Below are 55,291 nucleotides of genomic sequence, written 5' to 3' on the forward strand. Positions count from 1 at the left end.
TAAACTACTTGAACTACTTGAATTATTAAAACTACCTGAACTACTTTAATTACGTACCTAAATGAAAGCACTTGAACAATCTGAACTACCTGATTCAATACCTGATCTTCCTGAACTACTTGAACTACCTCAACTATCTCAATTTCCTCAATTACCTTAATTATCTGAACTACCTGACTACTTGAACAACGTACCTAAGCTACCTAAGGTTCTAAAGTTATTTTATGCCTGAAATATTGCCTTTTACATTCCCTAGACTCGAATTCCTACAAAGATATGATTCACATCAAGAGGAAGGGAGGAATGGGGCCTTTCCCCACGTTTCATTAAACTGAAAGTATGCCGGAAGACCTTGGCATTTAGAAGCCTCAGGAATTTCAAGTATTTATTACAATATTATCCCTGCAATGCATATGCTTAAAATCTTGTATTTACTGCTCCCTGCATAAATTTGGAGTATTATAATGCCTTGGTAACTGTTATGTATACTGACATGGTGCATAGATATAAATATATCTATCTAAACTCAGATTTTTTATCGGATTATTGTTTTAAGGTAAATCATAAATGTTGTGCTTTATGATTAGCAATTTGTAAATCGGCCTTTCTATGACTATGGAAAATCCTTTATTATTTAAATGGCATTAGTCAGTGATCCATATTTTTACAGACATAACGGTTGGATCAATTAGTAAATGTAAACTGATTATGAAAAAGAAAGGGCTAAGAACCGCTCCTGAAATACGCCCTTTTGTAATGACTAGATATGAGTTTGATTCTGCAGGATTCTCCTGGAGATTCTCCTGCACCTACAGGAGCTGAGAATAGTGCTCTTACTATGGATACTCTAGCAGATACAACTACTAATATAGGTAACTATTCCAGCATGATCAATTACTTCTTTGATCATCTAAACAATAAATAAATTAGTTGCTTTTTGACAAGGATAGTGAATCAATCAACCAGTTTCCTATTCAAACAGCTAATAAACAAATCAACCAGTCAATTATCAAATACCTATCCAAGTACAATTATTTACCTATCCAAACAGATCAATTGATCAGTAACCTCAAACAGTTAACTAATCGATTTAATCAGTTACTTTAACAAACATATAATCAATAAATCAGTCAAGTACAAATACAAACAGGTAAATAATAAATTCATCAATTAACTTGTTTTACAGAAAATCAATAACTCAAAGGTTTTAACTTTTTATAATTTAACAAATTCATACTTTAATAAAAAAAAAATTAATAAACCAACCAATCACACTTGCAGTAAAGTAATAGGATTCAATAAGACACGTTCGGATTCAAAATTTTTTCTCTGTAGGTTTTACTTTTCTTACAAGCATACTTGAAAAATTGCATGAAAATATATGACATAATATATCAGAGTTTTTTCTTTGTTTTGAAAGGGGGAGAAATACACCCCTGGAAAAGAATATAAATGAATACATTCCTGGGTAAAATCCTGAATTTGAAACTTGTAAAAGCGCCAGGAAAACAGTTGAAATAGCTTAAAATGCCAATTTAAAATTTTAAGTTTTAACCTATGGACAAATTAACCTTAAGTGATCTGAAATATTTCAAATAGAATTCGATGTTTAGGAAAATTTTAATCTATATATAAGTTAGGATGTTTGTATGTGTCCAATAAACGTCAAAACGGCTGAACCAATCGGGTCTAATTTTTGTGTGGGAACCCACATGAGTCCAAGAAATGCTTATATCCATAACAATGCAAAGTTTAGCGCCTGAAAAAAATGTTGACAGTTGTTAGTTTCAAAAATTCACTTAATAAGACAAAAAAATCGACACAAATATTGGATATTGAGGAAAAAATTTGAAGCTACAGTTAAAGATAAAATTGACAATAGAACGAGGACGCGAAGCGCCTGAAAGGCAAAAAATAAGACGAGGTTTTATCGTCATAAGGAAACAGACAGTATAAATTCCGTACAATCGTCTCTGAAGTCTCATCCTTTGTGGGTAACCCTGTATATACTTTATCAATTGTCTAGAACATGAAAGCAAAGTTTCCCCAGACCTTTAAATTCCTGCTTTGTCATGCATCATGAATTCTACCCTTGCCCTTCAAACATTCAAAGATAAATATCAAGATAATACATTTCTCTTCTTTTATCAGACATATACTACATTTCTCTTATTTTATCAGACATATACTACATTTCTCTTCTTTTATCTGACATATACTACATTTCTTTCCTTTTATCAGACATATACTACATTTCTCTTCTTTTATCAGACATGTACTAAATTTCTCTTCTTTTAACAGACATACAATACATGTCTCTTCTTTTATCAGACATATACTACATTTCTTTCCTTTTATCAGACATATACTACATTTCTCTTCTTTTAACAGACATATACTACATTTCTCTTCTTTAACCCCAGACATATACTGCATTTCTCTTCTTTAACCAGACATATACAACATTTCTCTTCTTTTATCAGACATATACTACATTTCTCTTCTTCTATCAGACAGATACTACATTTCTTTCCTTTTAACAGACATATACTACATTTCTCTTCTTTTATCAGACATGTACTACATTTCTCTTCTTTTAACAGACATATGCAACATTTCTCTTCTTCTATCAGAAAGATACTACATTTCTTTCCTTTTAACAGACATATACTACACTTCTGTTCTTTTGTCAGACAGATACTATATTTCTTTCCTTTTATCAGACATATGCTACATTTCTCTTCTCTAACCAGACATATATACTACATTTCTCTTCTTTTATCAGACAGATACTACATTTCTTTCTTTTCAACAGACATATACTACATTTCTCTTCTTTTATCAGACATATACTACATTTCTCTTCTTTTATGAGATATATACTACATTTCTCTTCTTTTAACAGACATGTACTATATTTCTCTTCTTTTGTCATTCATATACTACATTTCTCTTCTTTTATCAGACATATACAACGTTTCTCTTCTTTTGTCAGACATATACTACATTTCTCTTCTTTTATCAGAAATATACTACATTTCTCTTCTTTTGTCATTCATATACAATATTTCTCTTTTTTATCCGACAAATGCTACATTTCTCTTATTTTATCAGACGTATACTACATTTCTCTTCTTTTATTAGACAGATACTACATTTCTGTTCTTTAATCAGACATATACTAAACTAAAGCAACCCCCGGCTTAAAGCTTGGTTTTAATATGCTTGAGGCCTTAGGCATGCTGCCTGAACGTCTTGTTTCAACTAAACCAGGATCTATATGTAGACCCCCTTTTAGTTATTAAATTTGATCATTTTATAGCTGTTAGGAACGCCCATGACAAAAGAAAGAAGATTGCAAAAATTTTGCAATTATTTTTGAATATTTACATTTACAGGGTGAAAGATTTTTTTTAAAAACGTAAATTTATTATATTTCGCACAATTTTTGTTTTCGTATATAAATGGTTTAACAATTGGATTTTGCAACATACGGTGGTAAGCGTTTACATCACCACAATGAAGACGACTTTTTATTTAAGTTTTGATTGTTAACAAGGTTTCTTCGAATTACAAGTTTGCAAGTAGTGAAAAAAAGCTTTTTTAATCGATAATTTCTTTTGACTTTTATGTTTCTGTGTATCCATGTTGTTTAACATCTAAGTTTAAATGAAATATTTAATTCGAAAATCGGCTTCTTTGTATTGATATAATCGCCTACCACTGTATGTATTTGGATTTTTGCAAATTTGCATCTGTTTTATTCGAGTCACATTCCCCAAACAAATACATTTAAATTTTTGTTTCAGGATAAAAATGTTTTTAAATGTTAAACTTTCTATTGTTCTAATTTGCCTTTATCTTAAGACCCCCCCCCTCTCCTCTCACCTGACAGCGGGTGACCTTGTAATACTAAAAGCTGTTTATTTTGTTTAGCATATAGAGAAGAATTCTTCCTGTAAAAAAGGGCATTAAGAGGGACGGGGAAAAAGGGATCTTAAAGCAGTGAAAATTAAGGTCCTAACATATTTTATGCATCATGTAGTACAGGAAAAACTTGAAAATTGTTTGGCTTTTCCTGTTTTTGTTGTTAAACTAGCTGAAGGGCCCGGCGTTGCCCGTGGAAAAAAAGAATTAAAATAAATTAAAAATTTTAAACAAAAAAAATCGATTTTTTTAGCCTATATCACCCCCCGGCCGGCCACCTATGAGTGTCCACAAAATAATTCAGCCCAATCGGTCCAGCCGTTTCGCCGGCTATTTGCAACATATATATATACGAATGTCTTGTTTTATTATATAGATTATAGATTTTAATTAATGAGTTTATAAATCAAATTTTAACTTGTTTTCCTAAACCCTATCCGCGAGGAGAAATGTTAAGAAAATGTTAAGTAAATATGCTAGATTACTCCCTAGGCAAAACATTTTTATAAATTTGCAAGTTTGCCAAAAAATAATCAAACTTTAAACATTTCATAACAAAGATAATCCCTATGTTTGCAAGCCTATCAGGATGAGATGTGAAATAGAGAAAACCAGGATTAAAAACTTTGTTTAATATTACACATTATTTCTATTAATCTATAAAATACACGCTCACACGCTCACAGCAATCCAAAGCTTGCAAGCTCTCAAGCAAAAACCTAAATACCAATTATCAAAAACCAATTATTTAAAACCTAAAGCTAATAATGATGCTTTAAAGTTCTAAAATGTACAATGTAGTACATTGTTCTTGTCTATGACTACAAAAAATCAAAGTCAAATCTTTAATAACCATCAAAGAAAGAATTCAACTGATTCTTGGGATTTACATCTGATATTTGGCCGCCATTTTGCCCTCCTCTTTTCAGCTGATTTCCACGTGGACTCACTTATAAATATATTAAATATCTTGTTTCTGATTGAAGCAGAATTTGATGACTCTACATGTAATTTTAAACTCTGAGAAAATTCACCCAAACAACAAAAATATCCAAAAGAAACTGACATTGAAGGGGAAATGTGTATAGTGCTAAGTGTAAAACGAAGTGCTAAGTGCGCTCAAACAGTTACAAACTTTATTGATTGATGGTATTACGAGTTGAACAATTTTCTAACATAGCTAGACATTTTGGCTTTGGCTTGCACGTTATACAAGTAAATATGGAGAAACTTATTGACAGCTACTCTTTGTTTCAATGTTTGTGTGTATTAATGATGTTCAGAAGCTTTATATAAATCAAAATTGAAATCAAAAGTCGTCTTCATTATACTGATCATCGCCTACCACAGTAGTTGAGTAGAATAACCAAAGATCGAGATCAATGATTGATCTTGACTCCACGATACAAGATTTTAGTTCATTTCATTCTAATTTAAATCTTGCATTTATTATAACTCAAACTCTTTTCAAAGAAATTATAAATTCATAATATTCCTTTTTTCTTACTGTTGGGATTTAAAGCAAACTGAAGTTTAATTGCAATTCTGGAATGCTCTGTAACATTACATACCATATAATTACGCTTTATGTAATTACACTTGTAATGATGACATGTTGCTATAATTTACTTTTTATAAATACACTTCATATAAAATGATTTTTCCAAACCTATATTTTTGGCCTTTTTGTCTTTTATAAATACAAAAAATATGCTTGTTAAAGGGAGTGTTCGCGAAAAATGAAAGGGGGTATAGGCTTAATGCGATAAAAAAGCGCTTTTGATTGCTACTAATCTTACTTCTATCTGTTGCGTCTATAAGGAGAAAATTGTTAAAAACGACTCACACCGAAGAACGCAGCGCCCATACAAATTCGGAAAGATGCAACATTCAACTCGGATCGTAAACAAATCAATTTAATTCCCAACAAATCATTCAGATATTACAAACAATAGTCATCGGTTATTTTTCGACGCATTCATACATAGTTAATATTTCATAATATTTTTGATTTTGTTTTTTTAGATTAATTTTCGCTGGCGCTGGATTTTCGAACATTCCTGGAAAATATGAAAATGTCGTCTTCATTATCAAAAATCCTCGAAACAGGAAAAAATGTAACTCTCAGATCATGAAAAATACAAAATATTATGAAATATCAACTATTTACGAATGCGTCGAAAAATAATCGATGACTATTGTTTGTAATATCTGAATGATTTGTTGGGAATTAAATAGATTTTTTACGATCCGAGTTGAATGTTGCATCTTTCCAAATTTGAATAAACACTACGTTCTTCGGTGTGAGTCGTTTTTAACAATTTTCTTCTTATGGACGCAACAGATAGAAGTAAAATTAGTAGCGATCAAAAGCGCTTTTTTATCGCATTAAGCCTATACCCCCTTTCATTTTTCGCGAACACTCCCTTTAAGAAAAAAAAAATATTTTTTAGGAGAGATGGACATTAGAATTGCCGGTAAATACAAGCTGGGGCGTAAAATTGGAGGAGGAGGTTCTTTTGGTGATATATACTTGGGTAATTATAGTTTCTATTCCTAGATAGTTTCTATTCCTAGATAGTTTCTATTCCTAGATAGTTTCTGTTCCTAGATAGTTTCTATTCCTAGATAGTTTCTATTCCTAGAAAGTTTCTATTCCTAAATAGTTTATATTCCTAGATAGGTTCTATTCCAAGATAGTTTCTATTCCTAGATAAGTCATATTCCTAGATTATGGTATAAGTATAAATAATATATTATTCAGCTACTGAAGTGAATACAGCGGAAGAAGTTGCAGTAAAATTAGAACATACACAAACAAAGCATCCTCAACTTCATATTGAATGCAAATTCTACAAGGTTAGTTAATCTATAGTGATAGCAATGCATAATAATAATTACTATTATAATAACGATAATAATTACAGAAAAAGAAAAAATTTTCTGTAAACATGAATTTTGAAAATCGTCCAATAACATGGTGGAAGACGACTTTGTTACTTTACACGGTGTATTTGAGAGATAAGCCATCTGTCCTACACACGTCCTAATGTTTATAAAAACTAGAAACAAGCATGTTGCAATTTTAAAATGTGAATGCCTAGGACTACAAAAAAAGTAAAATGGCGAGGTATAATTTCAAAGGCCATGGCACTGAGACACTTTAAAGTCGAGGTGGTTTAAAAAATTAATGAATAACTTTCAAAGTTGTAGTTGAGCTCAAAGGGGGGGGGGTTCGAAATGTGGCTCTAAGAACTGGCAGAGTTGGCTCCCTGGAGAAAGCAGTGGTGTTCGTCCTGTTCATATTGAGCTTGGATAATGTGACATAGAACACTCTGAGTTCAGAATGTCCCTGTCTATCTGTGAGAATTGACTTAAAGCAAGGTTGTACACCCATCTTATCTTCAGGATACTCCAGATTTTTTGAGAAATTGAGATGGTTTGAAGAAATCAAGAAAAATTATTTACCAGCGAACTCTATTCTATTCTCTGTAGATGTTACAGGATTGTACACAAATATACCTCAGGATGATGGTCTAGAATTCTATATAGAAGCTCTTGAACGCAGAACTGATAAATCTTTCTCTACGTCATTTTTGATTAAGCTGCTAAACATTTGTTTGAAAAATAACATAGTCGACGCGCGTTCCAATGTTCGGAGAATCTCGTCTCCAAAGATAGATAGATAAAACCTAATATGACGTCACTCTCACCTTTAAGATCAGTAATCTATTCAATGGCATCCAGGCGGGGTGGGGGGGGGGGGGGGTAGACTGATCTTATTTTAACTAATGAATGAATTGTCCTCGTTTCCTAGTTAGATAAATTAAGATTCTAATAAAGAAAGAAAGTTTTGAAGATATTAGGACTTTCCTCAGCTTTGCTGACAACATAAATATAAAAGTTTTAAATATGAAAATCTTAATTCTTAATCTAGAAAAAGAAGAAGAAAAAAACCCCAAAGATAATTTTGTATATATATATATTATATATATGCAAACTAGACAGTAAAAACGGTACAATTTATGAGAGATTACTGGTACAATTTTGTGACCTAGTAGCTCCTCTGGTTTTGAGCATACGCAGAAGTTTGAGAAAAGTAAATTTATTGATTTTATCTTTTAAAAGCGAGTGTGCTTATACACTAACTAAACTCTGAATTATTTAATTTATATGTTATGCATTGAACAATAATTTGTATTGTTTTGTTATCTAGCTTGGTGCTATAATATTACAAACATTAAACCAATATTGCATGTGCTTTAGTATAGGTCAGACTTGTATTGCACTGCACATGTCTAATTCGGCCCAGTGGCCGGCAGCATTATCATTTACCATACTGTACACTGTACACACCTCATATCTCTATGTATGTACTGTCTGTGGGCGGTAATGTAAACACAATATGAATGTCGAAGTCTGACATGGGATCCATCTTTCACATAAAAAAATCAATGAAATATTCTGGTCATAGGAAACAATTATGTGAATTATCAAAAGTATTCAAATTTAATGCTTTTAACCTCCTCGGATACTAAACGAACACTGATGCATATATTCTTGTTTACAAATTCCGCCTAGAGAGAACTGGTTTCAATATGTACGCAGAGTAAACGCAACTTCAGTTAACTTTTCTTGCATTATAAACTTGGTTTGGGTGTTGTTTGTTTATTTGTATAGCTGATCATAACTCAGGAACCTCGTAACCAATTTGCCTCTACTTTGATTTGGGAACCCTGTAACGCACAACCTACGTGTACATTTAAATATCCGAGCTGGGCCAACCTTTTCCGTCCTAGTTTGGACTGTACCGCCAACTATACAGTTTCTAAAGCGGCAGACCTGTACAACCATGGAAATACTCATAGCGTGGTGGTTTAAAAATTACAAATCTAGTAGGTCAACTTTTTATTAAAAAATAATTGTTTCCGGCCAACGCTGGGTTCCCAAGCTAGTTTAAGTTCAATTTGTTTAGGTGATGCAAGGGGGAGTAGGAATCCCTGTTGTGTACTACTACGGTACAGAGGGGGAGTACAATGTTATGGTTATGGAACTACTCGGTCCCAGCTTAGAGGATTTATTTAACTTCTGTAACAGGTACTCGGTCCCAGAAAAGAAATTTATTTTGACAGAGATAAAGTGTCTACCTGAAAATAGCTAGTTTAATAAAAGTTATAAAATTTTAAATGAATGCACTTGTATGGGGCTTATGTAACACTTGTATCACAATCTAATTTTTATATCTTTGCAACCTGATGTCGTAGACCTTAAATTTTTCACCCTATGAATTCTGTTGGTTCTAATAGTCAAAGTTTGAAATGTCAAATTAGAATCTGTGGAAATTTTTTTCTTATTTTTAAATATAGACCATTTTGAGACGTATAGAGAGAACAACTAAAAATATTCAAAATTTTATTTTTGATTTGTTAGAAATATGTTTTAAACCACAAATATTATTTATGGAATATTTTAATTTCTTTTTACCCAGCTTATCAAAACTTTTGCAGAACATCCCCTTATTGAGTTTTTTGTTGAAAATAAAGTTATTAAATTATATTTCAGGAAACTGAGTTTAAAAACTGTATTACTCCTGGCAGATCAGCTGGTACACTTTTCTTTTTATTCATCTATCTATTTATCTATCTATCTATCTATCTATATATCTATCTATATTTCTTCTATCCATCTTTCTATGTATCTATCTATATATCTATCTATCTATCACTATCTATCTATCTATCTATCTATCTATCTATCTATCTATCTATCTATCTATCTATCTATCTATCTATCTATCTATCTATCTATCTAACTATCCAGCTTTCTATCTATATCGATGACTGAGTAACCCACACAAGAAGAAACTTTAATTACGTTAAAAAAATGTTGTTATTACAAAATAGAATTTAGGTTTATTCCTAACATATTTCGAAGACAAATTATTTACGAACAAAAATTGTCTTTTGTAAACTTTTCATAATTAAAAGAAAATCTCAGTCAAATATTCGCCACTGAAGTCAAAATGTTTTTACTTTTTAAGCTGCTAAAACATCCCAATAAACAATGAAAACTATCTCAAATCGAGATTAAATTGTCATTTAATCGTGAGCACTCAAAAACTTCAAAATTTATTTTTACATCTTACATTTTCTATACCAAGGTACTAATGCAAGGAAAGTTACTGTCTTTGGGCGGAAAAGTAAACACAAGACGGATGTCGAAGCCTGAGATGGAATCCATTTTCACAAAAATAATTTTTGAAATATTCTGGTCATAGGAAACTATTATGTGAATTTTCAAAATTATCAAAATTAAATGTTTTTAACCTCCTTGGATACTAAACGAACACTGATGCATTTATTCTTGTTTACAAATTCCGCCCAGAGAGAACTAGTTTCAATATGTACGCAGCGTATACGCGACGCTACCGCAATTAACTTTCCTTGCATTAGTACCTTGTTCGGCACAATCTTTGTCATTCATTAACAGCCGTCTCTGAATTTTTTATTAAATATTCGGGTGTTTTACAAGTCGTCTCTGAATTACCAAATGTATTGTGACACCCTCACGCACCTCTGACCCTTTAGTAAAAGTTAATTTAAAGTCTGACCGCGTCAACCTTGTTGCACTGGCCAGTCCTATATTGAGTGTGCGCTTTATTTACACAATGTCCGGGCGATACAGTACAAACTGGGACGGAAAGGTTGACCCGGCTCGGAAATTCAAATGTACTATACGGCTGCCTATGTAATATGAATTATCACTTTGTATAAATATTTCTAGATCAGCAGAATAGAGTTTATCCATGGGAAGAACTTTATCCACCGTGATATGAAGCCTGATAATTTTCTCATGGGTCTGGGGAAAAAGGTAAATCTTCCCGATAGCGGGGGAAATATTTTTATGGGGGGGGGGAAATATTTTCATGGATTGAAATTTAAAATTTTATCTTTGAAAAGCCTTATCTATACTTAAAGAAACTGTAAGCGTAATTTCAAGTGACCCTCCAGGCAAAGTTGGCAATACCCGATTTACAACGATACCCTCGAAACCTTAATCTGATCAAAAATGTGTAAGATAACGTTGTTATAAGAAACAAAACCATAGATAGCCAAATCATACTTGAGCAGATAAAGTTTTCATTGGAATAACTTAACATTGCCATCTTTGCAAGGATGGTCACTTTTAAATACAAAAATATTTATGCTTTTTGCTAAAAATGAAGGATCAAAAATACATTTATGATTAAGTTTGAATGAAAAAGGTTATATTTATTACGGTTTGGCAATAAGTGTTTCAATCCTCTACTTTCTGCAATGAAATTCTTAATCTTAATCGCCATATTGAATTCAAAATTTTAGATAAATTTAAATAAATATATTTGGTAAAATTATGCAGGGAAACCTTGTGTATGTGATAGATTTTGGACTTGCAAAAAAGTTTCGTGACCAGCGAACACATCAGCATATTCCATACAGGTACATAATAATATGAATTAAATCTTTGACACAAACTCAAATTTTATTATCTCCCAGAGCCTTCGATTAAAAAGCTTCGGCTCGAGTCGTAATTCGTTCAACCCAGGTTTAAGGCTCAATCTTAGACGACTAACTCTGACGACATCTTGTGTCACGTGATTGACAGCTGAAAGATCTTCGGCTTGACTTACGAAGTTAGGCCCACTGAAAATAAAACCGACCTTGGTTGGTTTTAGTGTAGAATTCGTCGCAATGTTGAGTCTTACTCTAATCAAATCCACAAAAATTCTCAAATACGATATTAAACCGGTTTTTATCAACTCAACTATGTGGATTATTAGTTGCAAACTTGCAACTTGTCTCAAGACTCGAGCCATGCCCGTAAATAAGGCTTAATGATAGCTTAGACCTGAGTCGTATTTACCGAATTTTAAATCGCGGGCTCTGATATTGTAAACCTTTGATATTTTGAAATCAGATCATATATTTGACCAAACAGAGATGGAATTTAAAGAATTTGAGCCGCGGTTTAAATTCGCCAAAATCCAGTTTAAATAGTTTAAATTAAGCGCCGGCTTAAATCTTGAAACATTTGATACAATTTTAAGTGGAACCAACCATATTTAAACCGCGGCTTAAATTAAAACCGCCGCTCAAATTCTTTAAATTCGGCCACAGAACTCATAAATTTTCTATTGCAAAAGTCTACGACATCGACATAGGGATTATTAAAAATCACAGTGTGTGGCAAAGACTTAATACTTTTAAGATTTTATGAAACTATTGTGTAATTTATCATTCTTACTCACTTCATCATAAATTTCATAATGAACGTGCTATAAAGTAATCATCGTGCTATAAAGTTAAATTAGCTGTACATTATAGCACGTCTGCTTTTAAGTTTTGATTGGTTCCCGGATTTTTCAAAAAATTTATGACATTTCCAAAATATGTTTTTCAATTAAAATGAAACTAATATATAATCAACTTTATTTTGACTTCTGCTTTGTTTTAAAACTTAATTGATCTAGACATAGCCACTAAAATAAGACAAGTACACAAACTTTTCATAAAATTACCTATATCACTATTATTTTGGTACGACGTGCTATAAAGTTTTTGGACTTCAATTGTCTCTATATCTCGAAGGTTATCGTCTTTTTAGATTATATTATTTTGTTCCTAGCTAAAGCTAGTGACCAAATTAAATCTGAAAGGGCTTGAACCTTCTCGATAAAGAGAAAATTTCTGTCAAAAAAAAAATTATATAACTGCGAACCAAAATAATTTAATGTTATAAATAGTTATTATCAATGTTTGGGTAGAAATATTAATATTTTTATATGAATTAGCTGGCCTTTTCAATTCACTGTTAATCTTTTGAAGTTATGTTTCTTGTATACTAAATATACGAGTTATTAACTCATGTCAACTAAATAAAATAATATTTTGATAAAATTGTGTTTTTTTCTGCTCATACTACCATTTTTTCGTCAAAAAGCTACTACACAGTTACATGTTCATACAAATTTTTCTTGGATTCTAATTTTATCAGAATGTTTTGAATTGGATTTAAACAAGTATTTTTCCAGTAAATCAAATTAAATTATTTTAAGGCGGGCTAAAAATAAATATGAAATACGTCTGAAGAAGCCAAATATAGTTTTTTGTGATGTTTTCGAAACAAATTGTTAATATTACAACAGTTTTTGATTTTTGGTTGGTTGTATTGACGTAACTTGGCGATTTTAACAGTTTAACAACATATGGTTCTTTTGATGCCTATAGTAATCGGTTTAAAATAACCTGCTAGAAATTAGTAAAAAATTAATTTTACTAAAAAAGGTTTTAAAGTTAACTTCTCAAAGAAAAACATGTTTTCTCTATATACAGGGCTACCCATAAAGGATGAGTCTGCATCAGACGATTTGAAAGTTTTAAAATATGACGACCCCAAGTTTGAATTAAGTCTTCTTGTCTTTAAATGGCTTATTCAATGATTTAAAAAGGAAAGAAAGAAGTTTATTGTTGCTGAAACCATGATAATGACGAAGAAAATAGACAGAATAAATTTCGCACAATCGGCTCTAAAGTCTCATCCTTTGTGGATAACACTGTATTATTCTAATATCTAAGACCAATCCTACAAGAAGTAATAAAAGTGGAATTGTAAAAATCGACCCCCCCCCCCTTCCCCCTTCTTCTATCATTATCCTTCTCCTCCTATTGTAATGTTATATTTAAAATATGAAAGCCGGACAAGTTGCATAAAATAATGATCCTTGACTTTACAAGATGAATAGTGTTAAATATGGCTAAATGTTCGAGTTATAAATATGACTGACGTACGTTCAAAGTTTAAAATTTGAATAAAAATTTTTTAAAAAAATAAACGTTTATTATTTTCCAAATTAATGAACTTTAAGTTTATTTTCTTAACTAAAAAGACTTATAAATTTGTTTAAAGATAGGATATTTATGATTCAATTATAAGTAAAATATATCGAATATTATCATTTATTACTATACTTCTATTACACAAATTATTTTTTAGAGAAAACAAAAACTTGACGGGGACTGCTCGATATACAAGTATAAATACTCATCTAGGAATAGGTTGGTTGCATTTATTTGTACAAAATAATAAAGTAGTAATCTCTATTTTTATGTTTGTTTGTATTTTCGATCCAAATTCAGAAACTCCATGACCGATTTGTCTCAAATTTTGATTGGGTATCTGAGAAGAACCATGAGAATATGTTCCTAGATTGATTTTTCTAGGTTAAGTGGGTCGACTTATATAATAGTCAAAATCGGAAGGTTTACGAATGATTGAAATTTTAAAAATTTGTGCTTAAAAGTTTTTTATTTTTGTAAAATTTTGAAAATGCGCGAAAAAATATTATGAAATCCGCAAACTTTTTTTGTTTTTGTTTTATACTGTACAAAGAGAAGATGCTCACAGATAAAGCCACAATTAAAAGTTTAAATAGAAGATGGGCGTGAAGCGCCCTGAATTTCTAGTATTTATACAATCCTTTAGTTTTCTATATTTATATAATCCTCTAGTTTTCTATATTTAGATAATCATCTAGTTTTCTATATATAGATAATCCTCTAGTTTTCTATATATATAGATAATCCTCTAGTTTTCTATATTTAGATAATTCTCTAGTTTTCTATATTTAGATAATTCTCCAGTTTTCCATATTTAGATAATCCTCTAGTTTTCTATATATATAGATAATCCTGTAGTTTTTTATATTTAGATAATTCTCTAGTTTTCTATATTTAGATAATTCTCCAGTTTTCCATATTTAGATAATCCTCTAGTTTTCTATATATAGATAATCCTCTAGTTTTCCATAATTAGATAATCCTCTAGTTTTCCATATTTAGATAATCCTCTAGTTTTCTATATTTAGATAATTCTCTAGTTTTCTATATTTAGATTCATTCATAGTCATATTTTTTATTCAACTACAAAGCACGAGATAATACAAATAAAAAATCACAATTTACTATGTAGTTTGGACCCGCCTAACCAGAGTAGGTTGTTTTAATTGGTTGGCCCACTATAAACGAATGAGAATTGAAGATAAAAACAATGTACATTGTACATTTTAAAAATAAGAATGATAATAAATCAGGTAAAAGGTAAGGAGGAGGTTAGGGAGTATAAAGAAAAGAAGATAATCCTCTAATTTTCTGTAATCAGATAATCCTCTAGTTTTCTATATTTAGATAATCCTCTAGTTTTCTATATTCAGATATACCATAAAGTTTTCGTTACCTAGTTAACAAATACCTTATCAACAAAATATAGAAAAATAAAAGTATTATTCTATATTTTGTAAAGCCTCCAGTTTCGTTATTTAGATAAAGATTTCTTCATCCCTACATGTCTTGAAAATTCACATTGAGTTTTATATTTGGGTTTTCATAAAACTCTTGGAGCCAAGAACTTTTTATTAGTGCTAAGCCACAACCTTAACTAAGTGTTCTGACGCCTAATCGCCTACCACTTTAGCAGTTTGTTTGTAAAATCAAAATTGCGAACTTTTTTTCAAATCTCAAGCAATCTGTTCGAATAAAAAAAATCGTTTATTTTGCAGGATTTCTGCCGAATTATCGACAAAACATCGCGAAAACTCAAACAAAAAATAGCTTATCTGTCAATCATCCAACTTTTGCGCCAGATAAGCAATGTTTTGTTAATTAAAAGCGATTTTTTACGCTTATTTGGCAGTCATTTAACAGAAAACAATGTATTACCTAATGATTATATCCATAAAAAGTTCTCGGCTCTATTTCTATGTAAGCTTGTTTCCAAGTATATTTTAGCCTCATAAATCTACCCGACTTGCAATTGTAAATAGTTGTTTAGAATATATAGGCTAAACAACATTTACAATGAAAATGAGATTATACAGATCGGACAAGGGAAGTTGTTTGTTTTAAAGCTATTTTCGTCTATGATAACTCTTAAAATCATTCTTTTTTATATTGTCAGACAGGGATCATGGTAAACTAAATGTGTGGGTTGACGTGAAGATTTTTCATATTTGCTATATTTTACTTGTAAAAAGTATACTTTTCTGTTGGTCTATATATTTTAAATATTTAACTGTAAAAAGGCATTACTTTTTTTGGCAGATTTTAATTTTTGAAAATTCGATCATCCATAAACCTTCCATAAATATATAGACTATTTTAATTCTGAACTTTTCAAAACTTAAAAAAATTTTACAGAATAAAAATCTTTCAAGAACAATTTTTTTTATTTTGATTATTCCTAAACCTCCCCTGGGGTCAAGCGAGGTGCTACAACGAATTTGGGCCCGATCGGTTCAGCCGTTTTGGCGTTTATTGGATACAAACAAACAAACAAACAAACAAAGTATATGAATAGATTGCAAAGATATTATTGTGAACAAAATTTGCCAAAAAAAAAAACAGATGACTGTCCCTCTGATCCTATCTGTATAATCTGTGAACGATGACATATTGTCCCTCTTATCCTATCTGTCTAATCTGTGAACGATGGCATATCTAAATTGGGTTGTTTTTCAGAACAGTCTCGGAGAGATGATATGGAAGCTCTGGGATATATACTAATTTACTTCCTACAGGGTACACTACCATGGCAGGGACTCAGGCAGGAAAACCATCAACTAGACTAAACTATTTTTTGTCTGCATACTGTTTATCAGCTTGATATAAATCAAAACTGAAATCGAAAGTCGTCTTAATTGTATTGATATATGCGACAGCGACCGTAGATGACGACAAGTCTTTGTAAAAATATAAGTTGTGTCTGATTTTGAAAACTGATTAATTGTTTTTCTTCAATGCAATACAATACTTTTGTATCAGATATCCTCCAGGTGAAACATCTTCTAATTAAGTCTTAAAGTTTCAAATTCAACAAAAACAAGGATAGAGAGAATTTAAGATGTCCAGGTGTCCGAACAAAATACATGGAAATATTTTTCAATCCACAACATTAATTCGTTAATCTAATAATAGTTAAAAATACTTAAACAATAATCAATATATTCTCCTAAATTCTGGGATTCACAAAATGTGGTCTGTGTGTGTTTTAAAAACAAACTGAGATGTCTTGTTATAACCACTAACTAAGCCGAATTTTGAATTAATAGAAGATGATTTCAATGACAACACTGAAAATCAATGTTAATAAAAAATCTGAATAATTGTGTGTTGATGCAGGGCCAAAACTAAAGCTCAGAAATATGAAAAGATCAGTGAAAAGAAACTATCTACCCCTGTAGAGGAACTGTGTGCAGGGGCACCAGGTAAACAATTTGTAAAGAACAAGCAGGGGGTCATTTGGTCCCACCCCCCTCCCGCCGTTCCTTATATAAATACTTCTAGAACTAGAAATATGATTTTTGTTTTGGGAGGTGGGATGATATAATTTTTGTCAAGTTTATTTTTGAAATCAAATTAATGTGTCTCCGTAATAAAAAGATGGACCTTCATATTCAAATGATTCATTTTAGTTTTTTAGATATATTTTTACTCGCAAATCATATTCGGTTTCAGGGGGTCAGTCCATTACCCCCCCCCCCCTCTTACAGAAATTATGGGTTGGTGTACCCCCCCTGGATTTGTACAAAGTCATTACTCTGAAGGCTTTTTAACACTAAAAATAAACATAGAAACTACTTGTAGTCTCCTGTAAGAAAAATTAGCATGATTTTAGAAGCATTATTTACTAAAAGATCAATAATAATAATCGGAGGAAATAAGAAATAATTCTCCCTTTATTAGAATAATATGAAAGGATATGTATACGGTGGAATAATATTAATGATGAATAACGTTAGATATTTCTTTTTACCGTTTTTAGATAAATAACTAACTAACCTATCCCTCTCTGTACATATGTATGTATGTTAAAATAAATTCGAAATATAAGGAAGACGATTTTTCCGACTCAAATGCCGACGTTAATTCTCAATGTTTGTGTACACAGGAAGCAAGCACACCACATGTGTCAAATCCCCGCTCACCTTAGATCCCCGCTTCAACCGGCAGTCAGTTACGAACACTCATATTCACAACTCCATCTCTACCCTGGCTCCTCCATGATGATGATGCAGATACTCAGCGCAACGCACCTGTAGATCTGCCCCACCAACATGAAGCTCTACATCACCCCCCCTGACTCCTCCATGATGATGATGCAGATACTCAGCGCAACGCACCTGTAGATCTGCCCCACCAACATGAAGCTCTACATCACCCCCCCTGACTCCTCCATGATGATGATGCAGATACTCAGCGCAACGCACCTGTAGATCTGCCCCACCAACATGAAGCTCTACATCACCCCCCCTGACTCCTCCATGATGATGATGCAGATNCTGTACAGTACCCTGTACAATTACAACTGTACACTACCCTGTACAACTACAACTGTATACTACCCTTAAGTATAATCGTTGTTTGATTAAGTATTAATTAGATATTCATGTATGAGTTCTTTTTTTCATTTGTGGTTTCTCGTTAAAGAGTCAGATGAACGACTTGTCTTCCTCATTTTTGGTTAGATTAATTTTTCAAGGGTACCGTTGTAAATCGGCCATTGCTATCTTTCCATGAAAGATCACTTGAAGTTACAGTCCCTTTAAAGGCACTGCATAAATACTGTTAAAGCACGTAATATTTTATGCTATGAAAAATGCAAGGAAAGAAATGACAAAAAAAAACAATTGTTTTTAGTTCGTTTTTATTAGTTTTTATGCATGCATAAATTGTCACAGCAGTAGCACTTTATCATTGTATAAAAAAAGCAAATGTTTCAAATAAGCAATTTTAAATGTGTATTAAATTTTTTTTGTAAAAACTAAATATTTTTAATTTGTTAGAAACCTGTTCTACAGACAAGGATTCACATACGATTATGTTTTCGACTGGAATACGTTAAAAGATGTAAGTTTTTTGAAACTAAAAAATAGAATTAGAAGTATTATTTGAACTTTATTTTTTTAAATAAGTTGCAGATATTCAAATAATTTCCAAGTTTTTTCCGTAAAACACCTCATTTTTGGCACATTGCCAGTGTGCAGTGTTGTGAATTACGTAGAAGATAGGACAGATTTTTTTTTGAGCTTGTTGACAACATATTTATATCATCTTAAAGATATTATATGCACTATAGATGGGACAGAAGATCTAAAGATATTAAATGCACTATGGATGGACAGAAGATCTAAAGATATTAATTTCACTGGATGGGACAGAAGATCTAAAGATATTAATTTCACTAGATGGGACAGAAGATCTAAAGATATTAAATGCACTATGGATGGACCGAAGATCTAAAGATATTAATTGCACTTGATGGGACAGAAGATCTAAAGATATTAATTTCACTAGATGGGACAGAAGATCTAAAGATGTTAAATGCACTATGGATGGACAGAAGATCTAAAGATATTAATTGCACTTGATGGGAAAGAAGATCTAAAGATATTAATTTCACTAGATGGGACAGAAGATCTAAAGATATTAAATGCACTATGGATGGACAGTACATCTAAAGATATTAATTTCACTGAATGGGACAGAAGATCTAAAGATATTAATTTCACTAGATGGGACAGAAGATCTAAAGATATTAAATGCACTATGGATGGACAGAAGACCTAAAGATATTAATTTCACTGGATGGGACAGAAGATCTAAAGATATTAATTTCACTAGATGGGACAGAAGATCTAAAGATATTAATTTCACTAGATGGGACAGAAGATCTAAAGATATTAATTTCACTAGATGGGACAAAAGATCTTTTTTTTACAATTTATTTTAGAATCAAAATTTTTTAATCTTAATCTTAATTTTGTGGTATTACAGTCCGGAAAAAAATGTAGTTTTCAAAATCAAATAATTTTATTTTATATTCTTGAAATTCATAATTCATATACTCGATTCAAGATGCAGCGTACCGTACTGCAATGTAGATTTTGTTCTCCTAGTCCTATCTATCTATACATAACTGGTGTACCGTACTGCAATGTAGATTTTGTTCTCCTAGTCCTATCTATCTATACATAACTGGTGTACCGTACTGCAATGTAGATTTTGTTCTCCTAGTCCTATCTATCTATATATGCATAACTGGTGTCAACAAGTCTTATATTTGAAATACACTTGAAGTACAGTTATTAGTTTGAAAGAGTGCTTTTTAATCTTGAATTGACATTAGCTATTGTATCCCCTCTCATAAGATCTACTTTTGATTATCCTGTATCCTGTATCCTGTATCCTGTATTACGTATCCTATAGTGTCTTTTATCCTGTTTCTTGTATCCTGTATCCTGCATCCTGTTTCCTGTTTCCTGTATCCTGTATTTTTGTATCTTGTGTCCTGTTTCCTGTTTCCTGTATTATATATCTTGCTTCCAATATCCTGTATCTTGTATTTTATATCTTGCATCCTGTTTCCTGTTTCCTGTATTTTATATCTTACATCCTGGTTTCCTGTATTTTAAATTTTGCATCCTGTTTCCTGTTTCCTGTATTTTGTATTTTACAACCTGTTTCCTGTTTCCTGTATTTTAAATTTTGCATCCTGTTTCCTGTTTCCTGTATATTATATCTTGCATCCTGTTTCCTGTATTTTATATCTTGCATCTTGTTTCTTGTTTTCTGTATTCTGTATTTGATATCTTGCATACTGTTTCCTGTTTCCTGTATCCTGCATCCTGTTATATCTTGCATCCTGTATTCTATATCCTATGTTCTGTATCCTATATCCTACACCCTACGTTCTGTATCCTCTATCCTATATCCTTTGTTCTGTATCCTGTATCCTGAATTCTGTATCCTATATCCTGTATCCATATCCTGTATCCTATATCCTGTATTTTATATCCTGTATCCTATATACTGTATCCTAGATCCCATATCATATGTTATGTAGCCCATATCCTGTATCTTATATCCTATATCCTATGTTCTGTATTTTGTATCCTGTATCCTATGTTCTGTAGCCTATAACCTATGTTCTAGCTGTATCCTATATCCTATGTTCTGTATTTTGTATCCTGTATCCTATGTTCTGTAGCCTATAACCTATGTTCTAGCTGTATCCTATATCCTATGTTCTGTATCCTATATCCTATATCCTATGTATCCTGTATCCCAGCTGTTGTGTCCACTGTGTTGTTGAGTTAAGGTTGTTGGTGTTGAGAAAAGCTGCCTGAAAGCAGAGCTCTCTACCAGGCAACTAGACAGCCTAGATAACCTTGATAGTTGCAGTAACAAGCCGAAACCAGGTCCACAATACAAACATCTTTCAACCATTGAAAAAAATGAAAAGGAAAAACATGAGAATGATCAAAGTTTCTGGTTAAAATTATATAGAAGCTTAGTCTGACATCGAACCCCCCAACCCCCTTCCCCCGTTGCACCTCTGATTCCACACACTTAATATGGCCTATTTTTTTCATTACGAAAATCTGTTTAAAACTATGAATAGAGCATTTACTTGAGTATGCTATTTCTACATTGCCTATTTTTATAACTTTATGATTGAGTATATTTTGTATTTCTTAAAGAAACTGTCTCACATAATTGTTAGTTTTAAAGTATGGAGCCTCATTATGTTTCTTTCTTCGGCTTAAAATCATTAGAGATTTGACTCAATGTCTCATTTGCTTGCAGAAAAAATAAAACCAATGAAAAATTAAACCCCCATCGGATCCCATGATAAACTCGAGGGGCCCAAGGATATGTGATTGGAATTATAAGAGGATTTTAATTTTTCTGAGAGTAAATTACTTTTATTTATAAAAAGCTGGTTTCAAGTTTTAACATTGACCTTCATAAATAAGTTTGTAGATTAGCGGGTTTCAATGAAAATTATTGCATACCTAGAAACAGCTTTTTATAATTGAATGAACATTTGTCTTTTTTGTTTTAAACATTCCATGGAGGCTCAATAAGAATCTCTTGGTTGCTTATCAGGGATCAGAACGTTGCTTTTCTTACATTTAGCAACGTATTCCGGTGCTTAGCTTTATATGATGGAGTTTGCCCAATTTGGTTTTTTCACAACGAGAAAATCAAATTTGAATAAAAAATTGAGGGAATAAGAAAAGATGTTGAAATATGTTTGTATTCTGGTCCAGTGCTTAGCTGTGATATATTGAGTGAAGATTGTGCTTCGTCGACATCTCCACTCCAGGTTTTGTATGCATATTATATATATATATACACATATTATTATTATCTATGTATATAATAAATATCTTTTTTATTGTTTTTATTTATCAATTAAGGGGCGCGAATATGTAGGTGTAACCCACCCCCCCCAGCATGTGTTATGTGGTTTTTAATTATTGATTCAGTGCAGAGGCGCAAACAAATAATCAATGTATCTTATGGCCAACATAATGTTTATGATTTAAAATGTTCCAAATCTCAGAGATTTAATAAAAAGGTGTTAATTCTACATTCTAAAAAAATATAGATCACTCCGGGTTGACCCTCTCAATTTCTATTTTCTAGCGATATATAAACCATTAAACTCAAAGTACAAAACAGTTTTTTAAAAACAAAAGAAAATAAACAAAAAAAACTTTAAATGTTTCTCTATACTCGTCACATTCTATATTGTTTCTTTTACTAATGTTTCGAATATCATAAGTTCAAGACATAATGATAAAGTTTTAATCTGTTATTGTAGATATTAATATCAATTCTGTTCAGGTATTAATCTCCAACGACCATGAATTTGCCATTATGAAATTTAAATGTCTCTTTTTGAGTTCCTTAAAGAAATAAAATGTATGAGTTGAAATAATTGCAATGAGTTTGTTTAACAGCTGTCTAAATTAACTGAGGTTTTATTATCCTGCAATCTACGATGTTCTAATCCCATATATCTTTGCAACCCGACGCAGTAGACCTTTGATATTTGAAATAATAATGAATTCTGTTAAACGAATCAAATAAGTCTAAAATAAAACAGGTTTGCAATCATACAGGGTTACCCACACAGGGTAAAGACGACTTAAAACTTCCCAAAGTTAAGTTAAGTCTTCTGGCTTGGATAAAGCCTTGAAATGGCTGATTAAATTATTTGGCAAAGAAGACAGTTTAAATTTCGTACGGTCGTCTCTGAAGTCTCATCATTTGTGGGTAATTATAAGTAAGTGGATTAGAACATTTGAGTTTATGGCAAAAACAGGGGCCTTGTGGATTTAAAAGAAGATTAATGAATCGAGACTACTTTCTCAAATTTCACTTTAAAATATTTTCAAATCTCTATTTTGTTTTGTAACAGGAGAAGGACCCTGCAGCTTTAAGGTTGGAAGGGAAGGGTGATACGGAGAACATGAACACCAGGGACAAGGACAGGGAGAAGAAGAAGGGAAAGGAGAACCATTGCAGTGTAGCAGAGATCCCTACAGCAGGGACTACTACAGGTATACTGCAGTGCAGCAGGGACTACTACAGGTATACTGCAGTGCAGCAGGGACTACTACAGGGACTGCTACAGGTATACTGCAGTGTAGGTTGGACTACTACAGGTATACTGCAGTGCAGCAGGGACTACTATAGGTATACTTCAGTGTAGCAAAGACTCTACAGCAGGGGCTACTACAGGTATACTGCAGTGCAGCAGGGACCACTACAGGTATACCGCAGAATAGCATAGATACCTACAGCAGGGACTGCTACAGGTATACTGCAGTGTAGGTTGGACTACTACAGGTATACTGAAGGGTAGCAGGGAATACTTCAGGTATACTGCAGTGTAGCAGGATCTATTACAGGTATACTGCAGTGCAGCAGGGACCAATACAGGTGTATTGCAGTGTAGCAGATACCTACAGCACGGACTACTATAGGTATACTGCAGTGTAGCAGGGACTACTACAGGTATACTGCAGTGCAGCAGGGACCACTACAGGTATACTGCAGTGTAGCAGAGATACCTACAGCACTGACTACTACAGGTATACTGCAGTACAGCTGGGACTACTACAGATATACTGCAGTGTAGCAGGGACTACTACAGGTATACTGCAGTGCAGCAGGGACCACTACAGGTATACTGCAGTGTAGCAGAGATACCTACAGCACTGACTACTACAGGTATACTGCAGTACAGCAGGGACCACTACAGGTATACTGCAGTGTAGAAGAGATACCTACAGCAGGGACTACTATAGGTGTACTGCAGTGTAGTAGGGACTACTACAGGTATAATGCAGTGTAGCAGAGATACCTAAAGTAGGGACTACTATAGGTATACTGCAGTGTAGCAGGGACTACTACAGGTATAATGCAGTGTAGCGGGAACTACTACACCAGAGACTACTACAGGTTTACTGCAGTGCAGCAGGGACTACAACAAGTATAATGCAGTGTAGGAGAGCTCTAGATCTTATAAGAGCTTGCTACTTCTGGGAATTAATTAATATTTAAGAACCTACGGTTTCTGTAATCCAACTCCTTCTTTAAAAAGAACTAAAATATATTTTTGTGAATACTAATTGGATTTGTTTTGAAGAGGGATAAAACAACTATCCCTGTAGTGAGACTAGTGATGTAAATTTATTTCAAGATAAAACAAAAACCTTTCTGTAAAACTATTTTGCACTTAAGCAATCATACTCTGAAAAAAACATGACATTAAAGGAATTTGAAGAAAATGAAATTAAAACTAACTTTTTAAATTTCTTCTTTTATGCATATTTAGAAATAACCACATTGCATCAAGACAAAACATTTCATGAATTCAGAGTTGAAAACTTTAGAATGGGATATACTTAATCCCGATCTGTTAATTAATCTGGAGATTAATATCATGAGGAGAACAAGCAACATTTAATCTGGATTTCTAAAGTTTTCAGCTCAACTCAAACAATATTATTTTGGCACGACGTGTTATAAAGTTTTGGACAGACATTTTCTCGATAAAGAGAAAGTTTCTGTAACAAAACTTTAAAGCACTGCAAACCACATATTCTATATATTTGTCTGTTTGTTTGTAACCAATGAACGTCAAAAAACGGCTGAACCTATCATGTTCAAAATTTGTGCGGGACCTCACATGACCCCAGGAAAAGTTTATGTAGCATCAGATTTAGAAGAAGAAAAAAATCTTGGAAAATACGCCAATTTCAGTTAAAATCTTAAATTATTTACAAAAAAAAGAAGCTAAAAGCGTAGTATTGTATAAGTAGCATGTATAATTTAATGATTTTTTCAGGAGCAACTTCAGCTGTGGCTGTCACAGTAAAAGATAGACATGAGAATGAACACAAAGTAGCAGGTGAATTATAATCTATAAAAATAGATATAATATATTATATTCTCTTAAGTCTTCTTTTTAAATTATCAAGCATTGAATACTTTGTGAGATTGAGTATTTTTAAAGTGTTTTCTCCGAATAAATATATATTGATGGACAAAACATTGTTTTTGCCAATTGATCAATTGTTTCATCCAAATATTTCAATATTTCATCATTTAAAAAATTAGCTAAATAAAATTTAAAATATACACAGTGGTCAGCGATTTTATAAATATAATGAAGACGACTTTTTTAATAATGCTTTGTTTAACGCATTGTTCAAATTACAGGTTCCCTTTTTAAAATGTTAAAGAGTTTCTGCTCTTGGCAGAAATCAAAATAGAGAACTAGAAATAGAAAATCGTCTTTATTGTATTGACAATACGACGACGACCGTAAATTTTCAGAGGAATTAGTAGTGCCTGTAAGTAACGGATGTATTACAGAGAAGACGACCTTATCTCCTAAACCTCCGCAGATTATCAACTCACCTCCTGCATTCCATTTAGATACAAACCTCAACTAGTGAGTTAAGATTTATCAAGGGAATTTCAGAATAGGGAGGGGGATTGATTAGGAGGGGTAGGGGGCAATAAGTTGTTAGAAAATTGCATCTTAAAGTGTCTCAAGATTTAAGTTAATTTAGCGTTTGCCTAAATTTAAAATTAAAAGTATTAAAATTTATTTTTACCAAAATTTACATCGAAACAATTTTTTTCATAAATTTGTTTTAAAAAAGTTGTTTTATTTTTATTAGTTCCAATGCCTTGGATGTTCCATTTGTGCATGGAGTAAACGATGCACCAGTTATTATATTAACGTAGGTATTTTTACCCTGGCTCTTGTGGAAGAGTAATCCTTTGTTTTTTTCAATCCTTTATATCAAAGTGTGTACCACTAAGCATGAAAATATAGAGAAGGAAAAGTCGTCTTTTTGAGATATTTTGAGACATTAGTCTAACCAATCATAAATTGTTCCAAGCCCTCTCTACGCCTTTCCAGAATGTGTCTTGTTTTGATTTAAACAAGACTTCAGAAGTTCAGTAGAGCTGCTGGGTTTAGTCCCTGCAGGCACTTTGATTGAAAGGTCTCATGCTCCTCCAGCAAAAATATATGAGAATTTTGCCAATTACTTCTTAAAAACCAAAGCTACCATCAAGTGCTTTACAAAGTGCTAAAATGTAAAGAGCTCAGAAAATCGTGTGTTAGTTAGAGCGGTAAAATCTAAGCCCAAGGCGTTGCGACACTTCAAAGTCGACCCTGTCTTAAAAACTGATGAGACTGCACATAATCCAGACTGGACAAACACCAGGCTCGAATATATTTAGAAGACGACATTCTATTAGTCCAGTGAAGCCAACAGGATACATATTTGTATCTTCGCGCCCATCTTCTATTTTAATTGTGAACATGTTTTCTTCGTGTACATTGTAAAACAAAACAAAAAAGTTCGCGGATTTAAACAAAAAGTTTCGTGGATTTTCAAAATTTTAAAAAATTTAATGAAAATCGAATTTTGATGGAGGCAAATTTTTTTAAATTTTGTTCATTCATAAACCTTCCCTAGGGCCATGTGAGGTCCCACACAAAAGTTGGGTCCAATCGGCTCAACCGTATTGACAGTTATTGGATACAAACAGTAAGATAAAATTATTATTTTTTATTTATTAGAATCAATAAAATCTATAATTTATTTAATGTTTCCATTATGATTGGTAAGGAAATTGTGATATTAAAAATCTTCAGTACAACAAAAACTACTTAATGTGTATATTTGGCCTTTTTTGTTTTCATATTATCTAATATATATAATATAGGAACTCTTCAGTTCAAAAATCTAAGGGCATTTAAATTGTTATAATTTATAAACTATAACTAAATTTTGTTCTCAAATATTTGTTATTTATTTATATTCTCTGAATCAATTATTTTTATTTTCTTAAAAGTGGCTCTTAATAAAAATGGTTTCCCCACCTCGAATAATTTAACTTTAATGCTTTCCCCACCTCGCAGGAATAATAAAGAAAATCAATGTTTAAATGTCGTCGTCATATATTTCTGATATTCTCTCGGCCAAGTGTTTGTTCTGTCTGGATGATGTGACTGCTAATAATCAGTCTGAATCTATGTGAAAGGGGTAAATTTGTTTTATAATTTTCCTTTTTATTTCTAACCAAATTGTCAAATGTTCACCATTTTTCATATTTTCTGAAATAGCTATAGTAGGTCGTGCAGTTTACTTTATTAAAACTTTGTTAATAATAGCAATAGCAATAGCGATCTGCAAGTCGTACTTCTTATTAGCATGTTTATAGCGGTACATATACATACTTTTTGTAAATAGTAATATCCTTTGGTAATCACTAACAAGTGATCTGTTCTACCCTATATATACGAGTTGTGATCAATAAGTTTCACAAAAAAAATAGGGGTAATTTTATTGTAGAAATCTCAGCTCTATAATTTTTTTGGAAAGTTCACTAGCTATATATAAACCTTTTTTTTGTAAAGAGCGTTCTTCCGAACGTATATCAGCTCCGTTCGACACAGCAAGAACATTTTCCAAACATGGTCTCAAATTTAATTCATCAGAGTCTGTTTTAGACCCTTTAAGAGCAATCAAAAGAAAAAGTTTTGTATGTATGAAAGACTTTTGAGGAATTTTCTGGTTTTGATTTTAATTTTAAATCCATAATTACTGTCATCCCTTTGGTTATATATGTCAGAGACTTCGGGACAAAGGAATTGAGTCTTTGGAACAAAATCAAATATTTAAACCGTAATATCTTCAGAACTTGATGTTGTAAACCTTTGATATTCTAAACTCAGATTACTTGATCTAACAGAATTCATAGTTTGAAATATCTAAGGTATGCAACATTTGGTTCCAAAGATATAGTGATTAGAAAATCAGAGTTTGTGGCAAAGACTCAATTCCTTTAACCCAGATCTTTGTCGTTCTCAAATCTTGCTTTACAACTTTGTTTACAATGTATAAGCATACATTATGCTGTTTGGCAAACATACTTTTTGAATCCTCGCTAATATGGTTTCTACAATTTTCCAATAAACCACCTTACAAGTTCTTAAAAACGTTTTAAATTGCGTTCCGGATCATGTTTCAGGGTTCTGCTTGGTTTTATCATCGTTTAATAAATTTTCTTTGGATAATTGAGCCATCAAAGTGTCCTCTTTCTCTGCTTGACTCCAACCATGGCCAAAATTGTATCCGGTATATATATCCGGTATATATAGAAATAGTTAACTTAACAAAATAATTTAGAGCTGAGACTTTAAGAAGTACCCCTAAATAAATGTTAGCGATCACACCTCGTATAACAGTGTTTTCAATTTATAAACGAATATTTTAAAATCAAAATCTTTAACAAACATTAAGTTAAATAATCAAAGATAGAAACGATTACAGTGAGTTGTTCGTTAACAACGAACGACTACGTCCCACGAAACATGACAGATGGTGAATAGTTTTGAATGTCTTCTTCCATAAGTTGTTTAATACCAAAGACAATTATTTAAAATATTACATGACAGTCATATTATTGTAAAATTAACTTCAAAGTAAAATATATTTGAGCAAAAGATTTTTGAAACGAAATAAACTGCAAACAGCCTTTAATATCTAATAGAGTTTATTGAAGACGACATTCAAAACTATTTACCAACAGTCATGTTTCGTGGGACACCATGTATCTAACTGTTAACAAACTAATCCCCCCCCCTGTTGGAATCCTTTATAGTAACAACTTGAATATGGGGGGGGCGATTTGGCACCATACCCCCCTCCCCTTGCTTTCGCCCCATGGTTCATGGGACACACTTCAGATCATTTCCAATATTTTGAAAATGAATGTAAATTTTTTTTTATCGTTGCATATACAATAATAGATCGATTATTCAATAATCTTTAATCTATGCAAGTCAATGACAAGTTAAAAGTAAGATTTTTTACGTTTAGTCTTGGTAAATACTAAATAGATAACAATTTGACTAATTCCATTCATGAACCCTTGTTTAGTTTAAAATAAAATATAAACAGAAACTCCCTTTTATTACCCAACTTTTCCTTTAATACCATTCAGAAATGGTTAACATTTAAAATTATTAAATTGAAATTATCTTTAAAAATAAAATATATATTTTTATTGTCACAAAGATACTTTTTTGAACCATATAATCTTTAAACTCCACGAGCAAATCTTTTAATCCAATATAAATCTCCAAAAATGTGTTTGAAAAATTAAATCTTAAAAGAATTAAAAGAATTAAAAAAAATATTATCTAAAAGTTATTCTTTAGAATGTTTAAAATTTAAAGTCATTGAAACCGGTTTTTTTGTTCATAAATAAAAAAACAAATTTCTGTTTGTTGTTTCGTTTAGGTAAATTCAATAAAATATTGATTTTCTAGTGGATGCAGTCCTTTACCTAGCGCCTGTCCTGAATTAAACAGTCTTCAACCTCCTAAACTTCTTAATCCACAGCAACAGATGAACAACATCAACATCAACAACAACAGCAACAACAATGGCAATCTTACCGCTTCAAGCTCAGTCAAAACACTTCAAGTGCTTTAATATAGAATTCATACTGAGTTGTGAGTACAAAATAACCTGGAAAATTGAAATTAAGTTTTATGTTATTCTTAAAGGGAATGTTCTGTAATTTTGTTAATTATTTTAAAGGTCTTCCCGCATTTTCGTTATTTGTCTTCATTACATTGTATTAGGTTTTTTTAATAATCGAAATATTTGATACTTTCTGGCTTTTTTTCAATGAAAATGGATTTGTATAATTTCATTTCTTATTTTTCATACTCCGAGGGTAGACAACAAAATTTAGGTCTCAGAAACTATCTTTTCCCATAAAAGTTGTTTGATTAGAGTGTTTATAATTTTTTTTTCCAGCAAAAAATTTACCTTTTTAATATTTCATGCTTGAAGACTTTCAAAAATGTATTAAATTATCTTTTGGACGATTTTGACACCTTTCTAATTTTTGCAATCCATTCATTTCAACTTGTTTTTCTGCAATCAAATTTTTGGTGATGTTTTGGTTTACTTTATTGAAAAATAAATCATTGCTATTTAAGAATATCAAATTATTGTAAATGTAATTAAATGTAAATCGAATTTTAAAGGTTTGAAAAGCTTGATTTCTTTTTTCTGCCATACATGAAATATTTTCAACTGAGTATGAATCTGTTGCTAAACCACTAAAGAACAAAACCCAAGCTTGTATTTTTCCAAACAACTCCTAAACCCATAAATTCTTTGGTATTTGCAAACTATTGCCAAGATTAGTTATATTTATGTTCATAAACTTTGAATGATTTGTTATATTCATTCTGCAGACATTTAACCCTTTTGTTTGTTTAACTTTTGCCACGTGACTGCAGGAAGGACTAGTTTGAAACCTTGTACAAGGTCAGGAACTGGCATTGAGTGTCAGTTTCGGGCCGGCCAAATTCTAATTTCAAACTATTGCCCCTGCCTAAGTTAGAGCATTTTGATATGCATCATTAGACCAACATTATTCTACATATTGTAGTTTTTTCAATTTTTATTTTAAATCAAACAATTTTTCAACAGTAATTTCCGGTTAAACAATATTTTCCACTATTATTTTTTAACGATGAACAAGCTGCAGACATGGTTTTTTAGTATCCAGTGAAATGCGCCAAATGCAGAACGTATTGCGACAATTTGTAAACAATTGCGCTTCACGTGGATTAGAAGGAGTTTATAATTGGATTGCATTGCTCAACACAGCATTTACGAACTATATTTTGAGCTTGTTCTAAACAAAATGGCCACCATAATAATCTACTTATATATTTAAAAATATTATGGATAAATTGTCAGTCATGCCGTACCAAATATTGACAGCTTCTGTTTAACCAATGTATGATTTTTTAAAATAACTTACTTACTTACTGTAATATTTATTATTTAATCCCTATAACCCTGTTCCACCCACTTTCCATAAAGAAAAATGTGTTAACCTACTGGTTAACAATTTTGAGAATTCTTACAGATAGCAATGGGCATCATTTTGAGGTTCATTCTTATATCCATTTGTAGGCTCTTGACTTTAAAATGTGCACCTCAAGAATCTGAGTTACATTTCAGAATTGTAGAATCGTTAAGTTTTCTTTTATTACATTTATAACTCCAAAATTTTATACTTGCCGCGTTAAATTACAAGAAGAGTGAGATTAGTATATATTTTAGGGTTAGGCTGGTTTAACACCCTTTCTGGGCCGAGCGCTTCGGCTAGGGGGCAGAGCGTTACGGCTAAATGGACGAGCGCCGCGGCTAGAACAGGAGCTCTCTCTCTGTCTTATAATTCATTGCGGCATGCGCACTAAACTTCCTTGGGCGTCTGCCAATATGTTTGGTCAGAGTAAACATATTTTGTATCAAGGATGTAATGCAAGGAAAGTTAATTGCGGTTGTGTATACTCTGCGTACATATTGAAACCAGTTCTCTTTGGGCGGAATTTGTAAACAAGAATAGATGCATCAGTGTTCGTTTAGTATCCGAGGAGGCTATAAGCATTAAATTTTGATAATTCACATAATAGCTTCCTATGAACAGAATATTTCATTGATTTTTTTATGTGAAAGATGGATCCCATGTCAGGCTGTAACATCCGTCTTGTGTTTACATTACCGCCCAGAGACAGTAAACTGCAGTACAAAAGATGCGTACACTTCTGAAATATAACTTTCCTTGCATTACATCCTTGTTTTGTATGAAGTTAAGAACACAAAATTTTCAAGCATGCAAATTTGAAATAGAATAATAATCTAAAATTCTTGAAGAGCCTTTGATTTTCAGATGGTTTGGGTTTAAATTATATGAATTATTTCAAGGCAACAACACGGCATTCTTCTCGTATTATATCACCAAGGGGGTACAGCTGTTGGTAGTGGGGGGATTAGATTACAGAGGTTAAGGGAAAGTTTTCATGTTTAGTGTGACACCCTGTATCATGTTCTCATTAAAAATGTTTGCATAATATTTAAGTTCTCCAATATAAATTCATAAGCAACTTTTTTTGCTAAGCTATTCCGGTTCAAAGAGCCACTTTAATTAGCTCTTGTACCCCCTCCCCCAATCAACCACATACAGGGTGTTTCACGAAACATGACAGTTTGTGAATAGTTTTGAATGTCTTCTTCCACATACTATATTATATATTTTTTTGTAGTTTGTTACTTCAAACATGTTTTATAAAAAATGTTATTAGTCTCTTTAGTATCAAAAAGTTTATCAAATAATGGAAGAAGACATTTTAAACAATTCACCAAGTATCATGTTTCGTGGGACACCCTCTATCCTTTGCAAAATCATGAAATTTGTATACATAATTGTATAAAGCTTACCTTACCTGTTTCTGAATAAAAATATTCCGTTTCTTAAAAAATTATTTTTCTAGAGTTTAATCAAGTTGTAAGAATTGTGAATGCTTAGTAACACTAATGTTTACTCTACGCTATACTATTAGTGGAAACCAGAACACTCTAGTATAAGTAGGCGACATTAAAGCAATGATTTACGATGTTAATACATCCGTCCTACGATACTTTCGGACCTACCCCCACGTGGTTTTTCATGGCAGCTTCTAGAATGTGGTCTGTCTTTTTAAAAATAAATAATAAAAAATAAAATATTTAATAACAATTTTGGTATTAATAAAACTGCCTAACCCCATCCGTAAAACCCAGGTTCCCAAAGTCAAGTTATTGGCTCTAGTTTAAGGGTAGTCACTATAAGTCTTGTCCCAAACCTTAAAAAACTTGCAAATAATCTTATCCCTTATGGGCGACCCTTAACCACTACATGGGAGATACAAGGTGTCCCACGAAACATGACAATTGGTAGATAGTTTTGTATGTCGTCTTCCATATACTGTTTTAAATATTAAAGGTTTTCAGCAGTTTATTTTGTTAAAAAAATCTTTTGCTTATAATATTTTTCTTATTGTCTTAGGTATCAAACATCATAACAAATAATGGAAGAAGACATTCTACTATTCGCAAATTGGCATGTTTCGTGGGACACCCTGTATTTAATCTTATATTAACCTTAAAAATGTTTTTTTTTACTTTATCACATCAAACTTTCTCGTGGCGATTACTTACATTATTCAATTTTTGAATCTTTAATTTATAAAAGACACTTAAATAATAAATAAGAAAACGAGTTAATTTTTACATACAACCTTCTGCTCGATTATGTCGGTTTATTACATTTAACAGTTTAATTGGTAAATAAGTAAATTCACTAGATATAACTAAAATAATAGAACACTCATTTTTACATGGGATTGGAATAAGCCCAGAAAAAATACTTTCTCAATTTAACTTTTAAATGAAAAAACTTTTGAATTGCTTCATTGTATCCCAAAATGTGAGTAGCTAGCTAATTAATAAAAAAACTAAACCAAGTTACGAGTATCATTATTTGGACAATTAAAACAAGGTTGACAATAACAAAATTAGTTCTTAAATAACATTTCTGGTAAATATCAAACATAATTCACAATTCCGACAGAAAAATATAAAAAACTGAGCAAATGAAGAGAAATCAAGTTTTCAAGAAAATATAAGAGCTCACGAATTCAAAAATGACTAAAAAAGGCGTAATATTGCTAGAAAAATATGCACTTTACTGTATATAGGAAACTATATGATAAGATTTTTCCTAATATTGATAAAACCAAGGTTATAATGCAAGGAAAGTTATTTCAGAAGTTTACGCATCTTTTGTACTGCAGTGTACTGTCTCTGGGCGGTAAGGTAAACACAAGACGGGTGTCGAAGCCTGACATGGGATCCACTTTCACATAAGAAATCAATGAAATAATCCGGTCATAGGAAACTAATATGTGAGTTATCAAAATTATCAAAATTAATGCTTTTAGCCTCCTCGGATACTAAACGAAAAATGATGCATCTTTTCTTGTTTACAAATTCCGCCCAGAGAGAACTGGTTTCCATATGAACGCAGTATATACGCAACTGCAATTAATTTTCCTTGCCAACCTTGGATTACACTAAATAATACAGAGCTGAAGTGTTGTTCTAGTAAATCATTATCATAATCTGATCTGAAGAGAACATTAAATAATTATAAAATTAATTTGATTGGTGTTAGGCTAACGATGGTAAAATGTTGATTAATGAACGAGATTAAATTCAAATATTTAAATGATTTTATAAATTTCACGACCCCCAGTCAATATTATGGTTCTTAGGATTCATTAGAATTAACAATTCATAATTTGGTAAAATACGACTATTTTGGATCATTTTTATGACTAGTCGAGTGTAAGGATAAAATTGAGCTAGAAATTTTGGACAAAAAATGTTTCAGATTTTTTCAGTTTTTGTCTAGACCTTTTAATATCAGATGAATTAAAACAGGAATTATTCCTTTAAATAGCAATGCGCAGATGTGCAGAAATGCCGCAATTAATTGTTGGGTGTTAGAACACGGATTTTATGTTATTATGCGCACCGAGCGCCATACATTCGCTTCAGATCTTTGGAATAGAAGTCTTGGATTGGTTTCCTTTTGAGTTTAAATGCTGCGGTAACTAAACCCGACTCAGGAGTCCATAAATCCTAAACAAAGCAAAACTAGAATAAGTTAAAATCTTAGGAGTACAGTCTTTGAGATACCAACAAAGCTGATAGAGACAGTAAATTCGACATGAAACTTAGAAATATGACTGTATTTTTTGAAGCTTCTCATTACCCCCCCCCCCCCCACGAGTGCTACTTTCAAATTTAATAAATTAAATATATCTTGTCTTTTGATGTCCAATTTCGCACTTTCCCCCGACCCCCAATTCATCGAAAATTATTATTTTAAAACTATACAACCCTTGTTCTCATTCCTTGTACCTGACAAAGCGTGACAGCCCCTGGCATCTCCCATTTCTCTAGTCCTACACGTTTCCCATGGGACTGAAGTTCGCGTAGCACTGCTCCGATCATCGTTACGTTCTCGCACAAGGCCTCAAACTCGACATTCTAAACAAGATTGATATTCTATTTTGGCAGTGACAAGATTTATATTCTATTTTGACAATATCCACTTTTTAGAGATATTGAAATTAAAAACGACAAGAGGGCAAAAAGGAACAAAAATAGGGTGAAAGAAAAGCAAACTGAAGAAAATTACAATTTTAATCTGCTAAGACTCAATTTATTTCATTTCGTATCTTCCTTTAAGAGTTTAGATCGAAGTTAGGAAAGATAATGGATTTATCTTCCCCACCACTATGGATTAGGGTCAATTTTAATTCGAACCAGACCGATCCCTTGTTCCGGCCTTAGTGACGCGCGGCAAGTACCGGCCCAACCCTATTCTATGCCGGTTCGGTTTCAACTTTAATGGCGCGGTCAAGACTTTTTACAGTACCCGGCCTATCATAGACCTATTTTATATAACCAACTAGCTTATTTTAGTGTAACACAGGGTTAAAATTATATTCTAGTTTGACCATGTCTCAATATAAAATTTTTTGGTTCTTCTAAATGAACGTTTAATGAATAATGTAATTTTATTAATAACCCAAAATTGACTAACAATAGTTGATTTTCCAAAATAATAAAAAAGATAATAGTTCCCCCATTATGATTCAAATATTGTAAACCTTTATTTCTAATTTTTCAGCCAGAGCTTCCAGGCGCAATCTGTCAGGTACAATCAGGGCAACCACATAACTCTAAATAATTTAACAAATAAACAAACAAACAAAATTAATTAACTGAATGGACTGTGGATGAAGTTTAAAGTGACCCTACATCTTTTGTGCGGCATGTCTAGTTCACAAAAATTGAAAGTGTTGATTCTGAATATTTCTTTCCATCATCGCACAGTGGTGCAGAGCACGAGAAAAATTAGCTAAACTATTTACGCATTTTTAATATGCAAGTTGCAAATGTAATTTGGGTTTTATGGGGCAAGGATGTCAAACCAGATCTCAAATTTTAGAAATGTGCATGAATTTAGTATGCGCACGTGCGCGTTTAAAAAAAAACACATCAAAAGAGCATCATGCATATCAAATTATATGTCAAGGAACGCAAATCTGAAGTTCAAACATCCGTTTCTGTGTGCGTTGCGTGCGCGCGCGTTAGAATTTCCATTTTTAACAATAAAAGCGTGTATACATCAAAATATACGTTTTTTGGGTAAATAAATTCACTTATGAAGCTGAGATGGTTGTGTTTGAATGCGTTTGGCAAAAATTAATAGTTTTTTATAGCTAAATTCTCCTGCTAATTTCAAAGTCATTAAAAACTTCTCTTATCCAAACATTGAAGGAAAAGTGTTATAAGTCCTCTCATCATACACATAAAAGGAATATTTATTTGTAGGTTGATAACTACAATCAGCGGAGCAAGTAGGTGCAACAAATCTTTAATCTAACCATTTTACGATACCAACATCATATTGTGCCATAAGTCTGAGTTTTAGTTCAATGTATATCAAACTTCTTCAAAATAATCTTTGAATGGTCACATAGTAATGTACTTAATTCTAAAAATGTTGAATATAGTTTTCATGACTTTTTATCAACTAACATGTTTACCAAAAAATCTTTAAATTCTAACAAAAACTACAGGGGACATGACAAAAAGTAGGATGGGAAAAAGAAAAAATATTTTAATATTTAATGCATATTTTTGTCAATTAGGATGTTTAAAATCAAAATTAGGAAAAAAATGTGTAAGAGATATAAGTAAAAAAAGTAGGTTTTGTAAGTTGCTGTAAGTTGTGTATCGGCTGATGTGCTATAAATCCGCAAATCACTTTTAACCGAGAAACCGCAATTGAAAAAAATCCATAAATACTATGTAAAAAAAACTTTAAAATCATTCATTCTTGAAAATACAAGGATGGATATTCCGCTTTATAAATTGAGGGTGACTTGAAATTAATTCTAAGTAGTTTTTTTTGGTGCAATTAGAAGGAAAATGAGAATTTATTAATTATTATTAACTATCATGTCAATAATGAAATTAAAACAATACTATTCTCAATTATCAAAGATTTTTTCTCACATGAACGACAAGTTTTTCAAACACGTCTCTTAGTCCTCGCAACTTCTACATATACATTTCCTTGTCTGTCTGTATGTTTGTATAACCTATTGGCCGTAAACAACGTTTTGCCTCAAAGTAATTTAAATGTTTCAATGATTTTGATATCCGCCTTGGTAAACAGAAAAATCTGCAAAATTTGTTATAATGTTTATTCACAGTGTACAATAGACATGGAAACAGATCAATACAATAAAAATCAGATTATTTCCAGAAACCTAATTGTATTGTTATTAAGAATATTGTTATTAAAATACTAGAAAATACGAAGGGCTCTAACCTGAGAAGGATCTCCATACACACAACAGTTCTCAACTAAGGGACATGTTTTCAACTCTGATTCAACCTATCATCAGGAATATTAAAACATTAGATACCATTAGGAAAAAACTTCGGGGTTTGTATGTCAATCAATCAATCAATCCAATTGCGGTCTCGTATACTCTGCGTACATATTGAAACCAGTTCTCTCTGGGCGGACTTTGTAAACAAGAATAGATGCATCAGTGTTCGTTTAGTATCAGAGGAGGTTAAAAGCATTTAATTTTGACAATTTTGAAAATTAACATAATAGTTTCCTATGACCAGAATATTTCATAGAATATTTTTGTGGAAATGGATTCCATGTCAGGGTATGACATCCGTCTTGTGTTTACTTTTCCGCCCAAAGACAGTACACTGTAGTATAAAAAATGTATACACCTCTGAAATAACTTTCCTTGCATTAGTACCTTGAATCAATCAATCTTTCATTTGAATTACCTTGCCAAGTGAGATATATTCTCCGAACTGAAGTTTAACCAGGTCCTTTTTCCTGTCAATAATCCTCACAGTTCCATCATCATCTATCTGTCCAATATCTCCAGTTTTAAACCATCTTAATAAATAGAAATAAATCTGTCCAATATCTCCAGTTTTAAACCATTTTAATAAATAGAAATCTATCTGTCCAATATCTCCAGTTTTAAACCATCTTAATAAATTGAAATCTATCTGTCCCAATATCTCCAGTTTTAAACCATTCAAAAAAAATATGAAGTATGTAAAGAACAAAGTAGGAATAAAAGGATTTTCAACATTTGTCTTCATTGCAACTTTGAAAATAAGAAAAATACCATGAAATAGGTGCTTCTAGACTAAGTTGAGACAAATTTAGAACTAAAATTTAATAAGAGAATATAAAAGAGAATTTCTAATTATTGTCCCAATATTCTTCAGGATACATACAACATAACAAAATTTTAACGTAGACATTGGTAGACATTTTCATGTCCTTGTTTTTACTTTTTTTATTTTTTTTTTCAAATCTTTTTTCCTCTTCGAAAATGTTTCGGCAATTTTCTTAAGTTTTAAAAAGGATTTGCGGCATTCTCTTGCGCTTTCTTACCTCATGCCGGTACTGTCCGTGTAGAAATCTTCCGCGGTCTTTTCTGGCATCTTGTAATATCCTAGAAGATGGTTTCCTTGACATTTTTATTATTTCTTTAAAGGATTTCATAAGGTAAAACTTGAATTCTAACATACGTGCTGAGTCCTAACTTTGATAAAAAAGTAAAGATCCTTGTGCTAGCCAGTTCTTGCAAAGTTTTTTCTGTGCAAAACAAAAAATACAATTTTACCTATTGCCACATTTCCTCCACCGATTACAATTTCGCCTCGTGGTTGAGAATCTGTCACCCTGTATCCTCCTTCCTCCCAGTTTATCAGTTTTATTTGGACACCCTGTAGAGGGGGACCAACTCCTCCTAAAAATAAGAAATAAGAAATAAATAAAATTTGTCTCTAGTTGAGTATTAAAGAGAAAAAATAAGATAAAAGTTGTTGGAGGAAATATCAGTTTTTTACATTTGTATTTGCCATTTAAAAATAATTATCAAAGTTCATAATTATTATATTATTGTATTGTACAAATCTATTTTTGGATCTCATGCTATAATGTTTATAGTAAAATTATCTTAAATTATTTTGAAAACCGTTTCAAAAAACATCGGAAAAGACATATGAAGAGTTTAAGAACGGGGTTGTGTCTTAACAACAAATTTTTTTCGCAGACTTTGGTTGATATTTTGTCTATTGGATCTAGATCCGTGGATCCTCGTTTCTTTGCGGTTCCAATGGACCTGGTTCCTAAGCACTGTTATTTAGCATATAACAGATGAAATCATGAAACATATTTTTTACTTTTTAATTAAGATAGTTTACAAACCAGTGGATATCTGTGTATCGTCCATAATACAGGCACAGGCACAGCTTTCGGTTAACCCATAGCCCTGAAGAAGAAGAAATTATACTTGCAGAGTGAAAATGTGGAAATCCACCTCTTATCTTTTTGGTACACTATATAATCAATCAACAAGGAGGCCAAAAATCGGCGCCAATTAATAAGAATCAACATTACAAATAAATCTTTAAATTTTTATTACTAAACGTTGTTAGTTCATCGTCGCAAAATACTAACAATCCACCAAGAGCTATGTTAAATTTAATGTAAATGATAAAAATGTAACTTTCCTTTTCTATTCCCTTTTTTTCTACTTTTACTTTTTTATTTTCTTTTTAGAATTGGGGGGGAAATATTCCCACAACCTCTATTTTTGGAGGTTTTATAAATGCATACTTACTTACTTACTGTGTCAGAAAATCAAACTATAGGAACCAGAAAAATGTGGAATTGAGTAATCTGCTTTTTAAACACTTTTTCAAGAAATGTTGCTACGGATACTGTTGCAACTAATATATCTCTAGAAATCTTGAGGGCCCTTCTTTAGAAAACGTAGCAAATAACAAAACCCTTAGCAACATTTAGTAATTGAAAGAAAACAGAAAACAAAGAGAATTTCACTGTTTTCTGGATCTCACTGTATAAACTTCAATTCTGCAATTTTTTGAGCTTTGCTATACAAATCAGAGGGCTGAAATCTACCATGAATCCAAGCTTTTTTTGTAGAACAGATTAAGAATTTAAAGATTACTAACCATCATAATAACATGAAACATTGGTTTTTTTTTCTGGATTTACGAATGTCAAAATGGAGGTCAGGTCAGTTGAGGAGGAAAGTTGAAAGAGGGACTAACCTGTACTAACGGAACTGAGAGACAAACTCGAATATATTCATGAGTTTCCTGGCTGAGTGGGGCTCCACCTAGATACAATTCATAATAATTAAATAAGATGTTGGGATTGATTACTTGTAAAGGAATTGTAGCGTAAAATGAGGTAAAAATAGAAAGTTCGATTAGCCTGAGTCTAAAACTAAAGAATGCGCGAATTATAAGTTCGAGGTTAAAAGTTCTGTAAAATAATGAATAGCTACTTAAATATTAAACTTTCTCAATTTTAAATTTGAATTTCCCGGAAAAATCTGAACCAATCAGAGAAAAGGATTTACGGAGAATATTACATAACCATCGCTAATCAGCTGTTCTTACGTAACCGAAAACAAAACATACAACAGTTTTTTGGGTTTACATCCAAAAATTAATTTATCTAAAACGTGAAATTTCTTTAACAAGGTTTTCACTTTTAAATATATCGTAAAGTTGAATGCCGCTTTCTCAGCTGCAGCTGAATGATGATTGAATAATAGACAAATAGGGAAGGAAAATGCAGGATTTCAAGATAATTTAAACCTCATGTCTAAATTTTAACTCGTCGATTTCGGCGAGTTAAATATTTAACCACAGGGTTAAATATTTAACCTCATGGAAGTTCAGGTTTAAATTAAGTCAGAAGTTGCATTTAACCATGAACTTAAAATTTAAGTCAGAACTTTTCGTTCTTTAGTTTTAGACTCTGGACAAAGAACGATAATTTTCAACTTTGGTTTCTCATATAGTTTTTGAGGACGTTCATTAAAAAATGTACAGCTGCTGAGTGAGTTTACCTGAAAGCATAACCCTGATCTTCCCACCAACTAGCGCGCGCACGTTTCTAAAGATGAAGAAATCAAGCAGAGGTGTCTTGAATCCTCTGCGCAAACATTTCAGTTTATATTTGTGTGCAAACTCGAAGAGCGCAGTGAAAAATGGACCTAATTTTAGGAGCATTTTAATTTAATTTCGGGTCAAGTCAAGTTCATAAAGGTCGTCTTCTACTTGGCAAATACTTAAACCTTTAGTAGTAGTTAATTAAATTTTGTCAAAGATTTTATTTCACATTATGAGCCGTTATTAAATAATTATGTAAATTTTAACCCACTGCACTGCTTAGATAATCACCCTCCCTATTCCTAAAAAATCTGATATCTTAGTACTGACTAGCTGAAGGGCCCGGCGTTGCCCGTGGAAAAAAAATTTGAAAAAAATAAAAAATGTTGGGGAAAAAATCAATTTTTTACCCTCTCACACTCCCCCGGCCACCCATGAGTGTCCACAAAAAATGTCAGTCCAATTGGTCCAGCCGTTTGTACGGCTATACGCAACATATATATACGAATGTCTTGTTTTATTACATAGATTTAAGCGTCAGTAAGAATACTTGACTTAATCTTGGCAGTTGTTAATTGATCAGAACTAAACTGATAAGAAGTCAGATGATAAATAATAATAGATGATAAATAATAAATATTACCTCCCCCCCCTTGCTTCACGAGGGGAGAGGGGGGGGGGTAATATAAACTTTTAAATGTTAACCCTTGTCAACAATTATAAAAAAAATAATGTAAAATGTTTATTCTCTGAAACTTACTGGAGCAAGTACTTTAAGTACAAAATTCTTATCTTCCAATAAAAAATCCACGAAAAATATCTTTGTTTTAAGGAATTTAAAAAGCAAATAATATTTCAGTGTTTGATTTTATAATCCTAATTTAAAGGCTCTGTTACGTCGGATCATTTAAAATTGCGATTAAAAATATCAAAATGGCTCCATTCCTTTTTTATTTATATTCTCCTGGATTCCCTTGAAGATTCTATCTAATATCAGCGGCACTGCGCACATCAGTGTTGGGTGCAGAACACTACAGTCTCCAGAACATCCAAGTATTGGGTATATTTAGTTTACCTATAGGGGCCCCCTGGACCATCATAGTATTGGGTATATTTAGTTTACCTATAGGGGCCCCCTGGACCATCATAGTATTCTCCGACAAGAGTTCAAGTATATGGGCCAACGGTAAATATCCTGCAGAAATAAAAAACACATTTAAATCTCTAAAAGTTAATAGTTCATTGTTGAAAAATACTAAAAATATAATAATAAATATCTAAATTTTCTTTCCAATTTCTTTTTTTAAATTGGGGGAAATATTCCCACAACCTCAAATATGGAGGTTTAAGCAAAAAAATTATTTTAAAATTTTGTTTTATTTTGTAAATAAATAATTACTTACTATGATATAAACTTGTTTCAAGTTTTAACTTTAATCAAGGGTCACACCAGTTTCAAAGATTTAGGAATTTAATTTTTTTTTAAAGGTAAGTAATCAGTTCCTTAGATTTCATATTTGGTGGATTCCAACAAGTCTAAATAGTTAATTTTACCTAGATAGATGTCTCCTGGTTTGACAGGGTTGACCACGAAGTGAAAGGCGCGCACTGTTGCTACGAGCGCGGAATGAGGGAGAACAACCCCCTTCGGTATTCCTAATTTTAAAAGTAATTCAAATATGTTTTAAAGTATTGTATATCAAGGAACCCAGAACTAATGTGTTACAGAAAAAATATCTTTATCAAAGAGACTGTACATTTAATTATATAAGTGACCCACGTTTATACAAAAAACCACGCCGGATACACAACGGTACCTCTTAATTCATCGTCTTACCAAATCGATGATTTCCTAGTGGCTAAATTAAGTAATTGATAATTCTATATATGTTTTCTCCATAATAGTAACTTGTAAATATTTACAGCGGAGACACAGAACATATTCTACCGAATTCAACACTATTTACATAACACCTAAACTCTAAAACACCTAAAATTCTTAACATCTAAATTTTAAAAGGCCAAAATGTCAAAACACACCCAACGTGTCAGAACATCTTATTTTCATAACACCCAAAGATAAAAAACACCAATATTTGATTTCACGGACAAAAAACACCTAAATTTCATTTGAAGTTAAATACATCCTTAAACTTAAAAAAGCTCATTTTGAAACATTTGACTACTTTTTTGTTAAAATGAAAAGTTTTTGTTTACCTTTACATGAAATTTATATATCTGTACAGTGTACAGTGTACATTCAAAAAAAGATAATTTGGAAATTTTGATGTTTCCTTCCGAAAGTGAAATTTATGGGTTTTTACCTGTAAATGAAAATAAGATGTTTTTACCCTTAAATGAAATTTAGATATTGTGTACTTTTAGGTGTTTTGAAAACTTAGGTGTTTCGTGATATATGAGAATTTCTGAACCAATTTAAGGTTTTACTTTTTCATACATCCTAAATGTAAATTGCACCGTCCCTGGAAGTAACTGTTTTTATAAACCGGTTTTTTGTTGTTGGTAAACAAAGCGTACTGCAAAGTTCAAAATATACTCATTGTATTGTAAATTTATCAGTAATGTCGGAACCCATTTGACTGTAGGAGTTATTCTATCCCCCGAGCGTCAATGGTAAACCTTTTAGATTTGTTTATTATCGTATTTATATGTATATTTTAGTTTAAAAATTTGTCCTGCAGAAATAAATATTTCTACTCTTCAACCATTCTTTAACTACGTGACTGTGAATCCGAAGAAATATATTCTTGATTTTGGGATTTGCCCGATATACACTCAACAGTAGGTGTTTTGGCATAGGTGTTTTGGTACCCAATCCGAATACAGGGTCACTAAATATTACCTCTTCAATCCCTTTAACTCTACTAAGTATTTTAGTTTTGATCAAATACCCAGCTTATTTAACAATTTGCATCTTATTCAAAAATGCCAACTGTACATAGCTGTACTGGTTGTGTCTTCTTTATGTACCTGTGGATCCACTAGTGTACATAATAATTGCTGGATCTGAAGGAACAGGGTTCACAGCAACGAACTTAGAAGTTTTCCCTAAAAAAAGAAATTTTAAGTTAGCGATTGAATGGAGTTCTAACTATTCGATACGAGAGGGGGAGGGAAATATTAAAAAATATGCAAGAAAAATCTCAAAATGTTTATATTTGAGTAAAAAAATTGCTTAGTGCTTACCCAACTCCACAACCTCCTTAAATGCAATTATATTTATCCCCTCTCTAAAACCTAAAAAAATACATTTGCAGTTGTATAAAATGTAACGAAAAAAAAATAATAGAAAAAAGTTCCTATTGTATGATTAGATCTTTTGTATAATTATTAATTATATACATATGTATTTAATATATACATATATATTTGGAAACAAATTAAATAATTGTCGAAGACAACGGAAAAAATTGTAAAAATGTCTATATTACTATATTTCTACATTTCTACATTATTTATTTCTATTATTCTATATTTCTACCATCTTTCTGGAATTGATGAAGTTGATCTTCTATCACTACCAAACATTTGACAAGGGGTGTTCTAAAAATAAAATAAAATAAGTTTAAATAGATAATAGATAATGTACTCTGAGGAAGGTATACCCCGGCCCTCATGAGCCTAATAAATATGCCTTACAGTATCGAGCCTCCATTCGCACAAAACGTTTTATCCTACAATTTTAAAGGTTTCTTACGCAAACATTATTATATTGACTAACAATAAATAAAATTGAATCTATCAATGCAACAACTTTTTCTGAACATTTTAAATTTTAAAATTTTAAATCAAAAATTGCTACTGAAAAAACAGAATTCATACCCGCATATTTACTCTATATTGTAGAATAAAAATTTAGAACATTATTGGAATAAAATGTTATTATAAAATTTCTTCAATTTATATTCTATGACGGAGGCTCGGTACTGCATAGCAAATCTGGAAGGCTCGGGAGTCGGGATGTATCCCCATTATCCGATATTGGGATTTTATACCAAGCATTATAGGTATATATAATGCTTATTTCAGAATTTAAGGGACTGTAGACGTTTTTTTGTGACTTTCGTGGCTTGTCCGATTCTAAACCATAATCACGTGAGCAACTATGAGTAATATGTGGCCCTTTTTCTTTCTTGGTAAAAATCAAATAGAAAAATTTAAATTATGTCCACAGTTGACAAATTTGAAAACAAAAATAAACCACCTGTGGAGAATCTGCTTGAACCTCGGAAGAAGATCAAAAGTTGTGACAACTATTTCAACCTAAATGTAATCAGTTTTTTTTATTGAGTCTCTCATCATCCAGTCAGCGAATTAATATTACTAAGTACTTTAAATAAGGTTCGAACTTTATGCATTGATTATTCATGATTACTTTTAATGCAATACAGAACAGTTTTGAACTGGTTTTTTTTCCAAACTCAGCAAAAATGTAATAATTTCTATATTAAATTTACTTAAATATTGGGTTATGCTTTCACAAAATCATATCGGTTAGTTTTGGTTTAATAAAAAGATGTAGGAACTAAAATATAGATATTTCAGCGGATCCAGAATCAGGGTGCGAAAAAAATGCAGTTCTTAAGCCACCGGTTCAATATTTGTTTTATTCGATGGTTGTCATTACTAAAGTATGCACAAATTTGAAAAATCATATTTTTGTTTGGATTTACCCAAACCAGAACCTGTACTTTAAAAATGAACTTAAGTTTGACCATTATCAACAAAATAATATGATCTTTCGTCAAATTCTGATCCGAATCGTAATCTCTCTGATACAACTTTGATCCTTATCATCATCAAAATTTCATAAACAAACTGAAACCTTGTCATGAGTAAATCATTGACCTATATTCTGAACCTGAACTATCTCCCGACTTTAAACCTGAAATTGACCTTAAACCTAATCTTGAACCTGAATATAAACCAAATCTTGAACTTATTCTAGAACCAAATCTTGAACCCGTTCCTAGGCCTAACCTTGAACCCGGTCCTACTCTAAACCTGACCTTGAACCTGATCCTACTCTAAACCTGACCTTGAACCCGATCCTACTCTAAACCTGACCTTGAACCCGATCCTACTCTAAACCTGACCTTGAACCTGATCCTACTCTAAACCTGATCTTGAACCCGATCCTACTCTAAACCTACCTTGAACCCGATCCTACTCTAAACCTGACCTTGAACCCGATCCTACTCTAAATCTGACCTTGAATCCGGTCCTACTCTTAACCTGACCTTGAACCTGATCCTACTCTAAACCTGATCTTGAACCCGATCCTACTCTAAACCTGAGCTTGAACTCGATCCTACTCTAAACCTGACCTTGAACCTGATCCTACTCTAAACCTGATCTTGAACCTGATCATACACTAAGCCTGACCTTGAACCCGATCCTACTTTAAACCAAACCTTGAACTTGATCCTACTCTAAATCTGAGGTTGACCTATGACGAGCGCCTGACCTCTGTTTGATTGATGCCGTGAATGACCGCATCATCTCCAAGGTTAGTGTACAAAGTGACAACGGGGAACGTCTGCTTGAAACAAGCCTAAAAATAAAACCATTAAACGCGATTTAGAAAAAATAAAATGTCTGATTCACATAGGTTACCTTGTAACCTTTATCTGATAAATAATGTGGATGACATTAACGTCTTTTTTATGATAATTTTTTATTTGTTTTTTAGAGAAACCACAAGATTTTTTTAACGACTTTTTACTCAATTTTGGTAAAATGCCCCGCCGTGAAAAAATACAAATGCAGCTAAACTTATCTGCAAGCTAAAATTTAGTGTTCACAAATATCCTTAAATGGATCGGAAATGTCTGACAAGAAAGAAAACTTTTTTATCTATTTACATTTAAGGAAATGTATCAAGGTTTGCATTCTGAGCTTAGAAAATGGACACGCATCAGCTGGTCTATTTCAAGAGAAGTAATATACTCTATTTATTGACAGAACCAGAGTTTTGTCAATGATTGGCTACAGGCCAATTACATGACAATTCTGATTATTTTCTTTGTTCAGGGATTGGGAGGAGAGGGGGGGGGGGAAGATCAAGCACAGGGGATAATTAAATAGGAAGAAGTGAATAAAATTGAAAAAATTAATGTTAAGAAAATAAGGTAGAAAGAAAGGAGAGAATGAAGGAGGAAAGCGTATTTTAAGTGACCCTCCATGCAAAGATAACAATGCCCGATTTACAACGGTTCCCCTGAAACCTTAAACATTACTCTGATCAAAAATGTGGAGGAAAACTTGGTTTTCTGACTCAAAGTGTTTGTTTCTGTGAGTTTCTCCATAGTTTCTTATAAGCAAGAAATTGTCATCCCACTTTTGCAAAGTACCCGCAAATAAAGATTAACAGATTTAATAAACAAAAACATGCATTTTTAATTCCTAAATGATCAGACAAAGATTCTAAGGATACAGTTGAGAAGACATGAAAGAAAGGCGTACATGATTGCAGGGGGGGGGGGAGGGGAGGGATAAGAAGGTTTCTGCAGAAATTGTTACTACTCCAGGAGGAACTAGAACGAAGAATGCAAATGGGGGTGGGCGTCGGATGACAAGAAAGGAGAAAGGAATCAGGTGGGAGAAAGGAATGGGTTTGGGAGCGAGTGGTGGGTGGGGAATATATAGATGATAGTTTAGCTGCGCAAATATGCCCTTGACTATTTGACACGCTTTCTTCATTTAGCAGAATCAAACGCTTTCAAAACGTCATTCTTACTTCAATGCAGTTTCGCTCTGAGTATGTTAATTTGACGGACGTTGTGTGTGTCAGTGTGGGGAAGGGGGTCTTCATAATTGATACGCATATCAATTTCAAACTAAAAAAAGCTGACATTGTATAAACTTTCAAACATTAAAATTATTTTCAATTTCATAATAACCTAAATTCAAATATTTACTTTGGTACAAATATATTAAACTTTAAACAAAGTGTATCCGGTTAAAATATAATTAACTTTGTATTTTTGTCTATTTCATGAATAGAAATGACGAGGTATATCTGTGTTTTCTTGTAGAATGTATGGGTAAAAATACTTAAGGTCTACATCAGATTGCAAAGAAATAAGGAACCAAAAATTAGGAAAGTAATAAATTCATTAAATTTGGATTCCAATATATGAACCTTTTCTTAAATCTACAAAAATATTTACGCCCCCCCCCCTCTTAAACCCGCACACATACCTGTGCTGTAATCATCCATTCTGCTTTAGTATCCGCGAATATGCAAATATTTTGCAAATGTTTCTGCCCAAGCTCTCGTAAACCTTTCCCTGAACCAGACAATTTATGCAATAAATTTATCAATAAATTCAAAATTATATTGTTGCTAAATCATGCAAAGGCGTTCTGGGTTAACAGTTTGCGTTAACAGATAAAAAACATTAACTAATGAAAACCAACGTCAAGAGATGAAAACTATCGTTAAGAGATGAATACAAACGGTTAAGAGATGAAAACTAAGGTTATCAGATAACACCTATCGGTAAGAGATGAAACCCAACGTTAACAGATAAAAACCCGTGTTAACAAATGAACAGATGATAACCAATGCTAAGAGATAAAAATACGTTAAGAGATGAAAACCAACGTTAACAGATAAAATCACCTTTGAGAGATGAAACCCAACGCTAATAGATGAAAACCAACGTTATGAGATAAAACTCATGTTAACAAATAAAAACCACCGTTGACAGGTGAAAACCAATGTTAACAGTTAAAACCAACGTTAACAGATGAAAGTCAACATTAACAGATGAAAACCAATGTTAACAGATTACAGATTAAAACCAACGTCAACAGATGAAAACAAACGTTAACAGATGCGTAATTTGATGAAAATCAACGTGGAAGACTAAAGTTAACAGATGAAAACGGCTCAGTTTCATTTGCCATAATACTTTTGCCATAAGTTACACTTGCCATAAGTCACACTTGCCTTAAGTTACACTTGCCATAATGGTTACTCTTGCCATAATTACACTGGCTATAATTACTTTTGTCATAATTTTCTAATTTTTAAAAAGATCTAAATCTGTCCTGTTTATTGTAAATGCGGGAAATTTTCCCATGAAAATTCCCAACTTTAGTTTTCTCATTGTTTTAAAACAGAACAGTTGACACAAGTTCAGCACCATATTTTCTCACAATGGAGGACCCTTTGGTGACCATTCAGACCACAAGTAAGGGTAAACCAATGGTTAGAGACAGTAACTACCTATGTAGCCAATACCTCGTTTACAGAAGTGAAATATTGGAAATCTCTGCATTAGATTTGTAATTTGTTTTCAATTTGTAATTGTAAAAAAAAATATAAATATATGTTTGTTAATTCAAACCAAATTTAATTTTAATTATGGTAAGAGTAATTATAGCAAGTGTAATTATGGCAAGTGTCACTTATGGCAAGTGACTTATGGCAAGTGTTACTTACGGCAAATGTATTATGACAAATGTAATTAGGGCAAAAATATTTATGGCCAAATATTATGGCAAATGAAACTGAGCCCATGATAACCAACGCGAAGAGATGACAAAATCCCAACGAAAAAACAATGTGAACAGATAAAAACCTATGCTAACTAACCCACTTATACCAACCAACCAACCAACCAACCAACCATCAATCCAACCTTCAATATGTTACCTAAGTATGTGGATAGATTATCCACATCAACGTAAGATTGCCAGGTATAATCGCCAAGCTTCCATTTCTGTAAACATTAAAATATGAATTAAATATGAGCTAAAGAATAAATCGATTTTCTATTTATATCCGAAACTTCATTCTATTTAAATCTCTCAATATCCTAAAAACATAATCTGCGCAGAATATTTCAAAGGTTTCGGTTAAATCCTTTCCCCAAAATATTTTATTAATCTTTCTAATTACAATTTGTAATCCACGTCTGTACTATTTGTAGATCAACGTCTTCTCATGTAAATTGACCAAATGTGTTGAACAGGAGTCAAATTTACTCTTAAAACTTAATTAAAAATATTTGCACAACACTCTGTACAATCAAAATTATTTTTTATTTTTACTCTCACCTTTACTCTCTTAATCTGAACCTTAAAAAAGTTTACAAAATAATGTTTACCTTGAACATTTTCCCGTTAGGTTGACATTCGTCTTCTTCATCTAGCAGCTGTCTTGTACCCAGACATCTAAACAATATCATGGTATGGATGTTTACAGAAATTGTGACTGTTTAGATTTGCTTCTTTGTGCAATTTTACAGACTTCACTGTAAGTGAACACTGAACTTGCATGTGTGCGCGTTCTATAGAAAAGCAGTGCTTAGGATCCGGATCCGTTGGATCCGCAAGATTTTAGCTTCATGGATCCGGATCAGCAAAAATATGCGGATCCACGGATCCGGATCCAGAGGATAAAATATCAACTAAAAACTGCAAAAAAACTTTTTATTCCTAAAACCCAAATCTGAACTTTTGAAAAAAGAGATTATAAAAATTTCCTCATTTCTGAATGGTTCAAGTTTTAAAAACAAAACAAAAATTTGAAAATTATTTTTTGTTTTAAAATTCAGTAAATCTTAAAGAAATGACCTGGATCTGAATTTGGATCCGAATCCATTTATTCAAAATTAAATGGATCCTAAGCACTGTAGAAAAATGTAATTTCTGCGTGACAATGAAGATATAAACTGTTCGCCACGCATCGCCGTAACTTCTAGTGATCCTCCATTTATAGAAGGGAGAGTCCAATTCACAACAGTACCCGTAAAACCGCTGAGGGTTTAAGAATGAAAGATATGTCCTAGTGAAAATTGATAATTTCCAGTTTTGATTTCTCTGTAAATGACTATTTCTTTAAGATTTGCTTACTCTTGTGTTAAAACTTGATAAAAAAATTGGAAGTGAAGAAATTTTAAAAATATCTCTTTTTTTAAAAGTCCAGATTTGAACTTCGATAGCAAAAAGTTTTTTTACAGTTTTTAGTTGATATTGTGTCTTTGGATCCGAGTCCGTGATCATAATTCATGAACTCCTTCTCTCAAGTTGTATTATGAATGGTAGTGCTGACAATTGTCCATTATTGCAAAATATAATTACTTTATAAGAATAGACAAAACAATTTTATTCATTTTAAAACATTTAACATTTTTGTGTGTGTTTGCATTTATACCTCTGATGCGAGTACTTCTCTAGACCAAACTGGAAACATTTAGCCATAGTATCAACCCCAGCATTTATCAGTTCCTGAACAATTAAAAAATATATATTTTCAAAGCAGAGGGAAAAAATTAAATACGGTTTGATCTTGACAGTTCAACAAGTGCTTAGGATCCGGATCCGCAAAATTTTGGCTTCCTGGATCCGAATCCACAAAAATATGCGGATCCACGGATCCGGATCCAATGTGCAAAATATCAACCAAAAACTGCAAAAAAAAATACTGTCAAAACCCAAATCTGAACTATTGAAAAAAAGAGAGATTCAGGAAAACGCACGAGTATTATTTTGGTAGGTGTAAGGATATTAGTCATATGTAAGAGGGAACCTTTCAGATAAATAAGCTTAATCCCTAGTCAGGTGATCAGAAACAAATGTAACAAAAGCCCCCCCCCCTCTCAAAAAAACAGATAAATGAAAAATCCGGGTTCCGGATCCAGGTTATTTCTAAAAAATTTACTGAATTTATTTTTGAAAAAGCAGAATTTTATTGTCTTATTTTTATGCTAAAACTTTATGAACCATTCAGAAATCAGAAAATTTTTATTATCTCTCTTTTGTCAACATTTCACATTTTGGTTTCGCGAGTACATTTTTTTGTAGGTTTTGGTTGATATTTTGCACCTTGGTTCCGGTTCCGTTGATCCGCATATTTTTGTGGATCCGGATCCAGGTAGCCAAATCTTGCGGATCCAGATCCTAAGCACTAACTTTTAGCTGTAGCACCTCAGACGGCTTACCATTACCAAATGTATTCAACGTTATTGATTTAATCCGCTGGTCCCATATTTGAAATCCACTGAATTCTTTATTATCAAATATTGTAAATATTTAAACAAATTCGAAGGAAGTGATTGACGGGTGAAGAAAGAAAAGAATACAAAGACTAAAAATATAAAAGTTTAAATGCATGATATGCATGATATCTATTTCTTCTAGAGATCTAAAGTTCTCATGTCACAATTCTAAGAACCCGGGAGGTTCATTCCCCACCACCCCCTCCCCCTCTTCATAAAATGAGTTTCAGTGAAGAAGGAAAGAATGATACTTAGATTTTGTTTGTAAAGATATGTGTGTATAAATAAAATAAAACAGTAACCCTTCAATCTAGGGAGAGTAGGGGGGAAAGCAAAATTTTTATTAGCTTAAATTTGGTCGGATATGCAGTATTGACAAATCTGCTTGATGTCATATCTTGTTCTGTTATTTTTCGTTGTTCATTTCTAATTTTTTGCATACAAACTAGCTTGAAACAAATCCAACTTTCACCCCCCTCAAGTTTAATTCTACTTTAGCTTATTATTAATGTTTACTTGCTTCCCTTACTTTACTTTCTTAAAAATTTCAGTTAGATCTTTTTTCTTTCAGTGCGGATCTAGGATTTGGATCCGCATCAAAATTGAATAGATCTAAAGCACTGGTAGGACGTAATCTACCTGTAGAGCAGGAGTCATCTTGTGCGGAGATCTGATGGTATACTCTGTAGTTGAAGCTGTAACAACTTCAGATCTCTTCATCTTAAACTCTTCAAGTCTAAACAAGTAAATATATATATATATACAGTGAGAACCAGAAAACTCTGAAATAGGAAGACGACTTTTAGAGTCAGGTTATAACTTTAAAAAGTCCAAAGAGCATGAGACACAGAAATTGTGCAATGTAAACCAACCCATTTCATTGAATAAAATAAGTGTCTAGTTAAACTATTTGCTTTCTAACATCAAATACACTTATGTAATGCAATGTCTTAATATTCAATTGTTTTTTGGTTATCACTGTATATATTTGAGATTTTTTTATTGTTATTGCTTAGAATTAATTTATTTTACCATAAATATCAATTATCTAAAAGTATGAAGCCTACAAAAAAAATTCCCGCTCCGCGGCGCAAACACACATGACAACTCAGGGGGAACATCCCAAAAGGGGCTTCATAAAAAAATTGCGAATTCTCCAATTTTAAAATCTTTTTACGATTTTGTGGAATAGATTCTCATATGTTTGGCAAGATTTTTCCTTTTGATATTTTAAATAAGTTTGAAATGTTTTCTCCATAATAATTGTTACTTAAGTATACATCCGCATTGTCCCTTTGTCGAGAAAAAAAAACAACTGAAAATAATCATTTTTTAAAGAAAAAATGATGATTTCTTGTACTTTCAAAGTTTCTAACGGTACCGTTGTGAATCAGGAGTTCCACCCCTTTTTTAAATTAAGTCTCCAGTTCCTTGAACAACTGTTTCTTTTAAGATTTTATTGTTTTAGTGATTTAGTTTAGAAAGCTGTGAACTGCTGTTTTTAAATGAATTATTAATGCTAATCAAGGGTAAACGGAAAATCTAACATAATTAATAATGTTTAATGTCTACTGCGTGTCCGATGCAGGTATAAAAATAATCTAAAACATTTACATTTACATAAAGCTTTTTTAACTTTTGTTTAACATTACAAATAAATCTATGATTTTTATTTCTAAAAGCTGTTAGTTCATCGTCGAAAAATACTAACAATCCTTCACCAATTTATATTAAATATAGTGTAAACAATAAATATGTATTTTTCCTTATCCTTTACTTTTCCTTTGATTTCTATTTTTATATTTTCTTAGAATTTGGGGTATATATTCCCACAACCTCTACTGTTAGAGGTTTTCAAGTATTTTCTCCTAAAACACTTAATTTTGTATGTTTTTGTGATATTTCATAAATAAATAATTTTTTACTTTTACTTTTACTTTTTAAACCAGAAGCCTACAGATTTCTGATCAAAATTGTGTTGTAAATTTCTACGATATCATATACTCAAGCATTTATCCTCAAATTAGAAATGCCCACATTGGTTATCGAGATGAAGCGCTGAAGATTAAAGATTCTCCAATCTCTGGTCAATGAAACTGGCAAACGCGAAAAAAAAACTTCTTGATGGCTTAAAATCAAAGAAAAGAAAAGAAAAAAATAAATATAAAGTAAAAATAAATTTCTTCTCAATGTATGAAATATGATGATTATAGAAATCAAGCAAATAACGATAAACAGAAAAGATTACAAACCGCTAATCAGTCAAAAAAATTAGTAAACATTCGAACGAGCCTACATAAATAAATGAGTTGTCAAATTTCAACAATAAAATTAAGAAAATTAAGATACGTACTCCCGCCCCTCTCTTGTCTGTTAATAATTAAAATAATTACTAGCTTAGAAACCCTGCTTTGCCTGGAAAAAAAAACCTTTCATTTAGAAGTCAACATATTGATTATTCATGGTTATAACATTTTTAAGAAATATTAAGAGTGGTTCATGCTCAGGTATTCAATTTCAAGGAAGTAAAGGTAAAAGTTCAGGTCTGTCGGAAATAATAAATATTTTTAACCACGTTGATTGTATTAAATATTAAGAAATTTTTAAGGCAAAAAAACGGCAGACCACATTTTGAAATTCCGAAAACAAGAAGCAATTGATTTCTCTTTTCTCATTTACGAAGATTCCTCACTGTTTTTAACCAAGAACTTTTTTTTTCAAGAATGAACGATACACAAAACGAGAATTGGCCAAGAGTGAAACCAAAAGTACATCATGCAGAGATAAAAATAAATCCGATAAATCTAGGTTCTACAGTACTTGGATAGGATATAACGTCCGTAAAATTACATATCTTGAAATTGTGCGCTAGCCCAGAACTGTTAAAATAGGCAGATAGAATCAAATCTTTAAGCTGGCCGTGCTACCCCCCCCCCCCCCC

At 32.0% G+C, this 55,291-nt stretch overlaps 3 protein-coding genes across 3 annotated transcripts in view; 2 read left to right on the forward strand and 1 right to left on the reverse strand.

Moving 5' to 3' along the window:
• Window positions 1-784: 784 nt before the first annotated feature.
• Window positions 785-18,023, forward strand: LOC111713218 (casein kinase I; the record flags this gene model as incomplete). The annotated part of the gene is given in 11 exon segments (XM_023488042.1): window positions 785-872; window positions 6,381-6,464; window positions 6,692-6,786; window positions 8,903-9,024; window positions 9,490-9,532; window positions 10,711-10,797; window positions 11,326-11,405; window positions 13,960-14,021; window positions 16,479-16,563; window positions 17,139-17,332; window positions 17,908-18,023. Coding segments are annotated over 11 exon segments (1,056 nt in total), but the record flags the coding sequence as incomplete, so codon positions are not given.
• Window positions 18,024-18,801: 778 nt separating this feature from the next.
• On the forward strand, window positions 18,802-30,472 carry LOC111713220 (uncharacterized). Its single transcript, XM_023488044.1, has 8 exons — window positions 18,802-18,866; window positions 21,118-21,217; window positions 22,073-22,128; window positions 23,230-23,371; window positions 25,165-25,227; window positions 25,656-25,773; window positions 26,006-26,068; window positions 29,677-30,472. Exons 4-8 carry the CDS (start codon window positions 23,281-23,283, stop codon window positions 29,840-29,842), a joined length of 501 nt encoding a protein of 166 aa, XP_023343812.1. The 5' UTR covers window positions 18,802-18,866; window positions 21,118-21,217; window positions 22,073-22,128; window positions 23,230-23,280; the 3' UTR covers window positions 29,843-30,472.
• Window positions 30,473-34,317: 3,845 nt separating this feature from the next.
• The window catches only part of LOC111713221 (long-chain-fatty-acid--CoA ligase 4-like), a 23,387-nt gene continuing 2,413 nt past the window's right edge, over window positions 34,318-55,291 (reverse strand). Inside the window, 23 exon segments of the mRNA XM_023488045.1 lie at window positions 34,318-34,900; window positions 35,183-35,311; window positions 35,938-36,009; window positions 37,671-37,736; window positions 38,153-38,267; window positions 38,778-38,838; window positions 39,010-39,135; window positions 39,597-39,660; window positions 40,466-40,533; window positions 41,275-41,421; window positions 42,263-42,368; window positions 42,370-42,512; window positions 42,872-42,973; window positions 44,309-44,386; window positions 44,525-44,575; window positions 44,820-44,881; window positions 45,543-45,601; window positions 46,806-46,892; window positions 48,542-48,630; window positions 50,004-50,070; window positions 50,458-50,524; window positions 51,507-51,580; window positions 52,990-53,086. Coding sequence (XP_023343813.1) covers window positions 34,784-34,900; window positions 35,183-35,311; window positions 35,938-36,009; window positions 37,671-37,736; window positions 38,153-38,267; window positions 38,778-38,838; window positions 39,010-39,135; window positions 39,597-39,660; window positions 40,466-40,533; window positions 41,275-41,421; window positions 42,263-42,368; window positions 42,370-42,512; window positions 42,872-42,973; window positions 44,309-44,386; window positions 44,525-44,575; window positions 44,820-44,881; window positions 45,543-45,601; window positions 46,806-46,892; window positions 48,542-48,630; window positions 50,004-50,070; window positions 50,458-50,524; window positions 51,507-51,580; window positions 52,990-53,086 — 2,047 coding nt within the window. The 3' untranslated portion in view covers window positions 34,318-34,783.

The sequence above is a fragment of the Eurytemora carolleeae genome, unplaced genomic scaffold (assembly GCF_000591075.1).
Source record: "Eurytemora carolleeae unplaced genomic scaffold, Eaff_2.0 scaffold1388, whole genome shotgun sequence".
Taxonomy (NCBI): Eukaryota; Metazoa; Arthropoda; class Copepoda; order Calanoida; family Temoridae; genus Eurytemora; species Eurytemora carolleeae.

Excerpts from the sequence above, each read along its gene's own strand:
- LOC111713220 (XM_023488044.1), top strand. The coding sequence starts at position 23,281 with ATGAACACCAGGGACAAGGACAGGGAGAAGAAGAAGGGAAAGGAGAAC. Across the intron at positions 23,372-25,164 it reads TACAGCAGGGACTACTACAG|GAGCAACTTCAGCTGTGGCT; the intron begins GTATACTGCAGT and ends TGATTTTTTCAG. Across the intron at positions 25,774-26,005 it reads TTAGATACAAACCTCAACTA|TTCCAATGCCTTGGATGTTC; the intron begins GTGAGTTAAGAT and ends TATTTTTATTAG.